This window comes from Pogona vitticeps, chromosome 2 (genome assembly GCF_051106095.1).
Source record: "Pogona vitticeps strain Pit_001003342236 chromosome 2, PviZW2.1, whole genome shotgun sequence".
Taxonomy (NCBI): Eukaryota; Metazoa; Chordata; class Lepidosauria; order Squamata; family Agamidae; genus Pogona; species Pogona vitticeps.
Window position 1 is genome coordinate 95,154,318 of NC_135784.1, and position 72,089 is coordinate 95,226,406.

At 42.3% G+C, this 72,089-nt stretch overlaps 1 protein-coding gene across 1 annotated transcript; it reads right to left on the reverse strand.

Annotated features, from left to right (window-relative positions):
* Positions 1-3,335: 3,335 nt before the first annotated feature.
* CDX1 (caudal type homeobox 1) lies at positions 3,336-45,170 on the reverse strand. Its single transcript, XM_078384058.1, has 3 exons — positions 44,741-45,170; positions 5,978-6,123; positions 3,336-3,539 (listed from the first exon to the last, which is right to left on the reverse strand). Exons 1-3 carry the CDS (start codon positions 45,168-45,170, stop codon positions 3,336-3,338), a joined length of 780 nt encoding a protein of 259 aa, XP_078240184.1.
* Between the last annotated feature and the right edge of the window lie 26,919 nt (positions 45,171-72,089).

Sequence of the window (72,089 nt, forward strand, 5' to 3'; positions counted from 1 at the left end):
GGCATCAATTCTTCGGCAGTCTGCTTTCTTTATGGTCCAGCTCTCACTTCCATACATCACAACAGGAAAAACCATAGCTTTGACTATTCGGACTTTTGTTGGCAAGGTGATGTCTCTACTTTTTAAGATGCTGTCAAGATTTGTCATCGCTTTCCTCTCAAGAAGCAGGCGTCTTTTAATTTCGTGGCTGCTGTCTCCATCTGCAGTGATCATAGAGCCCAGGAAAATAAAATCTGTCACTGCCTCCATATCTTCCCCTTCTATTTCCCAGGAGGTGATGGGACCAGTAGCCATGATCTTAGTTTTTTTGATGTTGAGTTTCAGACCGTTTTTTGCACTCTCCTCTTTCACTCTCATTACAAGGTTCTTTTATTCCTCCTCACTTTCTGCCATCAGAGTGGTATCATCTGCATATCGGAGGTTGTTGATATTTCTTCCGGCAATCTTAATTCCGGCTTGTGTTTCATCCAGTCCAGCCTTCCGCATGATGTATTCTGCATATAAGTTAAATAAGCAGGGGGACAATATACAGCCTTGTCGTACTCCTTTCCCAATTTTGAACCAATCAGTTGTTCCATGACCAGTTCTAACTGTTGCTTCCTGTCCCACGTATAGGTTTCTCAGGAGACAGATAAGGTGGTCAGGCACTCCCATTTCTTTAAGGACTTCCCATAGTTTGCTGTGGTCCACACAGTCAAGGGCTTTTGCATAGTCAATGAAGCAGAAGTAGATGTTTTTCTGGAATTCTCTGGCTTTCTCCATAATCCAGCGCAAGTTAGCAATTTGGTCTCTAGTTCCTCTGCCTCTTCGGAATTCAGCTTGTACTTCTGGGAGTTCTCGGTCCACATACTGCTGAAGCCTACCTTGGAGAATTTTGAGCATAACCTTGCTAGCGTGGGAAATGAGTGCAATTGTACAGTAGTTGGAGCATTCTTTGGCACTGCCCTTCTTTGGGATTGGGATGTAGACTGATCTTTTCCAATCCTCTGGCCACTGTTGGGTTTTCCAAACTTGCTGGCATATTGAATGTAGCACCTTAACAGCATCATCTTTCAAGATTTTAAATAGTTCAACTGGAATGCCATCACCTCCACTGGCCTTGTTTTTAGCCAAGCTTTCTAAGGCCCACTTGACTTCACTCTCCAGGATGTCTGGCTCAAGGTCAGCAACTACATTGTCTGGGTTGTCCGGGATATCCAAAACTTTCTGATATAATTCCTCTGTGTATTCTTGCCACCTCTTCTTGACGTCTTCTGCTTCTGTTAGATCCCTCCCATTTTTGTCTTTTATCATGTCCATCTTTGCGCAAAATGTTCCTCTAATATCTCCAATTTTCCTGAACAGATCTCTGGTTTTTCATTTTCTGTTATTTTCCTCTATTTCTTTGCATTGTTCATTTAAGAAGGCCGTCTTGTCTCTCCTTGCTATTCTTTGGAAGTCTGCATTCAATTTTCTGTAACTTTCCCTATCTCCCTTGCATTTTGCTTCCCTTCTCCTCTCTGCTATTTCTAAGGCCTCATTGGACAGCCACTTTGCTTTCTTGCATTTCCTTTTCTTTGGAATGGTTTTTGTTGCTTCCTCCTGGACAATGTTACGAGCCTCTATCCAAAGTTCTTCAGGCACTCTGTCCACCAAATCTAGTTCCTTAAATCTGTTCTTTAAGGAATGGAGTTCGTTTGTATGACACATTAAATGCCTTGTTGGCCATGCATTTAATGGCCATGCACACAAAACACACCTTACCATGCTTAGAACGTCCATCCTTCTAAGGCAAAATGTGATCACCACTGCTCATCTGAAGGCATTCATTATTCAAACATGTGCATGAAAACAGATAAGTATGAGCTTTGAAAAAGAGTAAATTTAAAAAAAAACTTTGTTGGATGATGTAGAAATGGAAGCTATCCTCCTCAGTGTCTGGAACCTCAAAATGAGAATAACAGTTTATCATGTCATTAGAAGCAGAGTTCTCTTAGGCAAAAGGCAGCATTATGTTGCAAATTAGTTTGCATTGCTTTTTGAAATAGGCATTGGGAGGCAAACATATGCTTCCTTTGCAAGTCTGATTGCTCAGGCATTGGAGCACTGATAAAACTATGTACCTGCAAGGTAAACAATGTAATAGTAGAAAATATACTTTCTCCCTGTCTGATATGTGATTTAATCCCTTTGCATCATCAGTGGCAGGAGGGACAGGGAGATGCATAAAGTGGTCATCTTCAGATTACTGTTTTATGCTTCATTTCACCTACCTTCAGAACTTGGAAGAGTTTCATTTTTGGGGCTACAGCTCCCATAATTTGGCTTGTGGGATCTGGGGAGTATGATTTTTTTAAAAAGTTATCCATGCTTTGCCAGGGATTGAATCAGGATCTAGCACAGTGGCTTGATAAAATTTACTCCTCAGTGGTCCTAATATGGACATCGCAAGAAAAATACATGCTTAGCATTTGATTTTTGATGTAACCCGACTACTGGCTTCGTTCCCTTCATATTTTGTTGATCAGTTGAAAACTTTCTGCTTCATTTGTGATGGTCTTAATGCCATCAACCACGAGCCATAATTATGCATTGGACAGAATGTCAGGTTAGGAACCAAGAGACCTAGTTTGAATCCCCACTGTGCCATGGAAGCTCACTGGGATGGGGACACTGGTAAAACCACCCCTAAATAACCCACATACCTTAAAAACCTTATTAGTGTTGTTAGTCAAATATTATTTGACAGCACATAACAAATTTTGCCCTACTCTTACCTCCTTGGCTTGTTTTGTTTTTTACTGGCTTTCTCAATTACTTTGCCTTCTAGTGCTATAAGTATCAACTGGAACTCAGATTTGGCCTTTGTTACCCAACCTCATTGAGCTTCTGTTATGGCCTGGATTTGGCTTGAAATCAAGGCCTGAGTGCTGATTGTAGCCATCATCATCATCATCATCATCATCATCATCATCATCATCATCATCATCATCAGTAATTGTCAAACATCATGCCTGGAGTGCCTCACAATACATCTGGCCCTGAGCAGGTTCTGTCAAACAAGCCTGAAACACTTCTGAAGTACACATGTTCTCTGTTTTTCCCCCACTCCTGTCCCAAATATCCAGGCAGTAAGTCTTTTCTTGAAGCAAAGTAACAATGGGACCATAAGAAATAAGTTGATGACATTTGACCAGGGGTATCATACAAAATAATGCACTGGGAGGTTTCATTGGTTCAGCAACGTGAGCATTGCTCCATGTAAGTCATTAGTGCCCACCAACTACTTTGGCTCTTGTGGTTCACTCATATATTTTGGTATATGTTTATCTGTGGCTACAGTGGAAGAGGTGGATTTAGGGCATAAATTCTTCCTTTATAGTCATTGGTGATGAGGAGACGAGGTTGGTGGTACTGCTGCAGATGCCTCCAATGGGGCCTGGGGTGCCAACTGCTGGTGGGGTAGGTGTGGTTGTACTGGCAGGCTGTGTTTGCTGCTGCATCTTCTTCTTGTTCACCTTCCTCTCTTTTGCCCTCCGGTTCTGGAACCAGATTTTCACCTGCAGAGACAAAAGACAAAAGCAGGAGAGACCAAGCCAGAGAAAAAGTCATGGGGGAGGGGGATAAAGAACAAGGGGACAAAAAAAAATTAGAGATGGATGTACAAGATGGGGATGTTAAAAAGAAAGTAAGAGAAAGACAGAGCAAGAAAGAAACATGTAGTGGCCAAAAAAGAAGAAGGAATTATGACAGATTTAGAATGTGAAAAGTTATTATTGGGGATAGGGAAAGAAGCTGGATATAACAACTGTTAAAATTCATGAAAATGCTCTTATTTAAACTGGCTTTTCATGAACAATGGTTTTCCTGCTCCCTCTCTCCCATGTGTGCTATTGCACACACAAATTCCTACAGTATCTTGTCTGTCTGTCTGTCTGTCTGTCTGTCTGATTGATTTATTGATTGATTGATTGATTGATACCCCACCCATCTCGACCAAAGTCTCCTCTGGGCAGCTAACAATAAAAAATGGAACAAAAACAATATAATAAAGTAAAAAACAACAATAGTAATGTGGCAGAAGATGGGGAAAAGAAAAAAATTCAAGTGATGACAGGAGGGAAATCCTGCCTAAAGAGCCAGGTCTTAAGTTTGCTCTTAAAAGAACCCAGTGAGGAAGCCAGACAGATCTCTGGGGGCAGACTGTTCCAAAGGCGAGGAGCCACTGCCAAGAAGGCCTGGTTTCTTTTTTTTTTCTCTCCAGGCCTCCTTTGGCATTAGGCCCCTCAGCTGCCCTTCCTGGCTTGAACAAGTGATTTGGGTAGATCTAGGTGGGAGGAGGCCTTCCACTAGATATCAAGGTCCTAAACTGCTTAGGGCTTTATATGTCATCATTAACACTTTGAAATCAATGCGGAAACGAACAGGCAGCCCATGCAAGGCAGCCAAAGTGGAGAAAATATGCTGATATTTTCTCACCCCACTGAGAAGTCTGGCTGCCACATTCTGCACCATTTGAAGCTTCTGCACCAATCTCAAAGTGCAGAGTGCATTACAGTAGTCTAATCTCGTGCATGGACCAGGGTGGTGGGTGCCCCAACATCAAGATAGAGACGCAGCTGGGCAATCTGCCACAGACAGAAATAGGCAGAGCGGACCACTGATGGCACCTGGGTTTCCATGGTGAGTGCCGGATCCAGATGGACCCCCAAGCTGCGAACTTCACTCTTTGCAGTGAGAGTCACTCCCCCAAAAGAGAGGGAGTTTTGCAAACCACCAATGGAGGGGCCACCCACCCTCAGGACCTCCGTCTTGTCCAGGTTCAGCCTCAGTCCATTCAGCTGCATCCATTGCAGTACAGCCTCCAGGCAGTGCTAAAGGGATGGAATAGCATCCACTGTTGTTGGAGAAAAGGAGATGTAGAGCTGGGTGTCATCAGTGTACTGATGGCACAAAGCCCCACACCCCCTGATGACCCCACCCAGCAGCCTCATGTAGATATTAAACAGCATTGGGGAGATAATCAAGCCTTGTGGAACCCCATAATTGAGGCTCCACGGGGCCGAAACACTCTTCCCCAAGCTGTACTCTCTGAGGATGGTCCTCCAAGAAGGATTGGAGCCAGGCAAGTGCCAGGCCACCAATTCCCAGCTCCGAGAGCCTCCCCAGGAGAATACCGTGGTCGACGGTATCAAAGGCAGCTGAGATACTGAGGAGGACCAACAAAGACATTTTGCTCCTGTCAGCCATCAGGTCATCAAACAGGGTGACCAATGCCGTTTCTATACCATGCTGCAGCCTGAAGCCAAACTGGAATGGATCCAGGCCATTGGTTTCATCCAAAAGAGCCTGGAGCTGGTCAGCCACCACCCTCTCTACCATCTGAGCTTTAAATTTTGCTGAAAATGAATAGATATGTGGCATAATGCTAAAAGGCACTCAGTCTCCTGCTCCTTTTTCTCCTCTCTCTGTCCTCGGGACTTTTTGGTTAGTTAGATAATCCATCAGTACACGAAAGGGCAATCATGTCATTATTGATCCTGCTGTTTGTTATCTGCCAACAAAAAATAACCCTATTTGATACACCTCAACAGCTGATGCTCTGCATGTATATTGTTTGCAGAAAACTAAGTTGCTACCTTGAGTCCTTTTGAAGAAAAAGGTGGGATAGGAATATTTTAAATAAAATAAATTAATAAATAAGTCCATCATGTTGAGTATGACTTATTTACAGGGAACTGTGTTTTATGATTACATGTTCTGTTCTGAGTGTTTGTCCTGGCACTGCTGCCTAAGTTGGCTAGGTAACGGTCATTTTAGGAATGCTTGGAAAAGTTATTTTTTTGCATGATGACTCCTCGAATTCCCAACCAGCGGCCATGCTGCCTTGGAAACCTGGAGAACTGACATTCAAAAGTGTTATTCTTCCAAGCACAGGTTCTAAGTTGGGTGATAGCTTGAAATCCTGTGTTTGTGAAAAATTCTGCAGCACACCAACCTGCCGCTCCGTAAGTCCTAGAGTTGCTGCCAGCTCTGCCTTCCGCCGGATGGTGATGTAGCGGCTGTAGTGGAACTCCTTCTCTAGTTCCAAACGCTGGTGATCTGTGTACACAACCCGGTACTTGTCTTTTGTTCTGGTCTTGCCTGATAAAGAGCAAAGAGTAACACACCGCATTACATATCTAGGTGTGAAATATCTGGAGCAGGCTGTCCAACAGATGGCCATAAGAACAGGGGAAAATGAAACATGAAGGAAATGAAATAGGGGAAAAAAAGACAAAGTATTGGTAGCATTAGCTGTGGAGGTATCGTTGCTTTCCCCTGGGCTAATATTAATGTATTATAATTTTTAAAACAAAATATGTTCAGATACTCATGCTGCTACAAGTTAAGTACTGTACATTGTTACATATACAGTATATTACAGAAGTGAGTACACCCCCTCACATTTCATAAATATTTTAGTATATCTTTTCATGTGACAGCACTGAACAATGACACTTGGCTACAATGTAAATCAGTGAGTATACTGCTTGTATCACAGTGTAAATGTGTTGTCCCCTCAAAATAACACAGCACACAGCCATTAATGTCTAAACTGCTTGCCACAAAAGTGAGTACACCCCTAAGTGACTTTGTCACAAATTGGGCCCATGTAGCCGTTTTCCCTCCCTGGTGTCATGAGACCTGTTAGTGTCACAAGTCTCAGGTGTGAAGGGGGAGCAGGTGTTACCACTCTCCCTCTCTTAGACTGGTCACTGGAAGTTCCACAGGGCACCTCATGGTAATGAACTATCTGAGGATCTGAAAAAATGAATTGTTGCTCCGCATAAAGTTGGCCTAGGGTATAATAAGATTGCCAGAACTCTGAAACTGAGCAGCAGCACGGTGGCCAAAACCACACAGTGGTTTAACAGGACAGGTTACACTCAGAACAGGCCTCACCATGGTCGATGAAATAAGTTGAGTGCCTGTATCCAGAGGCTGGCTTTGGGAAATAGACATATGAGTGCTACCAGCATTGCTACAAAGACAAGTGTGTCATGCCTACAGTCAAGCACGGTGGTGGGAGTGTCATAGTCTGGGGCTGCATGAGTGCTGCCGGCACTCAGGAGCTAGAGTTCATTGAGGGAACCATGAATGCCAACATGTACTGTGACATACGGAAGCAGGCCATGATCCCCTCCCTTGGGAGACTGGACCGCAGGGCAGTATTCCAACATGATAACGACTCCAAACACACTTCCAAAACGACCACTGCCTTGCTAAAGAAGCTGAGGGCAAAGACGATGGACTGGCCAAGCATGTCTCCAGACCTAAACCTATTGAGCATCTGTGGGGCATCCTGAAATGAAAGGTCTCTAACATCCACCAGCTCTGTGATGTCGTCATGGAGAAGTGGAAGAGGACTCCAGTGGCAACCTGTGAAGCTCTGGTGAACTCTATGCCCAAGAGGGTTAATTATTTTCCAGCACTGCCTTAATTTAAGGCAGTGCTGGAAAATAATGGTAGCAACACAGAATATTGACACTTTGTGCCCAGTTTGGACATTGTCACTTCGGGGTGTACTCACTTTTTTGGCCAGCAGTTTAGACATTAATGGCTGTGTGTTGCATTACTGTATTTTGAGAGGACAGCACATTTACACTGTTACACAAGCTGCATACTCACTGTTTCACTTTGTGGCCAAGTGTCATTTCTTCAGTGTTTTCACATGAAAAGATATACTAAAATATTTATGAAATGTGAGGGGGTGTACTCACTTCTGTGATATACTGTATGTTCCATTGTAGTTTATATTGTGTCTTAGGTTCCATTTCTTCACTGGTCTATGGTTCTTGGTCCAATCGCTTCTTTTTTTATTTCTTCCATCTTAAAAGCTTCCGGCTTAAAAATAACATGGTTTGCTTACCGATGGCAGCTAAATCAACTCACAGAATTACATAACCCTCAGGTAGGTTGTACATGACTGGCATTAGATACATTGTTTCCATGGCCAGGACTTTTACAAAGAGCCTATGTCTGTAATTCCAACACTACTTGCAGAAGAAAGTTTATACAGTATATATAAACTGGGTAAATTGTGCATTATTCGTGCATCATGTCCATGTTTGATCATGCAAAGCATATTGCTTTTCTGTACTGCCAAATGAGGTATGCTCCAACCATATTTGCAACTTGGTATGTGTGGAGTTGCGTGTATGAGTATGTGGACACACACATGTGTTTGCGGTGGAGGAGGGAATGGAACTAGTCTGAAGGGGCAGTTATACAGGTACCTTTATCTCTGTGTGTCTGGAAACAGTTGTGCAGCTTGCTTTATAAAGTCTCTGTGATAGAATATGGACCACTCAGCCAGTACAACCTGTATTTATTTTCCCTGTTTACAGCCCCTGCCTTCCTGCCCCAACTATGTGGACTATATAGTCTATGGAGAGTGAACTACAATCACACAAATGAACACAATAATGGATTTGTTAAGCCAGTATTCAATGACACTCTTCTGCTCGTTATGACAACAGAACAAGATACCACCACAAACTAATGTGAAGAGTTTAATGACTATTCCTATTAAACTTGTTATGTGCTTTCAAGTCAGAACTGACTTATAGTGACCATAACAGAGCTTTCAAGGTAAGTGAGATATTTAAGAAGTGATTTTACCAGTTCCACACACATACCGTGAGTTCCCATGGTCAAGCAGGGATTCAAACTCAGGGCTCCTGAGTCCCAGTCTGTTACTGTAGCCACTGCACCATATTATCTTTGTTATACTGTACTCTGCTTCTGTTTTTTATATACACTCTTAGACGCATTGAGGAGTTTAACCCTGAAACTACTGGAAAGGTGTGAGGGGAAAATAAGCCTATTTTGCCTTCCTTCCTTGTCACCCATTTCTTTAGCGTTCCACAGACAGGAGCTAATCTCCATGTGGTGTTCCCACATGGCTTAAAATCCCTGCCCTCAAATGACAACCATAATAATTTGAAAACACTCATCCTCCACTAAAACTTCATAACTATTTTCCTTTCTAATTAACATGCAACTAAGTGAATGTTAAGCAGGCCCATTGAATCAGTGGGGATTTGGTGAGTCAACCAATATGTATGTTTCTTTGATTAATGGGCTTACTCTAGTCACATAGACAGGATTTCAGCCACTATGAACAGACTGCATGGGTAATTTTTCATTCTACAATACTTAGGTTGGGGCCTTTCACTCGAACGTGATATTTTTAATGTCAGTAGCCAAAATGAGTATCCATCTTATTTTGTAGTGGTGAATTGTTTTGATCAGTAAATAATACCAATACCAACATCCAACAAGTGACATAGGCATGTACCTTATCTATAATATTACTTTGGGAATGCTTCCCTATGCCCATTTTTCTTTGGTACAGACACTCCTTTTTTATCCATTTCTGTGGATCTGAGTACTTTCCCCATTCCTGGCAGCTTCCCTGCCCCGGGGACGTTCTGTTTTACCAAGATTCTTGGAAATCCCATTACAACCATGGCACATGTCCTTTTGTATATGAACCCCAATGCTGTGATCTCATCTGACTTTGAAAAGTGTCTTATGAGATGTTTCAGGATAGCATGTAATCCAAAGTTTGTGTAAGTTAAAATCTGCAACCCATTGATTTTTGGTAACTGCAATACAAAAGGAACTTCACAGTTCTGATGTAACTCCAGTGTTCTCCAATATGTAGTGTCTCTTTTATCCTTTCCTTAGATGTCATATTTGTGCACTCTCTGTTCTGGAGCCCAAAAATGTAGAGAGGCACTGAAGCTGCCCAGAGACTTTGTCAATTTCACCTTTTTACTAATGTGTACCTTTATTAATGTGTACCTTGCCCGGCTTTACTTAAAACTGACAATTTTCCTTCCTTCACCTCTGCAACAAGCAACAATTGAACAAAGTGAACAAAAAGGTGAAAAGTTCTAGCTTTTGCAGATCAGCAGTAAGAAAGGCACAGCAGTTCTTCTAAGGAAAAGAGTGGGTCAATAAATATACTTCAGCAGTGGCCACCAATTATAATTCTAGTTACATGACAGATACCATTGGACATTTAGTTTGGGTGGAGAAGGAAATGTACACACCAAAGGCAAACCCAAAGAGTGTCCCACCCATAAGCTAAAATTATGATGTTAAGTGCTACCAAATGGCTTTTCACTTATAGAGATCCTATGAATTAACAGCCTCATAAACAGCTCTGCTCAGCCTTTGCAAACTCAAGGCAGTGGGTTGCTTTATTTAATCAATCCATCTCATATTTGGTCTTCTTTTCCGGCTGCCTTCCATAAGCTGCAAAGCAACGGCTTAAGTGGTTGTTGTGGGTTTTTCGGGCTTCTTGGCTGTGTTCTGAAGGTGGTTTTTCCTAACGTTTCGGCAGTCTCTGTGGCCGGCATCTTCAGAGGACATCTCTGAAGATGCCAGCCACAGAGACTGGCGAAACCTTAGGAAAAACCACCTTCAGAACACAGCCAAGAAGCCCGAAAAACCCACAACAACCATTAGATCCCGGCCGTGAAAGCCTTCGCGAATACAATGGCTTAAGTGTCTGAACAGAATCTGTATTGCACAATTCTACCTGCCTAGGCTGCCATGGCACAGTCAAATGAATATGCATTAAAATGAGTTGGTGTTGGCCACCAGGATGTTACTCCCAAATGTATTTGTTTTGTCCAAATCAAGCTTTTCCCCTTCTGGACCACTGGCAATCCACCGATATTCATACAAAGGAAATGGTCACTACTCAAATTCCCCTTAGCTGCAGTAGTTACATTAGGTAAGGTACATGTAGAGTGAGGGATTATCTTCCAGCAGATAGTCTGCTAACGCCTTCCTCTTGCACCCAGAGGGTACCATTTCAGAGACATATGGAGCAGCTTTAAGAAAACTGAGAAACCTGTTAATATGCACAATGACAACAAGAATAGAAATTATTTGTTCCCTTAATTAAACACTCAAGAATCTCAGTTACTCAGTTGAATTTGTTAGCATTTAAGGCAAATCCAATTGAACAGGCCACCATGAACTGCATAGAGCTTCCCTATGTACGGCTTGACATTCCAACTACCAGCTTTGGCTCTGGAATATTACTTAGGACTGTCATAGGCAAGAGAAGTCTTGTATACAGGAGGGGAACGGACAAATGTGCAAAGGAAGCCATATAAACCTCTTGCAGCAGTCCCTGCACTGAATTATACAGCCCTTCATTATTATATTTGGCTTGTCTTCCTATTTTTGCATAGTCAATCTTTCAAGAGGCTTGAAACCAAGCAGCTCCTGTGTGTCTGGTGACTCAGTTCATGTTGGAGTTTTTACAACAGGCATTCTGCCTGGAAAAAAAGTGGGAGAGACCTTTCCAGGCTGAGGTGACTATCAATCTATCCAGCACTAACAAATTGTTCCCTTCTGCCTCTGAATTCAAAGAAAGTCCCGCCTCTCTGCTTGATATTCTTTCCCTCTCTGTTGTCTGTTGGAAGCACTCATTAGTCCGTTAAGATCTGTTTGTTTAAAGCAGTCATATTTGTTAGCTTGCTGCTATCTGTTCAACTGTAAATTAATTAAACCTTATATTATTTCTCCAACTAATGTCTCAGAGTGAGTTATTCAGACTGTATGAGTTAATAAGAAAAAGGGATGGTCTACTCTGGGGAACTTGAAGCTATTCTGCTCTGTGAATCCCTGCACTTCTAGAGGAATTTAACCAGAAATTTAAACTCTGCAGCAGTACACAAGTAACATATGACCACTGGACTCTTTTCTACAAATAGATGAGACAAATAGAACATATTCTGGAATGGTTAAGATGCCAAACAGCCAATCTCCTTTTAACTGTGTGGCAGCTAGTCCACAGGAAAGCAGATGTGTAAAAGCTGACTTTTGCCAATGAGATTGGAATTGAAGCAGAACTCCAAGTTTATTTATTCATTTTAGTGCTCAGGACGAACATCAGCTGTCAATGAGAATTTGGTTTCGATCATGCAATTGCTGCTGTCCATCCACCAGATATTGAGATCTCAACAGGTAATAGATGTTTTGATTCTCCTCCTGCTGAAGCATACCATAACAAAAAACAAAAAACACCAATTTCTGCTCTTAATATAAATGTTGATAAATATTTACTATCTGAAGCCAATGAAGTACATAACATGCTATTACTTCAACAATGATTATGAAGGTACTGCAGTCTTAATACGATCACAGTGGTCATATAACACTAGTTTTTTACCATCAAAGTTGTGGGTAGGGAGGAGCAGAAAGTTTCTTGTCATGGGTGAAAAATACCAGATAATGGTCTGAAGGTGTATGGCACAGTTCTACTGCTGAAGCTCAACAGATCTGGCCTTCTAGGTCCCCTGTGTAGAAGACTATCTAGAACCCACCTGGAAGGTTCTCTGAGCACGTGAAAAAAAGAGACTACGTGTGACGTATATGAATAAATAAAAGGATTATCAGTTTCTACATCAAACATTCGCTGTGTAATTTTATATCTATTCTATTATAAAAGTTGGTCTTAATGAGAATTTGAGAACAGGCACTCTAGACTTACACATTGTTGTGCAAGGCCATCCCCATGAACTTTTATGTCAGAGCTAGTTTGTGCTACCAGTGTGTTTCCAGCCAAAGGCTTTGTGTGCATCACAAGGTACAAGGACTCTGCGGAGACATGTTGTATGAACATCATTCTGTGGATCTGCCCCTGCTGTTATGAATGAAATCCAAGCAAACGTTTTGTGATGCCTGTACTGCCTATAGAGAGACCACATTTGGTTGTCTGAATGCTCCAGCAATGAGAATAGTATGGGTTATGCTGGTCTCCACAATTTCAAGAAGCAGAAGAACTTTGTAAAGTAGCCATGTATTACTCTAGTCTTCCCCGCTGTATATACACAAAAACCGGTTGAAATTTAACAAGAGACAAAACCAGCAAGGTAGCTGAAACACAAAGCAAGGAGAAGGAATAGAAGGCACAAGCATACTCATGTGTGCACATACACAGGCACACAGGCACAGGAAAATATATGCAAAATCCCATCTATCCTGATCATCACAATAAATTTGTTTACTAGATGTTATGCTTCCTTTCAACAGCATTTCTAGGACAAAACAAAAACATATATAAACCAACAGAGCATCACAAAATACAGGTCAGCAATATAATAATGAGTCATTATTAATTATTAAAATAACCTGAAAGTGGGGCCTTGAGTTGCGAACTTAATTCGTTCCGGATGATGGTTGTAACTCATGTTGGTCATAACTCAAAGCACCATTTCCCATAGAAATACACTGAAAAGCGATTAATCCGTTTTAGCCGGTTTTTTAATTGTATCTCAAGGTGCTGGTTGTAGCTCAACACATTAGTTCCCATAGGAACTAATGCAAAAGCAGTTAATCAATCCACTAGGGGGAGACTTTTTTAAAAAAACAAAAAACCTAAGATGACCTCTAAGTTTTAAAAAAGGGCAGGAAAGGAAGGAGGGTGGGAGGTAGGGAGGGAACAATGGGGAATAGAGGCCTTTTTTCCTAGTTGTATCTCAAAGCACCGGTTGCAAGTCAAAGCAAAATGTTGTGACCGGAGCTGGTTGTAACTTGAATTGGTTGCAAGTCAAGACGGTTGTAAGTTGAGGCACCACTACTGTATCTCTGCAATTGAGCCGTGTCAGCGATTAAGATCAGCAGAGGAGGCCCTCCTCTTGGTCCCATTGCCTGCGCAGGCACGGCTGATGGGAAACATAAGAGAAGGACTTCTTTGTGGCAGCTCCCAAGTTGTGGAATGCTCTCCCTCCGGAGATCAGGCTGGCCCCTTCCCTTTTGTCCTTCCGCCGATAGCTGAAGATCCATCTCTTCGGGCAAGACTTTAATAATCATGACAGAGTCCCAAAAGGCCGTTTTTCAGTTAAGATCATTTTTAACATTTCACCTGTTTTTAATTACTCAATGTCTCTTAATCAGTTTTATAGTTTGTTTTTTTAATGTACATCTTGCTGTGTTTCTAGTTCTCACTCTTTTTTAAAAAATACTGTGAGCCACCTGGAGTCCCCTTATCGGGAGAAAGGCAGTCTATAAACAAGACAAACAAATAAACAAACAACTAAACAAATGTAACAGGAAAAGCAGGAAGGCTTTTGCTTAGTTCTGAAAAGATAACAACACTACTTGGAAAGAGAAATCTACAAACGTGATGCTGTAACCAACAAGGGCCTTTCCTCAGTTGCCTGGTATATAGACATAAACTAGACAATGTCCCACATCCTACTGCTGACTCACACTTGTATAAAGAAACTCACTTAAGTCTTGGCAGCAAATTGCTAGCCACTAATAAAATGCTGTTTGTGGTCCTGGACGCACGACTTCCACACAACCAGGAAAACAAACTTAATTAATGAATAGCGATTTGTTGCCAAGACTTGTAAACTGTCAATAGAATTCTGGCCATTAAGTGGCATTTATGTCCTTCCACACGTTTTATATCCCACGATGAAATTTCCTCAAATATAAATGCCTCAGCAATCAGACTTGCAAATTACCGTAAGCCTATGTTTACCCAGGAGTTACAGAACAAAATGCACTTAATGCAAGATGCCTACATTAGGAAAATCATGTTGCATGACAAACTTCAGGAAACATCTACAAAAAGCAAGATAATAATAGTTTGACCCATAGATGGCACAGCAGCTTCAGAAGAAAGGAGGTTGATTATTAGTTCAAAGAACAGACAATATTGGAGACAATATTCCTTCATGTGCCATGACCCCAAGCCATGGAAGGTTTAAATGGGAAACCTTGGAAAGATCTTCCAAAGCGAGCTATGAGTGACAGGATCTCTTTCAAGTTCCCACAAATTATGCTCCCAACATTTCAACGACTATCTCAGCAAATGCAGCTGGAAGGTAGCCCCAAACACAACACATTACAATAGTACTTTGACCAGATATAACTAGAGCATGGATGTCATCAGGCTTCTCTGTCCAAAGCCTTATTTAGAAACTATCATCAGCTGGCAGAAAACATTCTGGGCCTCCAAACCAACAGCTGATTAAACTGGCTTTGATAATAGTTATATTCCATCCATGTAATCTCACCAACCAGAAACACAGTAGGGATTCAAACTCCCAGCCCTTGAAATCCACAGCCAGACACTCCACTGAGTTCTATCAGCTCAGACGTCAGCTCTGACAACATCATGAAAATGTCAACATGTGATCCCTCAGAGGGAGTCGGCCTCCTCCGCACCTAGATCACAATTTCCTGGAAAAGAGATAAAACCACCTACTTGGGAAGTCTTTCTTTTGTCAGGGTGGAGCATACATTTATTCACACATGGGTGTCATAGGGTTTATAGGGAGAAGGGTACAGGTCAATTCCCAGTATTTCAAACTGAAAGGACCAGAAAGCTGAGGATGAGCAAGACCCCCTGCCTGAGACCCCCCAAAGGGTCACTATGAATCATGTCCGATAACTAGGTACTCTACAGGCCAATAATCTGACTCAGTGCAAGACAAATTCACATTACTTACTTTATATAAGCTGTTTATGTCTGTGCTAAGAGACACAGTGGATTCTCAGCCAACCTATCAAATACTTGAGAGGACATAAGGGACTTGTATATTTTGCTGTTCTACTACTGGGCTTACTTCCAAATCAGGAAATGAAACTATATTATTTTGAGTTGAGTAAGCCTAGGCAGTTTAGTAACAGACTATCTAGGCTCATAATATACTACTGCATTCAAGCTATTTTGGGTAGTACTAAACGAAAACAATCCACATTCTGATCATTAGATTCAGCTGGAAGGCTAACAGGACAACTGTGGTGGAGCCTCAGAACCCTAAGGCACCCCTCAGAGTCACCGACTGGCCAAGCCGGTTGTCCCATTCCATGTTGATGAGCCCATTACCAAGAACTCTGTTGTACAATAATGGATATATTTCCAAGAATAGATATATATTTTTCCATCCTATAGCACCTTACCTAGGAGCAAGCTCAAGGGGACTTTGTAAATTCAGAAGTCCCACTGAATTGAAATCGCCATTTGCCTAACCTCTGGCAAAGCAATCCTGAACACGATTGAAAGGGGAGGAAAGAAGAGGGAAGCAGATCTACCACTTCATCTTCAGCAGTAGTTCCCAACTTTGGATTGCCAGGTGTTCTTGGACTAAAACTTCCAGAAGCTTTCACCACCAGCTGTGCTGGTCAGGATTTGAGGGAGCTGCAGTCCAAGAACAACTGGGTTACTCAAGGTTGGGAACCACTGGTCTACAGCCTGGTCAGCTTGCACTTGTTATAAGAAAAGAGGTTGTTGTTTTCCTTGTTTCACCACAGAATGCTTTTGTTAATCTTGTATTTCTCTTCCTACAGGAGATCCTAGCTAGTGTAATGAAGACCCTGATTTGGGATTTAGGTCCAATTGAATTCTATGCCAGCTCTGAGCCATCCCAACAACGTTCCATTTTGAAGTCTTCCTGCTATTAGCAGGAGAATCACTACCCAAAGTATTATAACTTCATTTTAGCTTCTGCTTTGATATCAGATGTGGTATGATCTAAAACCCACTTGTTAATCTTTGTAGTGGTTCATGTATCCATAAAGCCTTCGCAGATTTCTTCATTGTCCAGCTTTCGTATTTATAGATAGAAAGCAGGAATACCATAGTAAGAATGATTCTAAGCCACTAACACTCTACACTGGTTACGGTGAAAATAAGCCCTGCGTTTGCCAACATATTTGCCACAATAGCCATCCCTTTGTTATACAAGTCTGGACCACCGCACACCTGTCTGGCGCTCCCTAAGGTTCTGTTCACAGATAAATATAACATGGAACTGAAGGGAATTTCACTTGTTTTCCTGCCAGCTGAAATGTTTTCCTCCTACAGAGCATATGGCTTACCCTCCCTCTTCCTTTTTTTAGATATCATTGGAAAAACAAAGAATAAACAAAGGAGGGGGTGTAATTAAATGAAAGAATGTCAATGAGCCAGCTCTTCGTGCTAGTGTGTGCCCTGGTACAACTCCTCAGGGACTGGGAAATTGTGCCTTCAAGAGAGATGAGGCAGTGTGCCCCACTGAATGATTTACGAGCAGCCCATGGGTAATAAAAACTGAAGGAACAACAGGTGTTATGGGAGTTTGCAGGGGGAAAAGCCAAGTTGTTTTCTAATTAATAACCAAGCCAAAAACCATAAATTTCGACTTACCGTCCTTACTCAAAGTGTGTGTAAGTAACCATGCATACATATTTAGGGGATGCATGTGTGGCTCTGTTGTATGCATGGTGCTATGACCAAAAAAAATTGAAATCCTGTAGCGCCATGTTACACCGTGTAAGGCTGATGATGTCATCAGCCACAGCTACTTTTCAGGAATTGAAAGTTTCTAATTCTGCCACCACAACCACCAAGTTTCTGATGCTCCCTTCAGATCCCTATCTTCCTGAGGAAGCCTTTGAGGGCTGAGATATTTGGGGAGGTGGAGTATTTATTATCCAAAATTGCTCCCACCAGTACAACCATCCTGTAGGTGGCAATTTTTAGACATTAAAGACTCTCCCCTGTCTTGCTGCTCCCAAAGGCTTCCCCAGGATAGAAGGGATCCTAAGAGAACCCCAAAACCCCCAAAGGGGGGAGAGTCCAAAACTTTTAATTTTCAAAAGATGGCTGCAGTTTATGCCTTACATGGAAGGCATACATGGTGTAAGGTTGCACAACAGGATTTGTGGGCTGGGTGTGTGTGTGTGTCATCTCAAATACAAAGGTTACCATTGTTCTGAAGGAAAGGCAGTCTAGTAAATACGTATATTGTATATTGTACCGTATATTGACTCCCTGCTTATTTAACTTATATGCAGAATACATCATGTGGAAGGCTGGACTGGAGGAATCCCAAGCCGGAATTAAGATTGCCGGAAGAAATATCAACAACCTCCGATATGTAGATGATACCACTCTGATGGAAGAAAGTGAAGAGGAATTAAGGAACCTTGTAATGAGGGTGAAAGAGGAGAGTGCAAAAAACAGTCTGAAACTCAACATCAAAAAAACTAAGATCATGGGCACTGGTCCCATCACCTCCTGGCAAATAGAAGGGGAAGATATGGAGGCAGTGACAGATTTTACTTTCTTGGGCTCTATGATCACTGCAGATGGTGACAGCAGCCACGAAATTAAAAGACGCCTGCTTCTTGGGAGGAAAGGAATGACAAACCTTGACAGCATCTTAAAAAGCAGAGACATCACCTTGCCAACAAATATCCAAATAGTCAAAGCTATGGTTTTTCCTGTTGTGATGTATGGAAGTGAGAGCTGGACATAAAGAAAGCTGACCACCGAAGAACTGATGCCTTTGAATTCTGATGCTGGAGGAGGCTCTTGAGAGTCCCCTGGACTGCAAGGAGAACAAACCTATCCATTCTAAAGGAAATCATGCCAGAGTGCTCATTGGAAGGACAGATCCTGAAGCTGAGGCTCCAGTACTGTGGCCATCTCATGAGAAGAGAAGACTCCTTGGAAAAGTCCCTGATGTTAGGAAATTGTGAAGGCAAGTAGAGAAGGGAACGACAGAGGATGAGATGGTTGGACAGTGTCATCGAAGCAACCAACATGAATTTGACACAACTACGGGAGGCAGTGGAAGATAGGAGAGCCTGGCGTGCTCTGGTCCATGGGGTCACGAAGAGTCGGACACGACTAAACGACTAGATGACGAAATACGGTACAATTAGTGGGGCTTACATTCTCTTTTACATATAGCAAATAGGACTGCTGAAGTATACTTGTGGCAGGAAAGATTAGGCATGTGGGTTTGCATGGAAAAGGTGCATATATGCTTTAATAGTGTATATGCATAATGGCCACATATCATACATACTTACTTATGAATAAGCTCAATAGGACTCACGTGTGAGTCGACATGTATAAGACTAACCTACTAAATGGCTCCAGAATAGCCATGCTGTTAAAGAATGGTGTTCTGTGTCTAGTCGCACTGGCCACATGACCATGGAAACTATCTACGGACAAACGCTGGCTCTGCGGCTTGGAGATGGGGATGAGCACGGTGCCCTAGAGTCGGACACGACTGGACTAAATGTCAAGGGGAACCTTTACCTTTACTAAAGAACAACAAGTTCCATTCAGCATAAGCTCCCACTGATCTTATCTAATAAATGGTCTGCAGTCCATGATAGCTTCTGACTATTGAAACTTTTAAGCCTTTAAGGTGCTACAAAATGTTTCACTCCATTTAACTGTTAATTGTGTAAACAATAAAACTATTAGTACTTCCTTCTGTAAAAAGCAACACTTCCCAGCTGGTAGACATTTGCCTAAAATAATATTATAGGCTTTTGTACGTATCTATGAAGCTTCTCAATATATTGATGGGGAAGTAAAGAAAATGTGCAGATCAAGCTGAAATTTAAAAAAAAACTTGACTTAACATGGCGATGCTGCCATTCCTAGTGATATTATCATTTAAGTACAGCTGATCCCCATTATTATGGGAAGATGGAATTTGTCCAGTAAACATTTGAATATATTTCATGCACCTACTCTTGCTTACAACTCTGATCCTTATATTGAGACCCAGTGAGTTATTACGTTACATTTATACCCCACCTTTACTCTAACAAGTACAGGGTAGCATGCATAATTCTCCTCCCCACTTTTATCTTCCTAATGATCTTATGAGGTAGGTCAAGCAGAGAGAGTGCTAGTGATCCAAGGTCACCCAATGAATTTGCAAAGGCTTTCACGGCCGGGATCTAATGGTTGTTGTGGGTTTTTCGGGCTCTTTGGCCGTGTTCTGAAGGTTGTCCTTCCTAACGTTTTGCCAGTCTCTATGACCGGCATCTTCAGAGGACAGTCACCCAATGAGTTTTGCAACTGAGTAGGAATTTAAAACCCAGGTCTCCTAGTCCAGCACTTTAAACCACAACACAACATGTGAGGTGGTGATGGTGATATAGTGGTTACCGTGTCCCACTCAGGCATGAAACTTGCTGGGTGATCTTTGGCCAGTCACTCTCTCCCAGCCAAACCTATCCCACCCAGTTATTCATATGAGGCTGAAGTGTTGCATAGGCCACTTTCAACTCATTGGAGAAAAGGCAGAATACAGTGGTGCCTCGCTTAATGAGCGCCCCATTTAACAATGAATCCACATAGCGATTAAGTTTTTGCAATCGCTTTTGCGATCGCATTGCGATGATTTAGATAGGAAAAAATCGCTTTGCGATGATCGGTAAGCTGTTTCGCTTACCGATTTTTGCATAGCGATGTTTTTCTAACAGCTAATCGGCGGTTCCAAAATGGCCGCCGGGTAAAAAAAATGGCCGCCCGCTTTTTTTTCGCTCCCATTCCTCGCTTACCGGGCAGCGAAAATGATGGCCGTATGGAGGATTTTCACATAACGGTGAGTTTTTTACCCATAGGAACGCATTAAACAGGTTTTAATGCATTCCTATCAGCTTTTTTATTTCTCATAGCGACAAATCCACATAGTGACGATTTTTCCAGAACTGATTATTGTCGCTATGCGGGGCACCACTGTACAAATGTGACTCTAAAGAAACAAACAGTGCTTTTGTGTTAGAACACCACTGCTGTATAGTAAAGGAGAAATAGTTTTATTTATACAGGTTCCACAATTGCTACAGAATATCACAATCAGGGTGTGCAATTTGCTGCCAAGCAGAAATGGACCAACAGGAACATGTTTCCCATTTATCAAACTAGAGGGTTCCCCCACACACACACACATACTCACCCTTTGGGGAAAGCACTGAGGGATGGGCAGGATGGATAGATAGGCGTGAGTGCAAGGTATAGAGTCTGGAAACAAAAAAGCTGAGGACTTGGGCTGCCTGATGGACCAAACAGAAAAACCTAGTTAAGTTTCAACTTTCCAACTGGAATAGTGAAGCCACTCAATTTATTGAGAGGCTAAGTTAGGGTGTGATCAGACAGTGATATGGGATCACATTGAATCATGCTGGAAAGAGTTACTTCACCAGTTGTGATCTCATTTAAAATGACCCTTCTGGAAACACGTGATCCAGTCCCCAACTCTCCAGCCCAGCTCTTTTTAAAAAGTAGCTGTGCCACTGGATCAAAAACATCTGGACTGGTCACAAGAATAGAATCAGGCTGGTTCACAATCTCCAGTATGTTGTGAAGGTTCTGGAAAATAGCTCAAATTGGACTGTGTTGTGTGTGGTCCAAAATTACTGATCTCACCCTAAGAGGCATTCTCCAATTCCTAGCAGAAATCCACCCTCTTCTCTATGACAACATCAGCAGAAGCAGTTTTTCATAGAATAAAAGTGTAGATATCAAGAAATGAGCAGCTGTTATATCTATTCGCGAAGGCTTTCACGTCCGGGATCTAATGGTTGTTGTGGGTTTTTCGGGCTCTTTGGCCATGTTCTGAAGGTTGTTCTTCCTAACATTTCGCCAGTCTCTGTGGCCAGCATCTTCAGAGGACAGCACTCCCAAGCCAACTACACCAGAGCACAGAGTGCTGTCCTCTGAAGATGCCGGCCACAACGTGGCGAAACGTTAGGAAGAACCTTCAGAACACCGGCCAAAGAGCCCAAAAAACCCACAACAACCATCAGATGTTATATCTGTTAATTTGCAGTTTCTAAGTCACAGAAGCCCCATTATAAAGAGCTGGCAATCCTGAAGAAGCAGAAGAAAATTATCAAACAGCAACAAACCTCAGCTGAGAACAGATAAGGTTAACACACAGAACTAGCCTCCCAAACTCAAGTCTATGCTTAGGGTCACCTTTTAAAACAACTTCCCTTTCCGTTTAATGAGAATCTAACAAATGTATTTCTAACCACATTGTGGTCAAATTTTGAACATTACATGAATACAAGGCTGACGCCTTTGTTCAGTGGGGGGGGGAGTTGCTTGTTTTCTCCCTTATCACATGGGCCAAGAGGGAGGGCCTACTTGTTTGAACTGGGAAGTTCCTGGACCTTGCCTCCATTTCCTTAGGAGGTTTAGGCCTGGATGAAGCCCAGGTGCGTTTTTCTATGGGTGTTTTGCTGACGCCTTTGTTCGGGGGGGGGGTTTGCTTGTTTTCTCCCTTATCACATGGGCCAAGAGGGAGGGCCTACTTGTTTGAACTGGGAAGTTCCTGGACCTTGCCTCCATTGGAGGTTGTTCATGACTTTGTGTACCTAGGCTCAACCATCTCTGACACCCTCTCTCTAGATGTCGAGCTGGATAAACGCATTGGCAAAGCAGCCACCATGTTCTCTAGACTCACAAAGAGAGTATGGCTCAATAAGAAGCTGACGACACATACGAAGATCCAGGTTTATAGAGCCTGTGTTCTAAGCACACTCCTGTACTGCAGTGAGTCCTGGACCCTTTGTGCACGGCAGGAGAGGAAGCTGAACACCTTCCATATGCGTTGCCTCCGACGGATTTTTGGCATCACCTGGCAGGACAAAGTTCCAAACAGAGCAGTCCTAGAACGAGCTGGAATTTTCAGCATGAATACATTACTGAAACAGCGACGTCTATGTTGGCTCGGGCACGTCGTGAGAATGGCTGATGGTCGGATTCCAAAGGATCTCCTCTATGGAGAATTAGTGCAGGGAAAGCGCCCCAGAGGGAGACCACAACTGCGATACAAGGACATCTGCAAGCGAGATCTGAAGGCCTTAGGAATAGACCTCAACAGATGGGAAACCCTGACATCTGAGCGTTCAGCCTGGAGGCAGGCGGTGCATCATGGCCACTCCCAATTTGAAGAGACCCTTGCCCAGCAGGCCGAGGCAAAGAGGAAGTCACAAAAGCAGGAAAACCAGGGAGCTGGACAGGGAACAGACTGGATTTGTCTTCAGTGTGGAAGGGATTGTCACTCTCGAATTGGCCTTCTCAGCCACACTAGGCGCTGTTCCAAGCCCTCCATACAGAGCACGCTACCATAGTCTTTCGAGACTGAAGGATGCCTAACTAAACATGAATACAAACAGTATGTCCCCCAAATTATCTGGGCAGAGTTTGTCTTGCTAAACAAAAAGTGCTTGATTTGTCATTAATTAGTAACTCATTACCTCTGTGTAATCTCTTTTATCATCCAGCCAAATCAATAGGATTAACAGCTCCAACCCACACAGAGTAAGGCACCCCCAACCAAACTGGAATCTATGAGCTTGCGTAACTCAGAGCTGGAAGAGACCCGATGGATCACCAAGTCCAGCCCCTGTCAAAGTAGCATAGCAAAGAATCGAACTCCCAGCTCCTGGCCCCTGCAACCAGATACTGAGCAACCTGCACACTGAGCAACCTGCACACCAGCTACCTAAAGAACAATACGCTCCTGCAAGACTCCATGAGAATCTTTGGGGGTTTAAATTCTCTCATTTCTCCTATCCTCATAGAGGACCTGTTCAATGGCCGTTCTCAGGCTCTTTTCCAAAGGAGGTTAGGCTAGCCCCATCCCTCCATGACGAGGGGGTGAATTTCTTATTTTAAGTGGGAATTTCTTATTTGCAACTGACTGATACCTAAGGCACAGTCCTTCTATGGCGAGTGTGGGGAGGCCGCAGTTTTCGAAACTGTTGCGAATTGCTTTTAACCCAACTGCATTTTAGTATCATGATTTGTTTAATGGCACTTTGATATTAGAATTTTTAATCCTTTTGTCTGTGTTGTCTTCAATTAATCTTGCCATGAACACTCTAGCAAGGTGAGTTGTACATCACATAAATAAATAAGCCAACTTACATTATACATGAAATTCAGCTGAAATCAACATAAGAGCATATGTAAGTCCAGAAGACTGTATTGCTTTTAAAAAATTCTAAATAAAGAAAACCTGGGTTTTTAAAGCAGACATTTATGTATATGTATGTATACACACGTGTACACACACACACACACACACACACACACACACACACACACACACACACAATGTAAAAATGTGGTCTACTTGAATAAAAGCTCTCATGTGGTCATTTTTTTTGTTTTACATTATGATGAGAAAACCCAGTCCCAAAATCACCCTGGAATAACCCTCTTAGATAACTTAGTATCTGTGTAAGTTTGACTAATCATACCAATACACATTCAGTCTTTAAAATGGTTTTGAAAGGAAACAGTTTTCAACCAATTACTGCTAGTTTTAATATTTATTTTCCATCATTTGCAAATGTTTAAAAACATGCCCTGGATACCAAATTATTTTCCCATAATTTTTAACAAAATGGCCTTTCATCGGAGCCCACCTGATTGAGCAAGAACGCATATCTGGATACTTAAGAACATAAACTGCCACATGCTCCCTAATGTCAAAGACGCCCTTTTGCTATCTTTGCTTTCTCATTAAGTTGTATTATTTTCTTTTTAAACCCTCCTTTCCTGAGAGTGGGCCTCAAACTTAACTGCCATTTTTTTAAAATGTTTGAAAACTTTATTGCCAGCCCCTGACTATCTTCAGATAAGTCAAGCTCACTCATTTAGATCTTTTTTTCCTTGCAGTCTTGCCACAACTTTTGAAAGTAAATGACCTCCTTCATTAGCCCAAATTAGCCCATTGAAGAGGCCAGAGGAAAGGAGTGGATCAGGGAGAGGCTAAGGTCTCTATGGAGAAAAGGCATCAACTGCTTTTGTTAATGTGTAACCCTAATAGCGCTCAACTTGGCCATCATTAGATAAGAGAATTGCTTTAATATGCTGCATGTACCATAAAAAGGAATCACCTCTCAGTGTATTCTTAGGCATGGGATACTGATACCCATTCAAGTTCTTGTACCCATGGCAATTCACACCACAGTATTGATTTTAGTCAAAATCAGAGTGATACTCTCCCCTTCACGGATTGCTGCCTTGTCGTGGTGAAGGGGCTTGAGTAACTCAGGGAAGCTATGGGCTATGCCGTGCAGGGCCACCCAAGACGGACAGGTCATAGTGGAGAGTTCCGACTAAACACAATCTACCTGGAGTAGGAATTGGCAATGCCACTCCAGTATCTTTGCCAAGAACGCCCCATGATCAGAAACAAAAGGCTAAAAGATATGATGCTAGAAGATGGGCCCCTCAGGTCGGAAGGCGTCCAACATGTTACTGAGGAAGAGCGGAGGACAAGTACAAGTAGGTCCAGAGCTAATGAAGTGTTTGGGCCAAAGCCGAAAGGACGCTTAGCGGTGGACGTGCCTGGAAGTGAAAGGAAAGTCCGATGCTGCAAAGAAAAATACTGCCTAGGAACCTGGAATGTAAGATCTATGAACCTTAGGAAGCTGGATGTGGTCAAACAGGAGATGGCAATAAACATTCACATCCTGGGCATCAGTGAACTAAAATGGACAGGAATGGGCGTATTCAATTCAGATGATTATCATATCTACTATTGTGGGCAAGAATCCCGTAGAAGGATTGGAGTAGCCCTCATAGTCAACAAACAAGTAGGAAAAGCTGTAATGGGATATAATCTCAAAAATGATAGAATGATGTCATTACGAATCCAAGGCAGACCTTTCAACATCACAGTCATCCAAGTTTATGCACCAACCACCAATGCTGAGGAAACTGAAATTGACCAGTTTAATGAAGATTTAAAACACCTTCTAGAAGTGACAACAAAGAAAGATGTTCTTCTCATTATAAGGGATTGGAATGCTAAAGTCAGGAGTCAAGAAATAAAAGGAACAACAGGAAAGTTTGGCCTGGGAGTTCAAAATGAAGCAGGACAAAGGCTAATAGAGTTTTGTCAAGAGAACAAGCTGGTCATCACAAACACTCTTTTCCAACAACACAAGAGGCGACTCTATACATGGAAATCACCAGATGGGCAATACCGAAATCAGATTGATTATATTCTGTGCATCCAAAGATGGAGAAGCTCTACACAGTCATGTCACGTTCCCGGGGGTTACAATAGCCGAAGTCCGATAAACCAGTCCGAGGTCAGAGATACCAAGAATGCAAACCAGAGTTCTGAAACAAACTTACAAAGAGTGCAGTCCAAAGTCAAAGTCCAGGGTCAGATACATAGTCAGAGTCCAGAGTTCAGAGTACGTAGTCCAGGGCCAAGGTCCAAAGTTCAATACCAGCGCAGGTCCAGGGTCAAGGTCCAGAGTTCAGGAACAAGAGCCGTGGATGCCAGCCAAGATGTTGACTCCTTGCTTCCACGAAGTTTCTGGCTTCACTGAAGCTTGTTTTATCCTAAAGCAGCTCCTTGAGCTGTTGGAAAGCTCTCTATTCTGCTAGTACTCAGGGCTAGGTGAACGCAGGTCCCTGTGGAAAGCCTTAGAGCGATCCTCTGCTCTTCTTGCCCTGAGTCTTTTCCGAAGCCTGCCCCGAAGCCTGTCTGCTGTGGAGGGAGAACCTGGAGGCTGCTCAGCTGTTTCAGATCTCTCCAAATTCTCCTCAGCCACAGTTAACCCTTCTGGGTCCAGATCTTCGGAAGCACTCATGACAAGTCAGCAAAAACAAGAGGAGAGCTGATTGTGGCTCTGATCATCAGCTTCTCATAGCAAAATTCAAGCTTAAACTGAAGAGAGTAGGAAAAACCACTGGGCCACTCAGGTATAATCTAAACCAAATCCCTTGCGAATACACAGTGGAAGTGAAGAACAGATTTAGGGAACTAGATTTGGTGGACAGAGTGCCCGAAGAACTTTGGATAGAGGCTCGTAACATTGTCCAGGAGGCAGCAACAAAAACCATCCCAAAGAAAAGGAAATGCAAGAAAGCAAAGTGGCTGTCCAACGAGGCCTTAGAAATAGCAGAGAGGAAAGGGAAACAAAATGCAAGGGAGATAGGGAAAGTTACAGAAAACTGAATGCAGACTTCCAAAGAATAGCAAGGAGGGACAAGAGGGCCTTCTTAAATGAACAATACAAAGAAATAGAGGAAAATAATAGAAAAGAAAAAACCAGATATCTGTTCAGAAAAATTGGAGATATAAGAGGAATATTTTGTGCAAAGATGAACATGATAAAGGACAAAAATGGGAGGGACCTAACAGAAGCAGAAGACATCAAGAAGAGGTGGCAAGAATACACAGAGGAATTATATCAGAAAGATTTGGGTATCCCGGACAACCCAGATAATGTGGTTGCTGAACTTGAGCCAGACATCCTGGAGAGTGAAGTCAAGTGGGCCTTAGAAAGCCTGGCTAACAATAAGGCCAGTGGAGGTGATGACATTCCAGTTGAACTATTTAAAATCTTAAAATATGATGCTGTTAAGGTGCTACATTCAATATGCCAGCAAGTTTGGAAAACTCAGCAGTGGCCAGAGGGCTGGAAATGATCAGTCTACATCCCAATCCCTAAGAAGGGCAGTGCCAAAGAATGCTTCAACTACCGTACAATTGCACTCATTTCCCACGCTAGCAAGGTTATGCTCAAAATCCTACAAGGTAGGCTTCAGCAGTATGTGGACCGAGAACTCCCAGAAGTACAAGCTGGATTTCGAAGGGGCAGAGGAACTAGAGACCAAATTGCTAACATGCACTGGATTATAGAGAAAGCCAGAGAGTTCCAGAAAAACATCTACTTCTGCTTCATTGACTATGCAAAAGCCCTTGACTGTGTGGACCACAGCAAACTATGGCAAGTCCTTAAAGAAATGGGAGTGCCTGACCACATTATCTATCTCCTGAGAAACCTATACGTGGGACAGGAAACAACAGTTAGAACTGGATATGAAACAACTGATTGGTTCAAATTTGGGAAAGGAGTACAACAAGGCTATATATTGTCCCCCGGCTTATTTAACTTATATGCAGAGTACATCATGCGAAGGGCTGGGCTGGAGGGATCCCAAGCCGGAATTAAGATTGCCGGAAGAAATATCAACAACCTCCGATATGCAGATGATACCATTCTGGGCTCCATGATCACTGCAGATGGAGACAGCAGCCACGAAATTAAAAGACGCATGCTTCTTGGGAGGAAAGCGATGACAAATCTTGACAGCATCTTAAAAAGCAGAGACATCACCTTGCCAACAAAAGTCCGAATAGTCAAAGCTATGGTTTTTCCTGTCGTGATGTATGGAAGTGAGAGCTGGACCATAAAGAAAGCAGACCGCCGAAGAATTGATGCCTTTGAATTGTGGTGCTGGAGGAGACTCTTGAGAATCCCCTGGACTGCAAGGAGAACAAACCTATCAATTCTAAAGGAAATCAACCCTGAGTGCTCACTGGAAGGACAGATCCTGAAGCTGAGGCTCCAGTACTTTGGCCATCTAATGAGACGAAAAGACTCCCTGGAAGAGACCCTGATGTTGGGAAAGTGTGATGGCAAGAGGAGAAGGGGACGACCGAGGATGAGATGGTTGCGAAGCAACCAACATGAATTTGAAACAACTCCGGGAGGCAGTAGAAGATAGGAGGGCCTGGCGTGCTCTGGTCCATGGGGTCACGAAGAGTCGGACACGACTAAACGACGACGAGGAGGAGGAATTAAGGAACCTTGTAATGAGGGTGAAAGAAGAGAGTGCGGTCTGAAGCTCAACATCAAAAAAAAACTAAGATCATGGCCACTGGTCCCATCATCTCCTGGCAAATAGAAGGGGAAGATATGGAGGCAGTGACAGATTTTTCTTTCTTGGGCTCCATGATCATGACATGTCCCATGTGCGCATGAGTGCCTTCACACTTTCCCAACATCAAGGACTTTTCCAGGGAGTCTTCTGTTCTCATGAGATGGCCAAAGTACTGGAGCCTCAGCTTCAGGATCTGTCTTTCCAGTGAGCACTCAGGTTTGATTTCCTTCAAAATGGATAGGTTTGTTCTCCTTGCAGTCCAGGGGACTCTCAAGAGTCTTCTCCAGCACCACAATTCAAAGGCATCAATTCTTCGGCAGTCAGCCTTCTTTATGTGCTCCTTTAGGGAGGACAATCCTCCATTTGATTAGCTGTTCCTTTTGGTGATTCACGTCTTCCCTTTTGGTGACAGGCAAGTGACCACCTGGCCTCCCTGGCCAGCACCTTTTTGTTCTTCCTTGTTCTCCATAGCTTCCTTTGGGGTGATGTCTGTCCTCCTGTTTGGTAATGGAGCAGTGGCCACCTGAGGGAAAGCTGGTATTCAGTGTCATTCCTTCAGTACTTTCAGAGCTTGGAAAACATACTATTCCCATAATTTCATGGTCAGCATAGCAAGTAGCCGTGCAAACTAGACAATTCTGAGTGTAGTGGCTAGGGGTCATGCTTCCTGGAATACTACAGGAGATGTAGACAAATATATAAACACACACACACATGCACACACACGGGGGAGAACAGACCTGGCATCTGTTTCATACAAAAGATCTATCTATCTATCTATCTATCTATCTATCTATCTATCTATCTATCTATCTATCTATCTATCTATCTATCTATCTATCTATCTATCTATCTATCTTTATTTAGTAACAAACTTTTATGGTCTTTTTCTGCTGCCATGGGAGGGTTTCCCAGGGCTCGCCCCAATCGCCGCCTTTCTTTGCCACCACCCACTGCTGGGCCATGGTTTCTGTGCCGGTAACGCAGGCTTTCCTGGGCTGGTAGACCAGCCATCTAAGACTGCTCTGATGGGTCCCAGGTCTAAAATAATTATTAAGGCTGTAATCTGATTTTATAGTGTTTAACGTATACTGTGGACAGGAGACCACCGTTAGGGCAAAATTTGGAAAAACAGAATGGTTTCCAATTGGCAAAAGTGTCAGACAAGGCCATTTTTATCTCTCAATCTCTTCAGTTTATACATAGACTATACTGTATGGAAGCTGGCTGGATAGCTCAGTGGTTTGGGCATTTGTGAGACGATACCCTCAGAGTTGGTCAGAAGGGTGTACCTTCTGTCTCGTTAAGAGGAAACAACGAGGGACAACTGACAGACCTAATGAAAGATTTACAGGAACTGAATTTAGAGACAGAAGCGAGAGAGGGTGCTATTTTGGAGGGAAAAGAGGAGCAAGAGGAAACAGGAAAGGAGGAGGAGGGGCAGTGGGTAGATTTAGGAGAAGGAGAAGCATCTTGGATGGAGAAGGTGGAGGAAAAAGAGGATCTAGTGGATTTGTTAGAGGAAGACCCCTGGACAGGTGAATGGGTGGAATTTAAGGTGCTGAGAGACTACGCTAAGAAAGAGTGGAAGAGGGAGAGAATTTTCTTTGTACTAACACTGAAATTGTCCATCTTCTCCTTCTGAGTAGAGATCCACCTTGTGTGGTTTTTTTTATACCTCTGAACAATTAGTAAAGCCCTTCTTATTCGAGCCAATTTTTAATGTTTCAGCAGTTGTTTAGAATTTTCTTTATAGCCTGACTGCTGTAGTTTTTAGTTTTGTATTACTGTCTTTTAAATAATTTTTGTTACTCCCGTGTTTACTCTATATAACAGTTCTATCTGTTATAACTTTATCTTGTTTTATTATATTTTAACTTTTTTCACATAAGCACTCTGTCTCAAACAGAAAGGTAGCACATAAACAATATAAACTGTAATCTAAACTAAAGGAAACTAGTTCCTGAAACATATACACAGATGTAGTTGACTATTATATTACAATGCAGTGTACAATATTTATAACAAAGCCTCAAAAACTCAAAAAATATGTTACCTTCACAGGCAGAGAAGCCAGCATGAACTGTTAAGGGCAAGAAAACAAAAACCCTTTGTATACTCACTTGAGATTGAATCCCTTTGAACTCAGGACAATATGGGTTCAAAGATCCATCCATAAGAAATAAACTAAAAAGGAATTTGGTGTTTGCTGATACAGTGATGCAAGTTATGAAATTAATGTACAGGCATGTATTGAAAAAAGGGAGAAGAAGGAGAATTAGAACCATTTTGCTCATAAGCCGAAAGAAAAAACAAAACACCTGACAGCAATGAAGCTTGCAACCTTCTCTCTTTGGGGATGCATGTTCCACCAAAGGAGTCCTCCAGTCTCTAATTTTTGTACATTTCAGGAATGGTGAACATCATAGGGTAAATATGGAGACCTATTTAAAGTTAGAAATAGGCTACTTTCTTTTAGAACAACTGATATAATTTTTAAAGGACTGTTTTAAAACACTCTAGTTTGGACAGAGGGCCCAAACTCCCCAAATCTCTTAGGAGGACAGCAGCATGTTGTGGTTAATAATTTAACAAAGAGATGTGTGTGTACGTGCAATAGTTTTGTGTACATATAGTGTGCCTCTCTATGTATCTCTGCATACAGAAGAAACACTATCAGTGTTCAGGACTTTGACAATGATGCGTTCCTTACTGAAAACAAATACCAAAAGTTTATCATGCTGGAAAATCCCCAGAGAACTAAAATGTAAGAATACAGAGATTAGAAGCCAGCCTGTTAAAGAATCCATTAACATTTTGAAGTTCTTTCTACAGCCGTATGTTGCAACTAAAACATGTCCATCTACTGGATGAGAATGTAGCTGAATTCCCAGTAGCCCATAACAGAAATTTAGCAAGAAAATCTGAGATTATTCATTTACATTCTAATATTTTTTTTTCTTCCCATGTAGCAAAACACTGACTCGTCACTAGCATCCAACTGCCCCATCATCATCACAATTGGATTGCAGTCAACCTTGAATCTTCCCTGGCAACAAAATAATGGAACTTTTTTTTTTATTTGCTTCAACCAGAAATTACTTGAGCCAGAAATTACACCACATATAACTACCAAAAGAAAGATCAAATGTAAATTATTCATGGCATATTTTTAAATGTGGTGAGAAACTAAACCAGAAGGAAATCTGAAAATTCCAAATAAGAAGAGCAAGACACATTTTTGTTTGTCTTTTCTGCACAGGAACAAAGGAAATACTCTTAAAACCTCCCAAAATGTCTTGTTTCTTCTTTTGTTGTACATATAAAACAATATAAAATATTCAAGCAATATTAACACAGACACAATTCAGCTGCTCCCAGGTTGAAGTACACTCTTTCTGTCATCCTGTCGCCAATAGGCAGGTATCTTTTTATTGAAGCAGGCTTTCACAACTGACTGGTTGTTGTGAACAAGCTGTTTACTGCACTGGATCTGTTCTTTTCTTTAAAAAAAATCTTCTAATTTAATTGTGTTTTGATGTTGTAGTCATTTAATAGTTTTTTGTGTTTTAGCACTCCAACTTTGTTTGCTTTAGGTGCACCTGCTTTAATCTTTTTCCTCCAATCTGTCTTTCCTTGTTTTATTTTTAAAAATGTTTATACCCCACCTTTCTCCTGAAAGGACCCAATATTTTAATCTTTGAATCTTGCTAAGAGCCCCAGTTCTAGGGAAAAGTATAAATCAAATAAATAAATGTCACACTTACAACCAAGTATCATTCATACAGGCGTTAGTCGTTGTTCCTAAATATTGGCAGAATGTGATTCCTAGTTCTACAACACAATTCTAAGTGTGGCTATTGAGAAATTCCTCTGCGATCAGTGAGATTTTTGTCCAGTAAGTTTGTTTACAACTTACTGAGTTGCAGGAGTTTCTGCATGGCAGGGGGTTTGACTTGATAGCCCCCGCGGTCTCTTCAAACTCTGTGATTCTATGATTTTACAGCATTTGTCTGACACAGCTATCTATAAATTTGCAAGGATACATGTTTTGCTATGAACTCAGAGTTCATGCACAGTAGAGTATGTTCAAAAATAATGATGAAAGACAAAAATATCAGAAAGACAAAAATAGCTTTCAACTCTGCAGGAGCCTTCATCTGGCTGGGAATTACGGAGTTGGCAATGATGCAGAAGAAACATAGAAGTTTCAAAAATTACAGATATATATGTGTACATGCAAGACTACTCTATTTAAAGCAAGTTCCACAACGGGAACATTACATTCTAAACTATATCAGAGCAGTGAAATCTGAAACCTGCCACCTCAGAACTGTCTGCCACCCCCATTTTGAAATTTGCATGTTGCATTTAATTATTGTCTTCAGATTGTGTACAAGGACTGAATGGCTTTTTCTTCTTTTTTAACATTGACCACATAGGGCTGCAGAGTGAGGACGTTTTCCTTCAGCCACTACATAGTTTTAATTGGCTTACCAAGTGTGTAGACTAAATTTATTGGGTAATTTAGTATATGGGTTAAATTTAATTGGTTTACCTAGTCTGTAGACTAAATTTAATCCCCACTTCTCTGATATGGGACTTGCCATGTTTATGTATGCCTCTATTCCCAGCCAAAAAAAAAAAAAAAGTGTTCCGATATAGGGCAGTGGAGATACTGAATGACTGGCAACTCTCTGTCTAACTAGATTGTGAGGGGACATTTCAATCTATGTTTTGCTACCTGTGAACTGAGTGCAGCCAGACTAACCCGGCACATACAACTAGAAATGATTTTTGGAACATTTATGTTTCTCCTACACCATCCCCAGTTCAGCAATATTCAGCCTGATGAAGATTTCAGATCATGGACAGCACTGCTTTCCCCTCCTTTTTTAAAATAACATACAAAATTAATTTCTCTCACCAGCACCAAAGCCCTATCATTAACCACCCTCTATTCATGACTCTCCTATATCATGTTTACTTTAGCCCCAAGTTGTAACTTTTTCTTTTATTTGCAGTTTTCAAAACATGTTTTCTACTGGCTTAATTTACTTCTGAAGTATATTAACAAACTTTGCTTGCAACCATCTAAAAAGGGGGAGCGGTCTCCTTTTCTCCATGCAGGAGCAGGTACACAATCTTGGAATGTTTGGGGGTCCAGCATTATTCATGAAGTCAGTGACATCTGTAGCATCTTATCACCTTGGAGTTACAATTTAATTGCAATCCTTCCTTTCTTGCGAGGATCTTGCTTTAGTTATATATACTTTGATTCAATTCTTTAAAAACACACACACACACACAACCCTCAAGTTTGTGAATGCAGCAGGCAGATTACTTAATGGAGCGAGAAAATTCCAGCACATCTCTCCCTTTCTGGCTGCTTTGCATTGGCTGCAGATTCATTTCCGCATTGACTTCAAAGTGTTAATGATGACTTATAAAGCCCTAAACGGTTTAGGACCTCGATACCTGGAAGAACGTCTTCTCCCACCTAGATCTACTTGAGTCACTCGCCAGAACCAGGAAAGACGGCTGAGGGTCCTGACGCTGAGAGGGGCCCGAAAAGAAAGAACAAGAAATCGGGCTTTCTCAGGGGTAGCCCCTTGACTTTGGAATAGCTTGCCACCAGAAATCTGCCTGGCACCCTCGCTGGGTGTTTTTAAGAGTCAGTTAAAAACTTGGCTCTTTAGGCAGGCCTTCCCTCCCGCCAATTCTTGATTGTATTTTCTTGCTTTTGTTATTTATTCTCCCATCTTGATCATATTATTATTGTAGTTTTTAATTGTTTTTATTTGTTTGATGTTGTGAGCCACCCTGAGTAGACTTTTGTCTAGAAGGGCGGGATATAAATCCAATAATAAAATAAAATACTCATGTTGCCAGTAGGAAAAAGGATTTAAAGCTTTACATCGCAAAGGGTAGCCTGAATGTTGACAATCTCAATGGTAACGGTCAAGATGGCCTATGGGATACCCTCTTATGTTCTCTATCATTCATGAAGTGACACTATACAAAGGAAAATCCCAGAAGCTGGCACCTTTTTTCATCAGTGAAGCAAGCCTCACCCAAACACAAAGCCATTGTTGGAGCTGTTTTTCAACAAGCATGAATGGTAGAGAGCAAAAATGCTGAAGAGCACCAGGACCAGGGCTGAATGTTGAGGTGCCCCACTTGTTACCTTCTCCCAGTTAGAGAAGGAGCCATAGCCAAGCACTCTCTGAGTATGATTCTGTAATCAACTGTGTATCCACCTGACACTTTTTCTATCTAGCCCATACCTAGTCAGCTTGCTAATCAGGGGTCTGACTGTGGAGCTGGAGGCTGGGAGTTTGATTCTCCACTGTGTGTCCCAGGACAAGAGTTAACTTGTAAGGCCTTGGGCAAGCTACACAATCCCAGGCACCTTCAGAAGGGAATGGTAAATCACTTCTGAGTACACTTCTACTTTCAACAACACTAGGGTTAGGAGTGCTGGACCCCCTTGTAGTCCAAAATCTATGTGCACCCCAAAATAATTACAAAGCATAAACCTTATATTTAAACATGTGACAGATTGACCTAAATTTACAAAGTCAAACTTGTGGGAGATGAGAAGGAAATCCATTGAAATAAATGGGATTAAATCAAGATAGAAGATCAGGGTGTTGTGTGTTTTTAATAATGATATCCTGTGTAATTAAAGCTAAACAACTTGTAGAGGACTCCTTTTCTCGCTGGTTAAGGTCTCATAACAATACATTGTTTTCCAGCACCCCTCATTTTAGTGTTTATTCAAGAAGGACTAAACAGAAATTTCTGATTTACTGTCTCTCTGATATTATGGTTTATTACCTGCACAATTAACTTATTAATATATGTGGAGAAAATGCTAATTTCCTACTCTAGTTGCAGCAAGATATCAATCATTAATCCCTTCAGGATGATTAATTATGTGGTTTATATTCATTTAAGAATTTTATCTCTTATCTGTGCTCTGTTCCAGAGCAAATTACTTTGTGTTTATTAAAAATCTTTTTCAAAGTGTATGGCTGTGAAATAACAGCCTGTAATTAGATGTTTGCCATTCACAAAAACTTGTAATGGAGTGATTTACCAGGCACGGACCAAAATGAAATGAAAATGGGTGGTATTAGCAAAATGTAATTGTTCCAAGCTCTAAGTATTATAAGTGTAATATACACTTCTGATTAACGCTCAGTTATATAGCTTACAATTTAAATTTCCTCAATAATTAGAGATCATCTCCTCAGTTGTTTGTATCACAGTCCCATGCAGTTTATGCTATGGAATACAATCAATAAATATCATTTTTCTTATTATTCCCCCCTCCCCACTCAGACTTTCATCTTAAATTAAGGTTCTTGTTGGGTTTCTTGTTCCTTCTTATATTTTCAGGTTTTGTTGCAATATATAATTTCATCTTCAAACAAGTTTCATTTCTTCAGAATGTCGACATTGCTGCTGGTTTACAACATACAGCACTATAAATTCCCTTTTATTTCCTGGTGCCGTGGCATTTTCCTCGAAACCTTGTAAACTATGCATTGCTTACTTTTTATTAACTTGAGAAAAACATACCTTGCACTTTCTAAAACAAATGGAACAAGGTTCTGAACTTAATTTTACAGATTAAAAAAAATAAGCCCATATAAGGGATTGTACTTCAACAATCTCCTAACGGTGCTTTCATCTTCCAAGGACCATAATTATGAGAACAATTATTATATTATCAGCAGTGTTAGTCTGTAGTCTTGTTGCAATAAAACCAACGAAGGCTCATATTGAACCTTAAAGACTAATAGTAAATATTTTAGTATACTGTATTTAATAAGCATATAAGTATATTTTTAGTAATGATTTACTATTCAGAAATTTTAAAGATACATTTTGAAAAAGATCTGTGAAATCACCTTATGTCATACGCCTCTTAAAACAGTTTATCTGAAGAATGATATCAGCTATTTTGCCACCAACCCAGCACGGCTCAGTAATAATAAAAGCATTATTTTATTAATTAAGCTTTTTTTCCACAAATCTATTTTAGGAACACAACTAAGTTTGTAGAAAATTTATATTCATTTATTAGCTTTTAGAATAATGATTTTCAAATAATTTTAACCCTTTGGTTTTCATAAATATTTGCCTCTGTCTTCCTGTCTTCAAATACAGATTTGAAAAATAAACATGTACTACTATATCTTTACATTGTACAGAAAATAAGATGAATAAAAAGCTTGTTTGGTCTCTGCAAGTAGGCAAAAAAGATTTGTATCTTCAGGCACGCTTTCCCTGGGTGAATAGCTGCCAAATAAGTTTTTAAAAAAAAAAAAAAAATGGATTGTTGTACCTTACTGCATTGAATGTGTTTCGGTATTGCTTATGTTTATTAGTATGGTATTCATTTGTTCCTTTTTAATATTTGTATACTCACTGTTACTAACTTATATACTGTATTTTAATTGTTATAAGCCACCTTGAGTCCTTTTTAAGGAGAAATGTGGGTTAAAAATATTTTAAATAAATAAAACATAAAATAAAATAGATATAACCTGTACAGCTCATATTTTTCACATCCAGTCAAATGATATCATCATTCAATTTAAGCAGCAATGCTTTTGACAAAGCATATTATCATGATACTGTGCCATGTAAAAGGTGGTGATGATGTTTTCATTTTCTTTGTTCCTCTGCAACACATTAAGCACCTCTTTTCGGCAGCCCTTAAACCTCTAATTATGGCCTAATTCCAGTTTTGATAAATTTAAGGTGATAACATATCATTGCTGGATTTTAATCCTTGTTTAAAAAAAAGGGTTCAGAAGCTAACCATGTAAATAACAAAGTGTTAATTCTTTCACTACCTGATCTCTAGATGTTATCCTACCTGCAGACTCTTAGGGGAGTAAACAAATCGCCAAACTGAAAGATGAAGGTCCAAAAAATGTCTTACAATGAATCAGCACGAACAATCTTTAAATTAGCAGAAAATCCACTTCACTCAATTTTCATTTTCTAAATGGCTTACTAGCTTTGTGGCCTTATGTCGTGAAAACACTGAATATGTTACCTAATGATTCCATATCCTATTGTACTTTATGCTGTTGCTATATCATTATATCAACAGAATATTAAGTCTGCACGTGGGCTGATACCTTCAGTTGATTTTTCTAGAATCCCTTTTGATGCCCCATGACAGCACCCTTTATTTTCAGGATACTCCAACCTACTGTGTAAATAGGTGTTCTGAAAGCTACCAGGGAAAGTGGAGAAGAGGTTCAGCATCCACAAACTCTATACAACTAAAGCAAACATTGGAATTTGTGATATACTGTATATTAAAAGCCAGCTCAGCTCCCAAATTATTTAATATCTGCTTTGCTGTGGGCATACTTGCTAGATTAGCATAGAGCACTGTGAAGCAGGTTTAGGACAATCCAGTGCTGGAGTTCATATCTTTCTTGAGGAGAACAAGACAAGGATTGTTATGTGTATTGTTTGTGAATCAGTCTGCTAAAAAAAAGTAATGGTGGTACAGTACTGATGCTTCAGATCACTGTAGAAAAAAAAAATCATCTGCACATCACAAGGCTCTGCTCCCTGTCTCTCTCCTTTGAACATCAAACTTAACTAGAGAGCTCACATCCTAATTTTGTGATAGGTGAAAACATTAATTGCTTGAGAAAATGAGGCAGTGACAAAAACAATGTTTTGAATTTTCAAAGCAAGACCTGAAGGGCACCATCCTCTTGAGGCTGAGTTTTTTAAAGACTGATTTATTTTAACAAGCAAATTAAGTCCATATCAAAACTGCTCTTTTTGAAACTAATGGACTGGGCGGAGATGGGGGAGACAGTCAAGAGTATCATGATGGTTTAATTCAAAACCAGTGAAAACTATGAGGCACACATACAGATTTTCAACACCCATTTACCAGCGGAAGTTGCTTTCTGGCAAACAATATTTGCTTCATTTAACCAGCACACTGGTAAGAGTTAATGGGGTGGTGATATGAAATTCTCCTTAGCTCTTATTAACGGGCTCCAACCGGCGCATAGAGACAACCCAAAAGCGGAAAGAGAAGGCGGGTAAGGCCTGGCGATGCTTTCAAACCAAAACAACTGGGGGCAAGGCCAGGCCTGTGTTTGTGAGGCCAAACTCGCTCTACTACGCAGTGGAAACGGAAAGTGTTTGGAGAAGCCACAACTTCAAAGGGAGTTCCTCTTTCCCATCCCCTAAGCCGAGGACAATGAGGATGCTCCGCCCGCAGGACCCCCTTGCCCCGTCTGCATGACAAAGGGGCACGCTTGTAAATTTGCACTGGCTACAGGGAAGTGATGGCAACCCCTTTCATTAACCTGCTCTCCCGTCTTGCCGCCTTTGAACTGGGTAGCGCGGCGGGGTCTTTCCCCACATGTTCATTTGCGTTTCCCTGGGGAGAGACTTCCACTTTCCCACCACCGGGCTGCACCTTCCTCCCACGACCACACACACACACACACACACACACCAGCACCCCGCTTGAAGCTCCTTTCCCGCGCAGAGTTCAAGAGTTCGGCGCCATCACGAGCCTAACGTGTTCCTTCGGCGCCAGGAAGCTCCAAGATGCTCTCCGGTGCTCAAAGGAAAAGAAGCCGGGTTTGAGGGACCCGAAGCGAGGCAAGGCGCAGGGACGAGAACTTGGCTTGGCGGGAAAGTTCGCCCGCGGCACTCGCCTTTTGACTCTTCCAAGTAGAGAAACAAGCACGTTTGGGTCTCCTTACGCCATGTGTCCTTTCAACGCACACATCTCGACCCCGCTCCACAAAGTACCTTTGAATTGATTGGCATTTTGTACCCCAACCTTTTCTCCAACCATTTTTATCCGGCCTTTCTCCTCAAAAGGATACCTTTTGCTCAAAAAAAAATCATCTTCGGTATTTTTAAAAAATATTTTTTGAAATATAAAATCGATTTTAAGAGATTTTTTTTACCACAGCCAGTGAGGAGATGCTTGGATTGGGGAAGTTTGATCCCAGCCATGAACAGGGAAGAGCTGTTGTGAATATGATGGGCTTATTTCCATGAAGAAAATATAAAAGCAGGATTGCCACTGAATATCAAGATAAAAATAATGAGGGAAGAATTACACGGCTTTAAAGTAAAGGAGCTGAAATGGTTTTAAAACGGTTTTCTATAACTTGGTTCAATCATTAGTCAAAATGGAGACTTCTGCCAAAGAAGAGGGGTTAGTAAAGACAGTTAAAAGGGGTGAGGGAATACAGTAATTTAAAATATGGTGGTTGAGAGTTTAACAGATGCGGTGGATTGCCAGAAAAACAAATACAGTACAGGTTTCTCCATGAAATTAAACCAACTCTCTTTTTAAGAATGAAAGTGACTAGCTTGAGGCTATCACACTTTGGACATATCATGAGACAAGACAATAATGCTCGGAGTAGTTGAAGGCAGCTATAAAAGAGGAACATCTAATAGGAGGTGGATTGACTCAGTAAAAGAAACCACAGCCTGTAGTTTGCCAGATCTGAATAGGGACAGTAATGGTAAGGTTTTTTGCAGGTCATTAATTCAGAGGGTCACTGTATATCATCATTTCCATGTATAATTTCTGAGATGAACAGAGCACAGATAAATAAAAATGTTACTATAGCAGAACAAAATGAAAGCCATGGATCACAAATTTGGAGAAGGAGTTTCTTCATTCCATATCTCTATTCCTTATCAAATATCATCAAAAAGTTGTCAAATATTCCACATCTTCATACAAATGTGCATACTATAAAGTGACCCTCTACCTAAACTCACAGGCTGTCTACAGAAAAAAAATACCCATAGGAAGTCAGATCATAAGAGGATAGAAACTTTCTTCATATATGTCAAAAAAATCTGTCCGTCCAATGAGTGGTACTCTCAGGTAACTTGGTATAAGATTGCAACCTTCATCACATACATTAAATTTACAAATGGTGAGGTAGGGTGTGACCTGTGAAACTTCTGGCACAATTAATTTGTTAGCCAGCTATTCTCAACTTTTTTTTTTTTGCCACAGCTATAAACACAGTATGAAAGAAATATAGGCTGAATCAGAATTGTATAGGTCGCATAAGGAACCTTATAAGGGGTGTGTGAAAAATTGTTTCCATTCTGTGGCCCCCTTCAAATGTGCCAGTGCCACCATTCAGAATGACTGAGTTAAACCTATTTATTGAGGCATACACGTGACATCTGAAAGAGTAGCCATAGGAGTCCTGTGTTTTTGTATCTTACAGTGATAAACAGCTGAGCTATATCATACAATACTTTCTAATTTCTCATAGGGTTTCCCATTGTGGCATAGTGGATAGAACGCATGTATTAGGACTCTGGAGAACAGAGTTTGAATCCACTACTTGGCCATGGAAGCTCACTGGGGGAATGGAACTGGTAAAACTATTCCTCAAATATCTCGTTTACCTTAAAAGGCCTATTGGGGTGCCTACAAGTCAGTTCTGACTTGATAGCATAAAACACAATTTCTTACATTCTCTGTTCCATGTTGTCCACTAATTCTCTGGTGTTAATCCATGCAGAATAACTACTCCTCCATTATTACATTACTACTGTAATGTCTATTTGACAATTCCCACTTACAAGCATGAATTGAAAATTCCTCGTGAGTACAGCACAATAACTGAAGAATTGTATTTTAATTGATGTAAGCTGCCCAGAGACCTTTGGGTAGTGTGGGCGGAATATAAGTTAAACAAACAAACAAATAAATAAATAAATAAGAGAGTAACTAATATGCATTAACTGATCTTGGTAACATTGTGATCTACAAGCAGATTCCTATCTATGCACTGATGTCTGTACATGCATCTGCATGTGCACCCATTATCTCTGCATATTTAAGTACAAGAAAAGGCTTCATTTGAGCTCTCACATGCGGGTATAACCCATATTTCAAAATGTCCAGATTTTCCATACAATCATATTAAACCCTCTTCACATACAGTATTTCCTTGAATACAATATTATCACATAATGCATATAGTGTATATCACACCCACCACATACTTCAAAGTATATGTCACCCACGCCTTAAAGTGTTATAGGATGGGTGGTGATAATGAAACTCCAGCTTTTGTAAAGTTTGATTGTTCACAGACCTCAAGGGTATGGTCTGAAAGCACATGGTGCAATAGCTAGCTGCAGCATGGTTACTGATTCCACCCAGTAACAAAACTACAGGTTGCCTTAGGCTCCAGTGTTTACTGCCTTGGGTTCTCCTGAAGGGAAATAGAATATAAATGTAATAAAGCCATACTTTAATGCATGCTCACACTGTATTCCACCCATCCCCTTTTCATTTGCTAATTTGTGACATCTTCATTAACTGAAATGTTTGTGGGTGTATGATTATTCAGTAGAGAAGCCAGTGTAGTGAGCTTTCTCCTTGCTTAATTTAGCTTCCACATTTTACTTGGCATTTACTGACACACATACTACCAGTAAATGTCAACTGAGTCTACCCATCTGCCTAATTTCATTAGAAAGTGCTGGTTTGCCATTCCCAATAACAATCTGCTTTAATGACCTGAAAAGACTTTAAAAGTTCAGAATCAGTAAGATACAATAATTATAAATGGAGCACAATGGCTTCATGGCAACAGCTACTAGATCATGTGTACGTAATTTTTAAAAATAGTAGATTCAGAGGATCACCTTGGTTTAAAAGAATGGAAACCTCACTGAATTCTTAGTAATAGAGCAAAAATGGATAGATAGGTCAGTGATAACTGTGCCATCCTCATTATTTGATTGGGATACCTTTGAGAATATGGCTTTTTCACACAATATGTGTGTGCACATCTCCCTCCCTCTCCCTCTCTCTCCTTTTTGGGTGGGTTGGAGTTTCTGTGCATTGTATGCACAGAACCCAAAATGTGTTTTAATGCTTCACATCTATACAGTAGATATCAAAATATATGTTTTAATGATGTTAAAAACAGCAAGAAACCTTTATGTCAGCAGAAACATCTTTCTAAATTGATTTTTCTGTTTCATACATTAAACTGTACTTTTAAACTAGACTCCAAAGCAAATGTATGGTCTTAACAACTATATTCTTAACAACTACATACTTAAAACGATACAAGTGTGACACAAACAGAAGAAAAAGATCTTAATTGTTTCCTGGTTAGTGAACACACAAGAATACTTCCCCCAAGGAGCCATCTTTGTTTACGTATTTTACATAATTGAAAAAAAAAACCATACACAACAATCCAAGACTGTCTGCATTATTTTTTCCAAGGAAAAAAGGGAGGGGAAGCAACACAGAGGTAGTCCAGCACAATTAGCATGCCTAGTACACAACGCCACAACCGCACTGTGTATGTTTGTGTACAACAAACATACGAATAAAGGATAGAGAAAAGCACACCATCCTTGCCCACCTACAGACATCCATACAGTGGTTATGAGAAGGTTGTTCCTGTGCATTAAGTGAACAGGAACTACGAACTCACTCAGTCAGCTACAGACAGCAGCCTTTCAAAAACTGGAGCTTCTGCACAGTGCTCCCAAAAAGAGTCCATGATTTTGTTATTGATCCCAAAAGTCATTACAATCAGTGAGATTTGATTTTCTTTTCTTTGTCACTGAATGATAGTTGCCTGCAGAGACTAAGCTGAGAAAAATGTGATTACTGAAGCTTTAACAGACAAGACAAAAATTAACTTGTGAGTGACTCAGTGCCAGTATCTGGGTGAGGTGTTTGCCCATGATAACAGAACTGGGGGGAAAAGACTAAAGAAAGAGCAGTTTTTTGGAAAGCTGAAATCACTTGTGAATATAGACTGCCAGACAGACAAAAAAGTAGGTTATATATCAAATAAAGCCTGACATCTCCCTAGAAGCTAAGGTGACCAAATTTAGGCTGTCAAACTTGAGACATATTATAAGAAGAAAAGGCAACATTATAGAAAAGAAAGTAATACTGTATTAGGAAAATGGAAGACAGTAGGAAAAGAGGAGGTTTGGACATGTGATGGATTGGCTTAATAAATAAAACCATGACCTAGAATTTACAAGACCTGAGCAGGTCATTAATTTATAGGGTTATCATGAAGTGGAAACAGTGTGTCAGCACATAAAAACAATAGTCATTGCTGTCAGTGTAGCTGGCCAAATATACGTAGCATCTCAAATCTATGCAGTCAAATGTGATTAATTTTACATAGCAGTATCATGCCAATCTTATTTCCATATTATTGTCATTCACATCTTATTTTCAGTTCTAAAGGACATTATCTTCCTTCTGCACTGAAATTGATAGCATTATGCTAAGCACTGTATGAGCCAGCCAATATAGTTACAGGCAATTTAGCTGTGCCTAACACCCTACTGAGTTCTGGCAACTGGTTTCAGTCTATCAATGCTGGCAGTGACCATGCTCAAATCCAGTTATATTTCCAGGCAGTTTAAATGGGGCAATGTCAACATTTTTCACAGGTGTAATGTGCAGTCCATTCACACAGGCTTGGGGAAGCAGTGGCCAGTCCCCATGGGAAGCAGCTTTCTGCCAAGTGAGACTGCTGGACCCTATGGTGGGGGGCGGTCAGTTCCAATTGGCAGCCTTATCCTTGGGCCAGTCTACTTGCCCATCCGGCCACCGCTGCCTACTGTGAGGGGGGAGCGTTTCTGCACCATTTCAAGCAGGAGTCCTTTCCTTTACCTGCTAGGTGAGATTCTCATGAACAGGAGGTGCCAGGGATTAAGCCTGATTCCTTCAGAGTGCAAGGATTCCATCTAAATCTGAGTTATGAGCCCACTCCCATCGTAAACTGATGGACGTCAAAACCGACATGTACGAATGTTACACACGACCATCTCTACACACTCGGCGAGTTACTTTGCGACTCTGGCGGGCCTGTCGTGTACGAAATGACCCCGGGTTTGCTCTCAAGTACTCACACTATTAAAACGTCGTTTGGCCACAAACTCTTGTGTCTACAAGGTGGCGTGCGGAAACTAATGAAGAGTAAACCTTATAAAGTTGCCGTCTGAATCCTGCGCTGGGCTCAATGAAGCTAGTGGGCCTGCCGAGGAGTGACAAGGGAAGGAGAGAGACCAAGAGGAATATAAAGGAGTCCGCTCTCGGTGGCCTAACCCCGGCGCGCTCCCCTTGTCTCTCTGGGGCAAAAGAGGACCGACCGACCCACCGAGGCGAGGCGTCCTTACCGCTGTTGCTGCTGGTGGGCACGTTGCGCCTCATCCACTCGTAAGGCGTGCGCCTTTGCGCGTTTGGGGAGAGCTGGGGCATGGAGGCGCTCATGGGCGGAGGCAGCAGTCCGGAGCCTGGTGGCGGCATGGGGTTGAAATCGGCGGGGCTGTATCCTAGCTGCCCTGGGTTAGCGACGGAGGAAGGGGCTCCTGCGCCGAAGGAGTGCCAGTCCTCTTTGGTGGGAGTGTAGGGAGAGCCCCAGGCGCCGGCGGGTTGCCCATGGTGAGGATCGCTGTTAATCCCTGGCATGTGGTGGTGGTAGCTGGCAAAATCCGAGTACTGAGGGGGCACAGGCACATAGTTCTGGGGGCTGAGGTTCAGGCTCGGGTGCCTGACGGGGTTGGGGTACATGTTGACGTCCTTATCCAACAGGTAGCCCACATACATCATCCCCAAGAGGCCGCCCGTGCATAATGCGCCCTGTGCGGCGGCGGCAGCAGCAGCAGCAGCTCCTGGCCTGGCCTGCTCTCGCTGACAAGTCACAGCCTCTTCCTGGTTAGCTGGTCACCTGGACGTCTTGAGGTCGGCCGTTCTCGTTTTTCCCCCACTTTGCAAAGGCACCTCCCTGAGGAAAAGGCTTTTTATTGGGCTAACCTCGCAGTGCATTTGCATTAAAAGGCAGGTTTGCATTTCAAAGGGCAAGAATCAAAGTGGAAGCCACTGGGTAGAAGTGACGGGGGTGGGAGTGGAGGAAAGGCCCTTCCAGAGGGGTAAGGAAGGCTCAGAAATTCCCAGAGAAGACAAAGGCTTCTCGGAACAAAAGGGGTCATCAGGTAAATGGCCCAGGAAGAAAAGAAAAGGAGGGCAGAAAGGAGGCGGGGGGGGGGAATGTCAGGAAGCTTTCCCAGACCTTGCCCAGGTATCCAAACCCTGTAGCCACAGCAGGGGCAACCTGGAAGCACTTTGCTAGCCTCCGTCAGTTGGAGGCACTGGCCGCAAAGTTACCACCATTGGCTTGAAAAGTGGGACGGGTCGTTTGGTCGTTGCCCTTTCGATGGGGATCCTCGACTCTGTACAGGTATCAAAACCTCTCCAGATGCGTGTCTCTTTTTTGCGTGCAAACATCACTACTTTTTAAATCCCTCTTCCTGATACCCAAATCATCCGGGAAACACGTGGGAGCTGTCTGCCTTACAATCTATAACCCTTCGTACAGTTTCCCCTCTTTGAACAAAACCACTCCCGAAACCACGAGAAGCTCGGTCTTTAAAAATATAGATACTGTATATATATCCGGGAAAAAGCCTGGAGAGTTTTTATGGGCCCTCGACAGCGTCCAACGCGGCCAGCAGACAGCTTGTAAACCACCTCTTGCTCGTTCCACTGGCCTTTCCAGCACCCCAAAGTATATTTTGAAAAAGACGGCCGCTAATCGCAAGCCTTAATCACCGCTTTACTACACTTTGAAGTGACCTGTGGCTGGACGTGTTTTGATTGCAATTTTAGAAGGCAGGAGAAAGCAACCCAACAAGAAACCGGGAAGAGAGAAGGCATCCGTTCTGGCTAGCCCTGGGGCAAATTTAAGTTCGGGGTGGCAATGGCAGCTGTTTAGGGAGCAAGTAAAGCGGACTGACGAGAATAGGTGGAGCGTCCCGATGATCCCCGAAAACGGTTTCTAGCCCTCTTGAGGATCTGCAGATGGCTGGCATTTGTTTTCGCGGTTGTCTCCAGCTGGTATGACGTAGTGGCTAGAAAGGGCGATCCAGATCGTGATCCCCACAAAGCCATGAAATTCACTGGATTACCTTGGACATCTCTCTCGCTCTCTCGCTCTCACTCACTCACAACCTGGCCTACCTCACAGGGCTGTTGTTGCGAGGATAAGAGAGGGAGAAAGAGAGGTCGCCCTGTGCTCATTAAAGGAAAGATGCGATTGGGATGAAAGCCAGAAATAAGCAAAACGCAGGCAAAATAAATATAGCTTCCGTGGATAGTCCGTTTAGAATATGCCTCTTAACTACAGTACAGTAATGGCAAATCGCTATAACGTATAGATAGACAGAGATACGCTGTCCCGTTAGGGCTTTAACTGTAGCTCCGAAATATTGGACGTATAAACTTCCTATGTACCCGTAGGGAAAAAGGAAGATCTGATGGGAGATGGATTGATTTAGTAATGGAAACCACTTGCGTTTTCAAGGCGTGGGCCTGATACACATTCTGCTACTAATGGAGCATTGTCATGATCCGTATCCTCAGGTGGTCACAGGGCTGTGTATAAATATGGCAGTCCTACAGTCTCACTCCTTTGGCTGAGCAAGCCGGCTGGATTCCACGAAAGCTCCCGTTAAAAGAAGCAGCTAGCCTTTAACTAGCTGCCACAACCTGTTTTTTTCCTCTTAATTTTGCTTTTTTGTTTGTTTGTTTTTATTGTTTTGTTTTCAGAGGGATTTGTTTTGTTTTGTTGTCTGATATGCTTGTACAGACTTCTTGGAAAACTGAACTGGCCTGTTAATGAGGGGACCTCTCGGAGGTCATTGGTGCAGAGGTCTACGTGGCCCAAACGTCCTTTGCCGCTTAATTAATGATGGGCTTATTGGCACACATCAAAACGTCAGAGAGAGCCTGGCGATCAAGGACGAAAGAAGAACCGGAGCACCTGCGCTTCCTTCTTGAACCCTTTGTTGTAAGGCGGACGGACCCAAGCCGTGGCTTCCCGCAACCCTGGCTGCCTTCCTCAGGGCTACTTGCCCATGGCCCAGAAGGCCGACTGGAACCACGCGGGTCAGGAAATGCACAGGATGCTATGCGTGTAACACTAGGGTGTCAGTTTTCGCTTGGCCCGACATTTAAAGTCGCTCTTCCGACTGCTGCAGAGGATCCGGGTTGAGGAACGGCGGATTTGGGGGCTGGAAGCCATTCCTAGATTCCCCCTCCCTGAATCATGTATGCTTATCTCTCCTTTTCATTCATTCTTCGTCCCTGCTTGTTCGCTCTCTAGAAGCACCACCCCCCCCCCCCCAGGCTTCTTAGCCTTTGATGCCAGAGATCGCACCTACGCGTTGCTGAAAGGCCGGCCGCCGCGGCCGCCCCAAAAATAAAGAGGGAAAGGGAAAGAACAGCTCCCAAAAGGCAGCCATGCCAAGTCTCAAGGGGATGGGGGCGGACTTCGCTTGGGGAGGCACACAACCCGGTCTCCTCTTTCTCTTTTCCTTCCTTGCCTACAAAAGGAGAAAGAGGCAAAGAGATTGAAAGAGAAACTCAGAGCGCAGCCAGCTGGTAAAAGCGCCCACTTGCTTGGGAGGTGCCAGGGAAAGGAGGAGAACAGGGGGGGGCACGACCTGGACTGCCCCGCCGAGCGCTGTCCGCCGGCCCGAGGCTGTCCTCCGTAGGACGGACTCCTGTCACGTTTTCTAATGGGCATCCGGATCAATGAATGCATGGCAGTCGTGGGAAGAGGTCACCTCCAGTGGCCGGTGGACTGATCCGCAAGAGCGCAACTCTAATAAGCTGCCACACACCTCTCGAAAACGAGGTGTCTGTCGGTCTGCCTCCTAAACTCCAAACTGGTGCGCTCCAGAATGTGCCTTATGCAAGCCCTGCGGGCAGGACTCTTCTGATCTGAGGAGGAAAGGCTGTTTTTATATTTGGGGGGCCCAGAGTAAATCTCTGAGCGCCCTATGTCCTAAAACAGGGGCTCTGTGATAGCCTTTCCGGTTGTTTGGACACCCCTGGAAGAATGAATGAGGCGTCAGGGACTTGCTCAGATCCCTTCTGCAGAGGATCACTTCAGACTTGGATTCCAGGCTTAGGCGCTTTCTCCCGTCACAACCTGAGACAGAAAACGCTTTTAAAACGAAGCAAAACAAAGCGAGCAGACCTTAGTCACACGCATTATTTAAGTTCTATGTGATGTTTGTCGGAAATAAATCTGTAATAAGAATAATTAAATGGTCTATCCAAAGAGATAACTAGTTAAACGCTGTTAATAACTGAGTTATCCACAGCAATTCTCTTGGCATTCTGTTACTAAAGATCCTCAACTAGCTTTCAATAAATAAATTACACATAAGGAAGGAAGATTGCCTGGCTTGTGGATATGATGTGTCGAACAACCAAACCGTTGATTGACATACGATCTCTGGCCTCTATTGATTTTCATAGGGACAAAATAAAGGAAAGATTAATGGCCAAGAAGTTTCACCTTTGAAAAGGAGAAAGCAGTCCATATGGCTGTGTTTAGTGGTACTGGAGAAAATCGAGAGAGAAAATCAAAAGTCTTAGATCACACTTTATGCTTTTAAAAGGCAATTGTCCTTATTCTTTTGTCTCTATTATTTGAGACAGTTGCAAAGTGGCCTGGTGTTAGTTTTCTGTGTGTGATTTTTAAAAATCAGTGGTGCTTTTCTTCTAGGTTAAAAGAACCACAGTAAAATTAGTGAACATGTTGCAACATAATATTTTGAAATCAAAATACACACATGAAGTAGCATTATAGTTACATGGCAATAGAGATTTTTATTTTAGCAGATTTTATTGCAGTTACTGCTTTGCTCTGAATGTTCAATATATGAAATCTAATGTTTTCCATTATAATCTGCCCTTAATATGCTTGGCACTTAAAGTGAAATTTGGTGGTTTAGGTGAAACGTTGATAATCCTGTGTCTTTTGCTTCTTCAGCCTTTTCTATGAAGAGTACTTAAACTGTAAAATTTAATTCAAAAAAAGTCAGATTTTTCTGAAGCAACAATTTGCTTTACAACCTTTCTCATCAGAGCATTACTGGTAATTAGATGGGAACAAAATGAATCTGTCACAAAAGAGCACATGAGCAACAAATCAAAGGAGAACCTTCATACAGCAAAGCACCCTACAGGTTGTATCTTTCTCCTGAATACTAAAAAAATGGGGTATTAATTGTAGTTGTAAAACTAAAAGCAGGAGGAGCTTTTCAAACAAATGGATTACAATGAAAGCTCAATAAACTTGGGAGCAAGAAGATAATATGTTTAGTGTAATGACATATATTATTATGATCAAGGCTTTTTTAGAATCTGGTTCTGGATTAAGCAAGCAAAAGGTTATACCTTGGATCCTAAAATAAGTTAAATTAAGGAAGTGCAGAAGAGAAAAATATCTTGCTGCTTCTCTCTACAGAAAAGACGCTGCAAGTTGGATGCTTGTTTTGAAAAATGTTAAGCTGGGATCGAGAAGGTTGAGGAGGAAAGAGAACTCATAAAAGTTATTCTTGCTAAATGAAAGAAGTTTGCTAGCTTAGTTTGTTAACTTAGGAAAGGGTACATTAAATCAATGACGTTCACAAAGGAGGTGCCTCATCTTTTCCACTCACCAGTAACCGATCATCTCTCATAGTACATTGTTCAGGAGGGCCTTCCAACCTTCTTCGCAGAGTTTTCAGCAACACTTGGAAAAGTTACTGGTTTGTGCTACAACTCCTGGAATCCCCAGTAACCAAGACCATCAGAATTTTTATTCAAAACACTTAACTTTAGCAAGCTTTTTAGGGCTCACAGGCAACTGTAAGAGGGAAGAAATATCCAATAACTTTCTTAACTTTTTAGAAATCAAACCATTAGAAATCTGGTGGAAAAGCCTACAGAAGATATCTCCATGTGCTACAGCAAAAAATAAAATGAAATAAAAACATGGAATCATTAAAATGGGGCATATATTGCTACATTAAAAATGCTGTCTAGTATCCTGTTCAATATTCATGCATGTATTGACCTCTAACTGCAGAAGTTGCCGTAATGATCTGATGGGTGTGACTGGGTACAAGAGGACTGCCACTTCCTCAGATCTTCGGGGCAGCTTCTGCAGTTGGAGTTCTGTGAATGTAAATATTAAACAGGATACCGTCACTGTTCCAGTTTCAAAAAGGAGATGTGGGAAAAGTACAGAATGGAGCAACACCACGGTTGAAGGACGGTGTATGTGTGTCACTTGTTTTTATATTATATAGAGCAGTGGTCTCCAACCTTGGGCCTCCAGATGTTCTTGGACTTCAACTCCCAGAAATCCTGGTCAGCAGAGGTGGTGGTGAAGGCTTCTGGGAGTTGTAGTCCAAGAACATCTGGAGGCCCAAGGTTGGGGACCACTGATATAGAGCATACATAGCATTTTACGCTACTTCTCCACCCAAGGGCCTTCAAAATGCTTATAGGATAAGAAACCTAAAAGCAAAGCACAGTCATATGAGGTAAAAACAGTACAGATTTTGATTACTCATTCTTTTGGAGAAATGTAGGCTTACCTAATAGTAGAGCTTTTTGGACAAAATGGACAAAATTTTTTTAAAAATCCCCACACTTCTGAGATCTTTCTTATTCAATGGGCAGTTTGAAATTGAGTGGGACAAATGCACTTGGAAATACATTTGCTGCTCTTTGCTTTTATAAAGCGTGCTGCTAAGCGTGCTGCTTATAAGCTGCAAGAGGTTGCTTTTATTCTCTTTGCAGCAGTGTGAAAGGCTCAAATACAGGAATGACTCTGAAAGAAGAGGACTCTTTTACCAAAACTTGGCAGTGAAGAAAATAAAAGTCTAATAAAATGGAAATGGATAAGATCCCTCCTTTGCCATATAAAAATTCAAAAATATTTTGTCAGCTCAAAACTGACAAAATACAGAATGTCAGACGTCTAACATTATCAGTGCCAAAAAGGGAGACTAATCTGATCAAAGCGTTTAAAAATGGAAATCTTCATACTTAAAAAAAATCTTCTTTTACGTTTTCCACTTGTCTAGATATACAGCACAGCAAGATAACTCTCCCCCTCAAAGAGCTCCACATAACAGTTCTAATGATGTTACTTAATCAGCCAGTGTACACAGCTAAATTATATCTGTATTGTGCCCAGACGGCCAGGTGGAAAGCTGGAGTAAAAAAAGATGGAAGTGTGTGTAGGACAGTGTTTTAAGGAAGATGCAGGTGGTGTCAGTCCATTAACCATTTCTGATTAATCAAAATTGCCCGGGCTGCACTGGCTCCAACCACCCCCTCCTTGAAGATAAAACAACAGTAGTACCCCATATCTTTTATCTTGGGGAGGAGCATGAGAAGGTTCAACAGGAAAATGGCTGGAACAGAAAGGCTGAAACAATTCTCTGCCAACACACCAAGAATCTTCATCTCACTCCAAAAAATCACCTGGAGCTGCTGTAACTAATAAAATGAAACTCTTGGTGCAGAGGGGAGTCGGGGGGAAACCTGCTATGAGAGTGTGAACTGTAAGCACAGAAATCAGCAGAAGGCCAGCCTTATCTCAGTCATAGGACTGGTGAGACTGTTTATTAACTTATTTTTAAAATGTCTTGTAGACAAATCTACAAAGCTACAGTATAGCTTAAAATATAATAAAAAGCAACTCCATATAAAATTAAAAAACCAAGCATAGGTCCGAGGGGCAGCATAATTGCATAAAATACACTATGGATCCCAAAGAGGAAATCGAAATGCAGACACTTGAAAAGCCTGGGAGAACAGAAATGGCTCAGTCTGATGCCCCAAAGATTGTAACGTTAGCACAGGGTGGGCTTTTCAAGGAAGAGTATCACAGAGAAAGCCATCTCCTCCCACTACACCTCCTGCATTCCTGATAGAATGAGAACACGGCAAAGGGTTTCCAATGGTGACATGGACAGGTATCTGTAGAAGGAAGCATTCTGGGATCGGATCGAATGCTTCCTTCTGCAGGTACTTGTTTACAGCTTTGTGGCCGTCTTTCTAGGCAAAACAGGACCTCAACTTGATTTTTAAAAAGAAAAGAAAGGGAAGCCAATAATGGTGAGATAGGTGCATGCCTGGTAATGTTAATCACCAGTAATTCGTTGTCATGAGTTACACAGTTTAACTTAACATGTGCATAACATTCCAATCCCTAAGTCACTAGAAGTCAGTGCTACAAATACAAGGTTGAGATTAACCATCACTGAGATGTGTTTTTATATGAGCATACTGAGATATTTTAATTTATAAAGGAGAAATGGCTATGAATGGAGAAATATGCTACAAAATTAAATTCTGCAAGGTACAGTATTTATTTGATAGGAATGAAAATGTGGCTAGAGTGGGGGACTGGGCTTTGGGAGACTGGAGATCCAGTCCACAAAGACATGGAATATGTCAACTCCCCTGTCTTTCAGTCTGACCTACTTCGCAGGGCTGTTGTGAGCATGAAGTGGGGAGGGGGAAGACCGCCAGGGACATGGCTTTAAGATAACTTTTCTATTTCTCCTTACTCCAAGACTTCCTTTGAATGCCCTGCTAAAGAGCTAGCATGCTGAAACAAAGTTAAGGATAAAAAGATGAGATGGTTTTCATTTAAAATATTACAAGGGAGGGAGAAAGAACACTAAGTATTCTTAGCGGGGGATTTTTAGTGGGTGGGGAGTGTTTGGGGATTTTTTATGTGTGTGCACGTGGGTCTGGTCTCTGGGTGAATTTCGTTGTATGTGTATACTATGTATATACTTAGAATGACAATAAATTTATTATTAAAAGAAAAAGTAAAAGGAGGGCTTTTGGATGAATGGGTATTTTTTTTAAAAAAAAATTTCAGCACTTTCCTTCTGTCTAAAGCTCAAAACAGGCAAAGAGGAGGGGGGAAATAAAACATAGATGACATTTTTCACCTTCAGGCTTTTGGTGCAGTAGTGCTAAAACATCATCTTTTCAAAGTAAAATAATTGTCAGTATCCTTGTCCTCAGCACCACTGGTGTAGCAGGAGTGATGTCACTGACAATGGTAGATTGCTACTGATTAAAGAGTTCCTTTTTTATTTTGGGGTGCAAACATTTGGTACATAATGAGATAAAGTCATATGCACTCTCAAATCGAAAAAAAGAACTCTTTAATCAGCAGCAATCTGCCACTGGTGGTGGCATCACTCTCCACTGCACCAGCAGTGCTTTGCAGGAGGACTCCAGCCATCATTTAATTTGGTTTTTTTTAAAAGTTTAATAATTATCAACTTAATGTGCAACTGATTTTCACTGCCATTTCTGCATAAATATCTTTCAAGGGATGAATATATTCTATAAAAACAACAAAGGACTTGTGTGGCATCTTAAAGGCTAACCTAGTAAACTATTGCCTCTATTATGGCTTAATTGCTTAACGACCTGAGTCAATGTCATGAGGCAATTTTTATGGAAGATGTGTGTGTTTTTTTAAGAGGAAGAAAAGTGAATTGCAGCAGGCTCACCTGGAAATGAAATGTCACACACAAACAAACACACACACACACACACAGTTGGTAATAATTCATTTGAAGTGTAAGTGAATGCAAAATAAGTGTAGTGGCTACTCATGAAACTGGTATTGGTGACAAGAAAATCATCCTAGCAGTTTGAAGATAACAGCTTTGGTAGGACATGAAACTATTGTCTCCCTGTATAACCAAACTGATAGAGCCAAACATCTTGATAACTTCTGGTCAACAGTTACATGGTGTAGCTTCCCTTTAAGGTTCCTTGCTTTCTGTTTTGTTTTTTTAAAAAACCCATTGTGCCTGGAAAGCATGCTAGTTTGTCACAGCAAAATAAACAAAAACTCTACTGCTACAAATAGCCCGAAAGCAATTTTAAGACTAATAGCTTTCATTTGGCGTAAGCTTATTATTTTCCACCAAAGATTCTACCAAATAAAATGTGTAAGTTTTTAAGGTGCCAGTAGATGCTCTGTGGTGGTTTTCTGTACTGAGCTTTCCCCTCCCATCAGTCCCACTCATGATTGATAACGGGGACTTAAAAGCCCACATCCATGTATGTTTTGGATAAGGTTCTCCTAACTATATAAAAACCATGGGGTGCAAATTCTCTTCTTGAGGACTGTGTTCCCAGTTGTCCCACACAGATACCCTTTGAATCACAAAGAGAGTTTATTCTGAGAACACTGAAAAGGTCTACATGCAGGACAATAGGAAGGGAAGCAACCCAGCCTATTGTCAACATACGCTCTGGTCCTCCCCACCACCACTACAACACACCCACTGCTGGAAAATCCAAGAGAGAAACCTGCTAGAAGATATGAGGGGATTTCAACATACCATGTGCGAGTGATCATAGGAATTTGTCTGTGTATCCATGGGGTACGGTGCACATTCCATTCATCTTTATCTCAGACTAGTTATCCTTTTGTTCTAACAAGAACCTCTCTCCTTTTCCCAAAGCAAAGAGGAATGGAAAATCTAGAGATGGCACAATATCATCAGAAACACAAGTGATACACTGAGGAGGATAAAACAGTCATTGCTCAAAATCCTTTGGGGTTTTTACACCAGCATAGCATCTGTCATGTTGGTCAATTGCTGGAAATTAAAAAGTTAGCATAGGCATTTGGAGTTTTGTAATGCATTGCACAACTTCTTTATTTATGGCAATGCATTACAAGCATTTATACTATTGTGCTATGCTGGTGGGAACATCTAATGTGGCCAATAGCTGGATAGCAATCATGATGGCTTTATAGCACCTCCACCACAGCTGGAGCTGTCTGAGTATCAATCACCTTACACTGAAGAAAAAGGTATGTAGAGATTACTGCAGTTGCAGGGGAAACATGAGTCACTTCTTTCTGTAGAGGCTCTTGTAATCCTGATGGTATTTGGCAACAATGCAAGATGATGATCATTGTAACAATGATCATCATAATAACAATAATGTTTTAAAAGATATTCCAAATAACAATTATGTTTAGAAAGGCATTCCCAGTGCATGTCCCCAGAAGAAGTTTTACCATTTATTATTGAAATGGCAAACTTCAATGTCATATGCACAAACAACTTTTGATCTACCTCCGGGGGAGTGGTGGTGGTGGCAGGATTATGCATGTTCAGTGCACAGACCACTGCAGAACTACAAGGCTACTTTCCCCCGTCCAACAATATCCAGGTGAATTGGCCACATATTGTATTACACTCAGAAAGAAGATATGTACTTCTTTCTGAGCATAATACAATATAAAAAAAGAAAATAGAGGATACATGGCGCAGACCAACCAACCTCATTAGGAGCACACCAGGTTAAAGAAGGCCACTATAAGAAATATTTTTTAAATGTAGACATATTTGATAGAGAAGTGTATACTGAGGTCCAGTATTGCATCTCTTTCTGGCTCAGATAAGATCAAAAACATGGGGCAGGGTTGCCAAATGCTTGCTTAGGGACCCTCCCTCCATGTCAGCATAAGTTCTTTCTGTGGTGAAAGTTTACTTTGGTTGGAAGGGTTAGCTGGGAGGAGAGGGGTGAACTAAAAAGACAATTGGGCCATAAAGATCCACTGATAACAGTTTCTTTTGGTCTCTTTTTATTACAGAAGAGAAAATTCTGTTTGGAAATGTTTGTTTGTGAAAAAACAAATCCTTTTCATGATCCTATGACAGAACATCTTGCATACGTAGCCCTCACACAGAGAAATCCCATGCAACTCATGCTGGTCATTTGGTAACTTTCTCCCTCTAGCTGGATGGTTCAGCTCCAACACACCATATCCCCATATCTAGCCGCCAGCACCCATCTTATCACTATAAGAAAAAATGAATCATTGTCACATAATGGCTGAAGGTTAAATAGGTATATTGAATTAGAAGGAAGCTGCCATTCAAACATCAAATCAGGAGTATTTTGTGGTAAATTTGCAAGTCCTGCCACTCATCATGATAATCTCCTAGCCTGCCCTCCCTCATAAGGAAGGTCCAAAAAGGAATAGATTGGCCTGTCTCAACAAATGAGGAGCATAATCGTCATTTAGTCCTTTAGTCGTGTCCGACTCTTCGTGACCCCATGGACCAGAGCACGCCAGGCCCTCCTATCTTCCACTGCCTCCCGGAGTTGTGCCAGATTCATATTGGTTGCTTCGATGACACTATCCAACCATCTCATCCTTTGTCGTCCCCTTCTCTTGCCGTCACACTTTCCTAACATCAAGGTCTTTTCCAAGGAGTCTTCTCTTCTCATGAGATGGCCAAAGTACTGGAGCCTCAACTTCAGGATCTCTCCTTCCAGTGAGCACTCTGGTTTGATTTCCTTTAGAATTGATAGGTTTGTCCTCCTTGCAGTCCAGGGGACTCTCAAGAGCCTCCTCCAGCACCACAATTCAAAGGCATCAATTTTTCGGCTGTCAGCTTGCTTTATGGTCCAGCTCTCACTTCCATACATCACTACAGGGAATACCATAGCTTTGACTATGGGAACTTTTGTTGGCAAGGTGATGTCTCTGCTTCTTAAGATGCTGTCAAGGTTTGTCATCGCTTTCCTTCCAAGAAGTAGGCATTTTTTAATTTCGTGGCTGCTGTCTCCATCTGCAGTGATCATGGAGCCCAAAAAAGTAAAATCTGTCACTGCCTCCATATCTTCCCCTTCGATTTGCCAGGAGGTGATGGGACCAGTGGCCATGATCTTAGTTTTGTTTTGTTTTTTGTTTTTTGTTTTTTTTTTTTTATGTTGAGTTTCAGACCATTTTTTGCACTCCCCTCTTTCACCCTCATTACAAGGTTCTTTAATTCCTCCTCACTTTCTGCCATAAGAGTGGTATCATCTGAATGTCAGAGGTTGTATATTTCTTCCAGCAATCTTAATTCCGGCCTGGGATTCCTCCAGTCCAGCCTTTCGCAGGATGTATTCTCCATATAAGTTAAATAAGCCGGGGGACAATATACAGCCTTCTCGTAGAGTGGACCCTCGACTTACAGACGGCTCGAGTTACAGACTTTTCGAGTTACAGACTTCTCTGGCTGCAAAATTTAGATTCGACTTGCAGCCAGAGAATCGACTTACAGACCAGAAAAAACCCAAAATGGAATAAAAATAGAATAAAAACCCCTGGTTATGGGATTAATCAGTTTTCAGTGCATTGTAGGTCAATGGAGATTCGACTTACAGACTTTTCGACTTGCAGCCACCATTCCAATACGGATTAATTCCTTAAGTAGAGGGTCCACTGTACTCCTTTCCCAATTTTGAACCAATCAGTTGTTCCATATCCAGTTCTAACTGTTGCTTCCTGTCCCACATATAGGTTTCTCAGGAGTTAGATAAGGTGGTCAGGCACTCCCATTTCTTTGAGGACTTGCCATAGTTTGCTGTGGTCCACACAGTCAAAGGCTTTTGCATAGTCAATAAAGCAGAAGTAGATATTTTTCTGGAACTCTCTGGCTTTCTCCATAATCCAGCGCAGGTTAGCAATTTGGTCTCTAGTTCCTCTGCCCCTTCGGAATCCAGCTTGTACTTCTGGGAGTTCTCGGTCCACATACTGCTGAAGTCTACCTTGGAGGATTTTGAGCATAACCTTGCTAGCGTGTGAAATGAGTGCAACTGTACGGTAGTTGGAGCATTCTTTGGCACTGCCCTTCTTTGGGATTGGGATGTAGACTGATCTTTCCAATCCTCTGGCCACTGTTGAGTTCTCCAAACTTGCTGGCATATTGAATGTAGCACCTTAACAGCATCATCTTTTAAGATTTTAAATAGTTCAACTGGAATGCCATCACCTCAACTGGCCTTGTTGTTAGCCAGTCTTTCTAAGGCCCACTTGACTTCACTCTCCAGGATGTCTGGCTCAAGGTCAGCAACTACATTGTCTGGGTTGTCTGAGATATCCAAATCTTTCTGATATAATTCCTCTGTGTATTCTTGCCACCTCTTCTTGATGTCTTCTGTTTCTGTTAGGTCCCTCCCATTTTTGTCCTTTATCATGTCCATCTTTGCACAAAATGTTCCTCTAATATCTCCAATTTTCCTGAACAGATCTCTGGTTCTTCCTTTTTTTGTTATTTTCATCTATTTCTTTGCATTCTTCATTTAAGAAGGCCCTCTTGTCTCTCCTTGCTATTCTTTGGAAGTCTGCATTCAATTTTCTGTAACTTCCCCTATCTCCCTTGCATTTTGTTTCCCTTCTCCTCTCTGCTATTTCTAAGGCCTCATTGGACAGCCACTTTGCTTTCTTGCATTTCCTTTTCTTTGGGATGGTTTTTGTTGCTGCCTCCTGTACAATGTTACAAGCCTCTATCCAAAGTTCTTCAGGCACTCTGCCCACCAAATCCAGTTCCTTAAATCTGTTCTTCACTTCTACTGTGTATCCATAAGGGATTTGGTTTAGATTATACCTGACTAGCCCAGTGGTTTTTCTTACTCTCTTCAGTTTAAGCTTGAATTTTGCTTTGAGAAGCTGATTATCAGAGACACAATCAGCTCCAGGTCTTATTTTGCTGACTGTATAGAGCATTTCCATCTTTGTCTGCAAAGAATATAATCAATCTGATTTCGATATTGCCCATCTGGTGATTTCCATGTATAGAGTCGCCTCTTGTTGGAAAAGAGTGTTTGTGATGACTAGCTTGTTCTCTTGACAAAACTCTATTAGCCTTTGCCCTGCTTCGTTTTGAACTCCAAGGCCAAACTTCCCTGTTGTTCCTTTTATCTCTTGACTCCCTACTTTAGCATTCCAGTCCCTTAGAATGAGAAGAACGTCTTTCTTTGGTGTCAGTTCTAGAAGGTGTTGCAAATCTTCATAAAATTGTTCAATTTCAGTCTCTTCAGCAATGGAGGTTGGTGCTTAAACTTTGATTATTGTGATGTTGAAAGGTCTGCCTTGGATTTGTATTGGCATCTGTCACATACAGCACTGATGGTACCTGTCTGTCATAGGTTTGGAGGGAAAGTTCCATCCTATGGGGAGTGGAAGGCGGGACATCAGGGGGGAGGAGCTGTACTGTATATATATTTGGAGCTGGTGTGGAGAGTTGGAGTTGGAGTCTGTGTGTCAGACTGGGTACAACTGTTTGTCAGTTAGTACATACCTGATAGGTTCAGGTTTCTATCTAGGTAGCCAGAACTGATAGGTTCAGGGTCTGTGCGTTACCTTAAAGTGTTCTGTGGGAACCAATCTGTTGTATGTATATGATTGGGACTATACCAAGTTCCAGTATCCTATTTACCTGATCCTTTTATTTACCCTGTTTGTTGTTTCAATAAACCTTGTTCTTTTGTTTATTAAAATCCATTCCTGGTCTGTGTGACTCCTTACAGGGAATGGTTGGTGGCAGCATAACTACAGGGTGGGATACTCCAGTAGGTCTGGGGTTGCCACATTGATTGGTGTCCAGCGTGTGGGATACGACTAGTCCAGTTGTCCAGTGGTCCAGCAAAGCCTTGGCAAGTGTGCCCAGAGCAAGGGGGGGTCTAGTCAGGGAAAATCTGAGGGCGCGTAGGTAATCTTCTAGGCTTACCTCACGGGGAGGTAGGCTAGTGGAAGAACGTGCAAACTCAGATTGGGGGACTAGATTAGGGAGCTCTGAGGCAACCTGTTTTGGCGGGAAAGGGCTGAGGCAAAGCTGCGTGAAGTAACAGTGATCTAGCCTGTCTGCTGAGAGGCCTAGCAGAGGGGGTGGATTCTGCCTGGCAACAGTTGCAAGTAGGTGCTGAGGGGAAAACTGTGGGTAAGCCCAAAGAAACCTACAGCAGGTACTCTCAGGGACCAGGGAAAAACCAGCAAGGGGGAGGGGCCCATGGTGAAGGGAAGCCCTCAGACATGAAACCACCAAGACCTCAGATTTTGGAGGGAAAACCAAAAACAGAGGAGAAAGACTCCAAGTACAGCAGAAAATGTTATTTCTGTCAAGGAAAGGGCCATCTAATCTCAGAGTGCGAGAAATTAAAGCAGCTAAAGGGAAATTTGCCTCATGATTTGAGTGGAACCAAGCCAAAAGCTGTGTTCTGTGTCCAGACAGAGCAAAGCTTCTTGCCATTGAGGGAGCCTGTTGCTATGGCTACTCACTCTGGACCAGTTACATCTGCTGATCAGGCTGGGGAAAATGGTCCTCTTGTGGAGGTCAAGCGCTGCTTACTGGTTAGGACAGATTCGCAATTGTTTGAGACCGCAGGGGTGGACGTAGGAATACTTGACCATCAGTATAGGGGGCTAAGGGATACTTGTTCCCAGGTGACCCTGTGCCATCCAGACATTATTCCTAGGAAGTATATAATCCCAAATGAGAGCTTGAAGGTGGCAGGGATTGAGGGGCAGGTGATCTCACTGCCAATAGCTGAGGTACCTGTGAGCTTTCAAGGCTGGAGGGGAGTTTGGCGGCTAGCGATTTCATCGACTCTGCCAGCAGCCGTGCTCGTGGGAAATGACCTGGCTGAACATGTGAAACGGGTGCTAGTGATTACACGCTCACAAGCTACCACGGGGACAGTTCAGGGGGGTAGTGAAGAGCCCGAGGTTGAAGCAGATGAGGGTAGTCCCGAAGCCGTGGCAGAAACCTTAACCACGGACAGCAAATTTGGCCAAGAGCAAAAGGCAGACGCCACTCTCCAAAAGTGTTTTGAAAAGGTGACAGACACCCAGCTAACACCTGAAACCCCAGCGAGATTTCGCGAGAAAAAGGGAATTTTATATAGAGAGACCCTGATGAATATCTCAAAAGGGGGAGATGGGATCAGAAGTCAGCTAGTGGTACCTGAAAAGTATCGCCCCATGATCTTACAAAGGGGGCACTCTGACATGTTTGCTGCGCACTTAGGGGTGAACAAAACACAGCAGAGAATCACACAAAATTTTTACTGGACTGAAATAGGGAAGCAGATCAAGGAGTTCTGTAAACAATGTGATGTGTGTCAGAGGCAGGGGAATAACCGTGACAGGACCAAAGCGAAGTTGTGCCCTTTGCCTGTGATTGACACCCCGTTCAAATGTATAGGAGTGGATATTGTGGGACCTTTGCCCAAGGCCACAAAGAGGGGGAACCGGTTCATTCTCACCATTGTGGACCATGCCACGAGGTACCCCGAAGCCATTCCCTTGACTAATATCGAAACTAACACAGTGGCAGATGCCTTGGTGGGGTATATGTCCAGGATGGGATTTGCCTCAGAAATAATCACAGATTTGGGCACATCGTTTACATCAAAGCTCATGAAACGGTTATGGCAAATCTGTGGAATTAAACACAAGGAAACCACTGCCTATCACCCCGAAAGTAATGGGTTAACGGAGAAGTTCAATGGGACTCTGATGCGCATGATTAGGGCTTACTTGGCAGAGAATCCAAACAATTGGGACCAGAAGCTGCAATCCCTTTTGTTTGCTTATCGATCAGTGCCCCAAGCCAGTACCGGGTTCAGTCCGTTTGAACTTTTGTTTGGGAGAAAAGTAAAAGGACCACTTGATTTAATCAAACAAAATTGGGAGCAGATCACCCAGGATGACCCACAAGATGTTGTGACGTATATAGACACTTTAATGAATGACCTGAAGAGAAACCTAGAGCTAGCAGCAGAAAACCTGCAAGCTCAGAAGGTCAGACAGAAAACCTGGTATGACCAGAAAGCCAGGGAGAGGCACTTTAACCCAGGGGAGGAAGTGCTTTGGCTTAGGCCCTGCAAAGAGAACAAACTGCAGCTCAAATGGGCAGGACCATACAGGGTCATTTCCAAGATGTCGGATCTGAACTACCTTATAGAACAGGAGGAACACCAAGCACGGAGGGTGGTACATGTGAATGCCCTGAAACCCTACTACAGAGGGGAACAGAGGGTTTTATTTGCCATAAAAGCAGCTGAGAGTGAGGAAGCTGAATTACCCTTCTGGGAGGGTAGAGGGGAAGTGAAATACAACCCAGATGAGGTGAAGATCAGTCCTGCACTCACCCAAGACCAGCAGCAAGAACTAAAAGCGCTGCTCACTAAATATCATAAGGTTTTTTCGAATAAGCCGGGGATAGTGAAGGGAGTGATGCATCGGATCCACACAGGGGATGCAACCCCGCAAGCAGTATCCCCATACCGAGTGACGGGACCCTATAGGGACAAGGTGCGGAAGGAGCTGGACGAGATGCTTAGGGAGAACATAATCGTCCCCTCTTCTAGTCCTTGGTCCTCTCTGATAGTCCTGGTGGACAAGCCTGATGGGAGCATTAGATTTTGTGTAGATTACCGGAAATTAAACCGCGTAACCACTCCTGATGCCTACCCAATGCCCAGGCTAGACAACCTGATTGAAACCATAGGGGGTTGTCGGTTCATTTCATCGTTGGACCTAGTAAAGGGTTACTGGCAATTAAGGATTGATCCCAGGGATCAGGAAAAGACCGCATTTTGCAGCCCTTTCGGTCTATATGAGTTTAGAGTCCTTAGTTTTGGTCTCAGAAATGCACCAGCCACACTCCAAAGGCTGATGGACCAGACCTTAGCAGGGCTCAGTGACTTTACTGTGGCCTACATTGACGATATAGGGATCTTCAGCAATACCTGGGAAGATCACCTGAAACACCTGGAGATAGTGCTGCAGAGGTTAAGTGCAGCAGGGCTAACAGTAAAGGCAAGCAAGTGTCAGCTGGGTAGCCCAGAAATAAAATACTTGGGTCACATAGTAGGGGGAGGAGTGATCAAACCCCTAGAGGCCAAGATAGAAGCCGTTCGTGATTGGCCCAGACCCAACACCAAGAAAAAAGTCAAATCATTTCTTGGGTTGGTGGGCTACTACAGAAAGTTCATCCCGAGGTTTAGCGAGATGGCGACTCCGCTGACCGATCTGACGCGGAAGAAGATTGATGACCGCATCCCGTGGACCAGCGACTGTGAGGAGGCGTTCCAGAGGTTGAAAGAGGCGCTCGTCCAGTATCCAGTGCTGCGTGCTCCCGACTTCGACCGGGAGTTCATCATCTACACCGATGCGTCTAACAGCGGGGTAGGAGCAGTTCTTTGCCAGGAGGATGAAAATGGTGACCAGCATCCAGTGTCCTACCTGAGTAGGAAACTCCAGAAAGGTGAGAGACATTTGGCAACCTTGGAAAAGGAGTGCCTGGCCATAGTATACGCGGTTCAAAAGGCCAAACCTTACATCTGGGGAAGACATTTTGTTCTGTGCACTGACCACTCACCACTGCAGTGGTTAAAGACAATGAAAACCCATAATAGTAAACTTATGAGGTGGGCTTTAAACCTGCAAGATTTTGACTTTGAAGTGAAGGTGGTCAGGGGGTCAATGAACTGTGTCGCTGACGCCTTGTCAAGAAGACCCGACGAGTGAAGACGGCGAAGAAACCATGGACTATGTATATTTTGGTGACCAAAAGTTAAATGTACCTGTTTATTGAACAGGCTTGGTTTGTACTAATAAAGGTAACTTAATGTATTGCAAATATTAATGTTTAAATGCATAAGTGATATGTTTGACCTAGAGTGAGTAAGTATGGGTTATGGGATTGTATGATAATGTATAACTGTTTTTGTGTTTTGATCCTGGTTGTTTTTTTGGAGAAAAGCACTTTAGCTTTTCCCCCACAAAACAACTTATAAAGAGGGGAGGTGTCACATACAGCACTGATGGTACCTGTCTGTCATAGGTTTGGAGGGAAAGTTCCATCCTATGGGGAGTGGAAGGCGGGACATCAGGGGGGAGGAGCTGTACTGTATATATATTTGGAGCTGGTGTGGAGAGTTGGAGTTGGAGTCTGTGTGTCAGACTGGGTACAACTGTTTGTCAGTTAGTACATACCTGATAGGTTCAGGTTTCTATCTAGGTAGCCAGAACTGATAGATTCAGGGTCTGTGCGTTACCTTAAAGTGTTCTGTGGGAACCAATCTGTTGTGTGTATATGATTGGGACTATACCAAGTTCCAGTATCCTATTTACCTGATCCTTTTATTTACCCTGTTTGTTGTTTCAATAAACCTTGTTCTTTTGTTTATTAAAATCCATTCCTGGTCTGTGTGACTCCTTACAGGGAATGGTTGGTGGCAGCATAACTACAGGGTGGGATACTCCAGTAGGTCTGGGGTTGCCACAGCATCATTCTATCATTTTCAAGATTATACCCCATTACAGCATTTCCCCCTCTTTTGTTGACTATCAGGGCTACCAGTGTGGATTTCGAGCTAACAGATCCACCACTGACATGGTATTCTCCCTCCGACAGTTGCAGGAGAAATGCAGGGAACAACAACAGCCACTCTTAGTGGCCTTCATAGACCTTACAAAAGCATTTGACTTGGTTAGCAGGGATGGCCTTTTCAAAATACTTCCCAAGATTGGATGTCCACCTCGTCTACTTAACATCATCAGGTCCTTCCACGATGGAATGAAAGGCACTGTAGTTTTTGACGGCTCAACATCAGATCCCTTTGACATCCGAAGCGGAGTGAAACAGGGCTGTGTCCTCGCACCAACCCTTTTTGGGATCTTTTTTGCTGTCATGCTGAAGCATGCCTTTGGAACTGCAACAGAAGGTGTCTATCTCCGGACTAGATCAGATGGAAAGCTCTTTAATCTCTCTAGATTGAGAGCGAAGACCAAAGTCCAACTGAAATGCATGCGGGACTTCCTCTTTGCAGATGATGCAGCCATTGTTGCCCACTCTGCTGAAGACCTCCAACAACTCATGAATCGTTTCAGCAAGGCCTGCCAAGACTTTGGACTAACAATCAGCCTGAAGAAAACACAAGTCATGGGCCAGGGTGTGGACTCACCTCCCTCTATTACCATCTCCACACAAGAATTGGAGGTTGTTCATGACTTTGTGTACCTTGGCTCAACCATCTCTGACACCCTCTCTCTAGATGTTGAGATGGATAAACGCATTGGGAAAGCAGCCACCATGTTCTCTAGACTCACAAAGAGAGTATGGCTCAATAAGAAGCTGACGGCACATACCAAGATCCAGGTCTATAGAGCCTGTGTCCTGAGTACACTCCTGTACTGCAGTGAGTCCTGGACACTTTGTGCCCGGCAGGAGAGGAAGCTGAACACCTTCCATATGCGTTGCCTCCGACGGAGTTTTGGTATCACCTGGCAGGACAGAGTTCCAAACAGAGTAGTCCTAGAACGAGCTGGAATTTTCAGCATGCATACATTACTGAAACAGCAACGTCTACGCTGGCTTGGGCACGTTGTGAGAATGGCTGATGGTCGGATTCCAAAGGATCTCCTATATGGAGAATTAGTGCAGGGAAATCACCCCAGAGGGAGACCACAGCTGCGATACAAGGATATCTGCAAGCGGGATCTGAAGGCCTTAGGAATGGACCTTCTCAACAGATGGGAAACTCTGACATCTGATCATTCAGCCTGGAGGCAGGCGGTACATCACGGCCTCTCCCAAATTGAAGAGACCGTTGTCGAGCAGGCTGAGGTAAAGAGGAAGTCACAAAGGAAGCAAAACCAGGGAGCTGGACAGAGGACAGATTGGATTTGTCTTCAGTGTGGAAGAGATTGTAACTCTTGAATTGGCCTCCTCAGCCACACTAGACGCTGTTCCAAGTCCTCCATACAGAGCACGCTACCTTAGTCTTTCGAAACTGAAGGATGCCTACTATGACTATGATGTGGGCTACTCCATTCCTTCTACGGGATTCTTGCCCACAATAGTAGATACGATAATCATCTGAGTTGAATTCACCCATTCCTGTCCATTTTAGTTCACTGATGCCCAGGATGTTGATGTTTATTCTTGCCATCTCCTGTTTGACCACCTCCAGCTTCCCAAGGTTCATAGATCTTACATTCCAGGTTCCTATGCAGTATTTTTCTTTGCAGCATTGGACTTTCCTTTCACTTCCAGACACGTCCACAGCTGAGCATCCTTTCGGCTTTGGCCCAACCACTTCATTAGCTCTGGAGCTACTTGTACTTGTCCTCTTCCTCAGTAGCATGTTGGACACCTTTCGACCTGAGGGGCCCATCTCCCAGCATCATATCTTTTAGCCTTTTGTTTCTGATCATGGGGCGTCCTTGGCAAAGATACTGGAGTGGCATTGCCAATTCCTACTCCAGGTGGATTGCGTTTAGTCAGAACTCTCCACTATGACCTGTCCGTCTTGGGTGTCCCTGCACGGCATTGCCCATAGCCTCTCTGAGTTACTCAAGCCCCTTTGCCACGACAAGGCAGCAATCCATGAAGGGGAAATGAGGAGCAGTTAAGAGTTAATAGCTCTTAATTGTACATTCAAGACCAAACCATTCTCAAATAATTATATTAGAGCATGAAGAGTTCTACTTCTGCTTCATTGACTATGCAAAAGCCTTTGACTGTGTGGATCACAGCAAAGTATGGCAAGTTCTTAAAGAAATGGGAGTGCCTGACCACCTTATCTATCTCCTAAGAAACCTATATGTGGGACAGGAAGCAACAGTTAGAACTGGATATGGAACAACTGATTGGTTCAAAATCGGGGAAGGAGTACGACAAGGCTGTATATTTTCTCCCTGCTTATTTAACATATATGCAGAATACATCATGCGAAAGGCTGGACTGGATGAATCTCAAGAGGGAATTAAGATTGCCAGAAGAAATATCAACAATCTCTGATATGCAGATGATACCACTCTGATGGCAGAAAGTGAGGAGGAATTAAAGAACCTCTTAATGAGGGTGAAAGAGGATAGCACAAAAAAAAAATGGTTTGAAGCTCAACATCAAAAAAACTAAGATCATGGCCATCGGTCCCATTACCTCCTGGCAAATCGAAGGAGAAGATATGGAGGCAGTGACAGATTTTACTTTCTTGGGCTCCATGATCACTGCAGATAGTGACAGCAGCCATGAAATCGAAAGATGCCTGCTTCTTGGGAGGAAAGCAATGACAAACCTAGAGAGTATCTTCAAAAGCAGAGACATCACCTTGCCGGCAATGGCCTGCATAATCAAAGTTATGGTTTTTCCAGTAGTGATGTATGGAAGTGAGAGCTGGACCATAAAGATGGGTGACCACCGAAGAACTGATGCTTTTGAACTGTGGTGCTGGAAGAGACTCTTGAGAGTCCATTGGACTGCAAGGAGATCAAACCTATCCATTTTGAAGGAAATCAACCCTGAGTGCTCACTGGAAGGGCAGATCCTGAAACTGAGGCTTCAATACTTTGGCCATCTCATGAGAAGAGAAGACTCCCTGGAAAAGACCGTGATGTTGGGAAAGTGTGAAGGCAAGAGGAGAAGGGGACAAATGAGGATGATATGGCTAGACAGTGTCATAAAAGCTACCAAGATGAGTTTGACCAATCTCCGGGAGGCAGTGGAAGGCAGGAGGGCCTGGCGTGCTCTGGTCCATGGGGTCACAAAGAGTCAGACACAACTTAACAACTAAACAACAACAATCACTGTTCCTAGGTGAATCCATTTCTGTGCTTCTACAGAATTCTGTGCTTCCACATTATGCTTCCACACTGTGATTCTGAGACAGGAAATTAAAGAGCACTTCACTATGAAGCTGTATATCTTTGTGTCTCAGTCATGTGTATGGGCAAAATAGTTGGCATATGTTCCTTCACCTTCATACCTTCTCATTTTCCCCCTGAAGTCCTACCCCCCCTTACACATAAGACTTCTTAGCATTGTTCTACAAAATGTGTATTCTCAAATATATCATAATTAATATCCATTTAGATACATTCAAGTGTTCAATTGTTGATGGGTGTGGCAGCAGTGTATAAAAATGGGCAGAGAAAGAGAGATAATGTTTAGGTAATGCATTATATTATTGTATAGATTATGTTTGTGGAAAATAGTATCTGAATTCATGGTCCGTCCAAATGAAAAGCCCTCTAGTACAGTGATGCCAATAGCATGATGTCATGCGTGTGATTTTTAGACAGGTTGTTATACATTATTGCTTTGACTAGATTTTTCATACTACTTGTGTTTTCTATTTTTTTGTTTTCCATTTCTCAGAGTGACTTTTTTGTATACTTATTGATCTTTGCCTTAATATTGCCTGTTAATGTTGTGAGAGGCCTCCTTATTCATTCTTCATAGTTTTGAATACTGTCTTTTAATGATTTTAACCACCATTGTATACTCATTGTTTTGAACTTTAAACATTGTATTTCATTGTTTGTAAGCCACCTTGGGTCCTTTTAAAGGAGAAAGGCAGGGTAAAAATATTTTAAACAAACAAACAAATAAATAAAATGTCAGGGGAAAATACACTTTTAATAACTAGAGTAAATTAACTTGCTTCAACTTCAAACTTCATCTATTTATCATTCATTATGTGCCATCAATTCATTTCCAATGTATGGTGACCCTTTTCAGAGTTTTCTAGGTAGCCAATACTGAGAAGTGGCTCCCCATTCCCTTTTTCTGGTCATCCTGGGACTGTGGCAGATTGCCTAAGGTAACATTGGTTCTACTCTTGGCAGGGACAGTGGATGGGAGTCAAACCACCATCATCTGACTCTGCAGCAAGCTAATCAATGCACAACCCAATGCCCCCAGTCAAGATGGTTTACTGGATCCCCTCTCATGTTTACTATCATTCATGAACAGGCATCGAGAAAGAGAAAATCCTAAAAGTGGACTCCTTGTTTCATATTTAACCAATTTTCACCCCAAAACAGCTATCACTGTGAGTACAAATAAATCATGTTACTCATCAAGAATGAAAATATTACTTGTTAAACATACTCATAGTGAGAGTAATCTGTAGATTAAAATTATTTGAATCAGAGTACAGGGTACAAGTGCAGAAATACGTGCATTGCTTGGATCCACTCTGACCTGGATGCTGTAGTTGATACAAGTCTTGTGGATACAACTTTGGCCTCTCCTTGTTCTGTATGATGAATCCACTTCAGTTTGTGCAGCCTGAAGCAGTGGACAAAATCCCTAGGGAAATCAAAGCCACTATACATGGGTTAGACCCTTGGTCTTTCTAGCTCATTAAAGCAGCTGGGAGAGCCTGTACATGCGTACCTCAGTTTATGAATTTAATGCGTTCTACGGGATGTTACGTAATGCAAAAAAATCGTAAACTGAAATGTGGATTGCCATAGGAATCCTCCAGGCACAATGCATCCTGGGGAAACTTTCTTCATAAAGTGAAAACCCCCGGAAAAAAACATAAACAGAGACATTGTTTTCAATGGATTTTGCTTCGTAAACCAAAAATTATGTTAACTGAGGCGTTCGTAAACCAAGGTACCACTGTATATATAAAGGGATTGTTGAATGTCTTTCAGCAGGGCAGGGTTTCAACATGCCTGAAGGAGGCAACAGTACAACCACAGCTGTGAAAGCCTCCTTGAATCCTGCTGTATTGGATAAAAACAGGCCAAGTATCTATTTTCGGGCAAGGAATTCAAATGTGTGGTAGCTTCTAATCTCCAAGGACGAAACACATTTATCTGTCTCCATTTCAATATGGCTTCAGGCCTTGTTATAGGACAGATACCTTTGGTCACCTTGGATAATCTTTGCTTTGAATTGGACAGGGTATGTATGGTCCCTGTTGGCTCTGCTGGACCCTGTCATCCGCTTTCAGAATCCTGGGACATTGTTCTGAGATGGGTCTTGGAGACAGTTGTGCCAGCCCTTTGTGGAGGGGGGAGCTCAAAAGGTACTACAAAAGGTAGTGTTGGGAAACTTCTTGTGAGGTCCATAAGGATCGTTTTTCCCCCCCCACCACCACATTATTTAAAATGTGCATGAAACTGCTGGGAAAGGTTGCCTGGAGTCTTGAGGCTCAGTGCCACTAGGATGCAAATGATGCCCAACACTCTCATTCCTTTCTCTCTAATTCCAAGGATGTTTTTAACCAATGTCTGGTGCCAGCACTGGACTGGATGAGGGCAAACAACTTGAATGTCAATCCAGATTAAAAAACTGGTTGGTGAAAAGATATATCAGGAAATAGGGATGCACCCTGTGCTGGGTGATATTATACTCCCATTGAAAACTCAGGTTCATAGCCTAGGTGTGATCCTGGATTTGTCCCTTTGCCAGGGCATCCTGCTTTCTGTGGTGGCCTGGAGTGCCTTTGCAGAGTTTAAGCTAATGCACTAGCTGTTCCTAGAAACTTCAGTGGTGGTACCTAGCACATGCCTTCTTTACATATTACCTGGATTACTGTAACATGCTGTATGTGGTGCTGCCTTTGAATAATGTTTAAAAACTTCAGCTGGTTCAAAAAGCAATGGACAGGCTGCTATTACCAGTTAAGAGAGCCTAAAACTCCCCTGTTACAGCCCCTTCACTGGCTGTCAATCCATTTCCAGTCCCCATGTAAAGTGTCTATGGGCTTTTAGTTGTATCTTTCTTGTTTAACAAGTTGTCAGCTGCCTTCAGATCCTTCATGCGAAGAAAAAGAGCACGGAAATGAAATTACTCTGTCATACGTTCAGTGGGGTATGTGAAGAGGAGTAGCATGGAAAGGGTCTGGAGTTGTTCTATGGGAAGTTTTGAGTCAAGGAAGTATTCACTTCTGTTCAACTTGAGCTACCGGTACGTTGCTTTAAAATGTAATTGTTTACTGGTGTAGATATTGGATGCCTGTCATCTATACGAACTAGTGTGTCTGGTTAAATATGTTGCTAGCATTAGTACAGGGGTTGCATTCAGGGGTGCAAGGAGAAAATCAGTGAAACTCCAAATACCACTCCTTGATTTCACCTCGCACTATTTTAACACAATCAATTTGTTCTAAATACAGTGTGTGGAACTCAGATATTCACACACACATACATAATGCTGATCATTATTGCACTGAATATGTACATGCAGTTAGGCTGGGAAAGCTATGGGCCACTAGATGTTGCTCAACTGCAAATCCCACCAGCTTTATAACCAGCATTTGAATGGCTAAAATGCCAGCTGCAGAAACAGTGCCATTCCTGCCCACAAAGAAGCTCACACTATTTTTAAAGGGTCATAGGAGGAAATAACAGTGGAAAACATGACATGCAGGCCAGCTCAGTTACATACAATACACATTGGGAAAGATCATGGTTTTCCTGTAGGGTTACCATGTAAGAACCCTGCAGAGAAAAACAGAGATGTGAAGAGAGATTTTAAAAAGCAGGAGTAGGGAGATGGTATAAGTAGCAATGTTATACTGAGATGCAACAAAGCCTGAGGAATATTCAATTAGATTCTACAGAAGGAGTGACAGCCTTGGCAGATTTAGAGAATAATTTTCTGTTACTGAGATCTTTTAAGGTCTGCACCAAAAATGTGGGGAGATGAGAAACATGAACTAAAAGCTTCCAGTTTAGAACCACCGGTACTGCTGGGGTGTTAATGTTGGAAGAGCTGCAACCTATTTGAACCTCATCTTTCATAGGGTTCTAGCAGTAGTAATTTATACTTTTGACTAGGGAAAGGTAGGGAAACAAGGAGACCTAGGCACCAGGTATCAGGAGATGTGTCATGAGTGCAGCCGAAGATCTAGAACCTGAGGGGTTAACTGTGGCTGAGGAGAATGCTGAGCAATTAGAAATACAAACACCTGAATTGCCTCCAGATTCTCCTCCCCCAGTAGACAGGCTGAGGGTCAGGCTGAGGGGAAGACTTATGACAAAAAGGTCAGAGGATCGCTTGAAGGCTGCCCACAGAAACATCCGATCAACTAGCC

What these genes read in the sequence shown, in the direction of transcription:
- CDX1 (XM_078384058.1), bottom strand. Translation starts at nt 45,170, where the DNA reads ATGTATGTGGGCTACCTGTTGGATAAGGACGTCAACATGTACCCCAAC. An exon ending in GCCCACCAGCAGCAACAGCG is followed by an intron (nt 6,124 to 44,740) that starts GTAAGGACGCCT and finishes GCTCTTTATCAG; the next exon opens with GCAAGACCAGAACAAAAGAC. An exon ending in TAGGACTTACGGAGCGGCAG is followed by an intron (nt 3,540 to 5,977) that starts GTTGGTGTGCTG and finishes TTGTCTCTGCAG; the next exon opens with GTGAAAATCTGGTTCCAGAA.